The following is a 72,089-nucleotide window of genomic DNA, read 5'->3' as shown; positions in this document are numbered from 1 at the left end:
TGCTTACCTTGATGTCGATGTTGAGAAGGCCTTTAACACTGTTTACCTGAGGTGTAGGTGAGATGCTGTTATTTTCTAGTGGGGCAATAAAAATAGTCTGCCATTAGATAATTTGTTTTCTCTTGTCCTTCGTGGTTAGAAATAATGATAGCTATGTATTGTTTCCTTGATGCCAATGGAGGCCACGTTTTTTACTAAGAGCTTCATTTAGCCTCATATGGAGGAATTGTGGGACCTACGCTGAAGCCCAGCCAATCTGTATAACTGATGTCCTCATCTGACCAAAACATTGACGTCATCTTCCATCATTTTTGTACCTGTGCCTGCAGAGAAAGCATTCATGAATGATGAGTCACACTATTTCTTTGTTAGGTACAATTATTTTCTATTTGGGCAACAAGTGCTCAACAAGTATCTCTCAAGACAACATGTGCCCACAGTGTTTGTCTGGACCACGCTGTTCAGTCAGGCCATTTCTGACCTGTAAACTGTTAACCATTAAATTAGTCATTTGTGTGACTTTCCCCCAGGTAACACAACGCCTACAAATTCAAAGCCAGTGTAAAGCAGAATAGTAATGATATTTGGTTTGAGTTACGTACGCTGTTTTTTCCTGGCAAAAGAAATCTATTGTAAAACAGGGAAAAGTGTTCTACTTCAGGATTAACTTGGCAGGAGTAATGCTACTATGTACTTTCATCTCAGATCCTTTCATCAAAGACTGCTTATCAGGGCTGTTTTACATTTTAGTATCACATTTTTAGAGCAATTTTGACTTTCATCACATAGGCTGGAGGCTTTTATCCAGATATTTCTTGAGCATAGCAAATAGGAACCTCCTGAGTCCTCTGCATGTAAGGACTTTGTTAATTTTTTGTGGACATTGATTAACTTATGCCTTTGATAAAGTTCCTTAGCTCTTGAAAGCACTTTAGCTCTGTTATTCCCAATTACTTAAATTCTGGAACAGTCTGGTAATATAATTCCTCAGAAGGCTAAAAAATCTTTTAATTGCAGCATGATAGTATTCAGTTATACACACTTGTGCTTGTTTCACCATTGACCTTCAGTTTAAAGAGCTTTCATCTGACCCTTGAGGTATTTGTGGGCAATTTCTGACCTGTGCTGAATGAGGTCATGGAAGAAGAATACTCTGCGAATCCCGTTCAGTTCCCATTTGCAGCGTGGAAGCGTGCTGCCCCAGGAGGTTCTGTGGCTCATGTGGTCATGAGCACGAAGCTTATATTGTGTGCAGTGATTTCTGTTCGGCTTGATGTGCCTTCACTGAATCGATTAAATTCTTTCAACTGGTAGTTTCATGTGCCTGTCTTCTAGTGATCGGGGAAAAAAGGCTCTGCAGTATTACAGAACAGCACAGGTTAGAAGGGGACTTCAGGAAGCGTATCTCTAGGCCAACCTCTTACTCAAAACGGGGTCAGCTAGGAGATTAAGTAGAATTGCTCAGGGCTTTACTCAGCCAGGTCTTGCAAAAGTTCAGGGATGCAGCTGCGTCACCTTTCTGTGCAGCCTGCTCCGGTGTTTGACTCTCTGTCCTCATGGGGAAAAACACTATTTCCTTACAATGTCTGGACCTGTCCTATTTCAGCATGTGCTTATAGCCTTTTGTCCTCCTGCCGTGCACCACTGTAAAGAGCCTGACTCTGTCTGGATAGATCTCCCTATGGGAAGGCTGCTGCTAGTTCCCCCTGCAGCTCTCTCTTCTCCAGGCTGAACAAGTCCTGTTTTTTTGGCCTCTACTCACAGAGTAGGTGATCCTGCCCTTGGCCGTTGCAGTAGCCCTCCATGGAACTCATTCTGATTTAATGATGTCTTCCTTGGATTAGCAAATCCAAAACTCTGTGTGATATTCTAGGTGGGGTTGAATGAGGCCTGAGTAAAGGAGGATGATAATTTCCTTTGATCTACCATCTATGTTTCTGTTGGTATAGCACAGGATACTGTTGGCCTTCCTTGCAGCTGGAGCGTACCACTGGCTCATATTCAACTTGTCATCTACGAATACCCATAGGTCTTTTTCCACAGAGCTAGTCCCCAGCCAATCAGTCCCCAGTCATCCTGTAGACTGCAAGGGGTTCTTCCTTCCCAGGTATTGAGCTTTTTATTTTTTTTAATATACTGTTGGCCTTCCTTGCAGCTGGAGCGTACCACTGGCTCATATTCAACTTGTCATCTACCAATACCCATAGGTCTTTTTCCACAGAGCTAGTCCCCAGCCAATCAGTCCCCAGTCATCCTGTAGACTGCAAGGGGTTCTTCCTTCCCAGGTATTGAGCTTTTTATTTTTTTTAATGAGATTTAATTCTCATTTAATGAGTTTCCTGTCAACCTATTCCTCCAGCCTGTCTAGGTCCATCTGAATGGTAGCCCCATCTTCAAGTATGTTCCTTTGTTGTCCTCCCAGCGCACCTCCAGTTTGGTGTCATTGCAAACTTTATGAGCAACGATTTCATTGCCTCTTTTCAGGTCACTGGTAAAGATGTTAAACGGGACTGATCCCGGGGCGGACCCGTGTCGTACTCCTGGCCTCCAGGCCAATAGGTTTGTTGGTCTTCTACAAAGACATAGTACATCAGCACTCAGTGATTGCTCTGGTCCTTGAATCATCTTCTAGCCCCTTAATCACCATAGATCCCAAAGGAACATTGGTAGAACAAAGCTTAATTGGTAATAACAAGATGTAATTGGGGGCTTGTCAGATACTAATGATCTCTGCTTCGGAAGACAAGTGAAACTTTTGCTCAGTAAGAGGGATTTGCAGTAAGACTAGATGGCAGGGAACACCTCTTACTGAAGCATACCACGTGATATTTATTATTCTAATTAAAATTTCTATGTATTTTTTTCATCTTGCAATGTCTCATCTCCTTGTAAAATATTAGGAATACAAAAAAAAAAAAAGGCTATTTTAAAAATAATTTAAAGAAAACAAAGATAAAGCTATAATTGTGATAGAAGGAATGACTTGGGTTGTACATTCTAAGCCTGGGTGACCTGATGCCCCTACTGTGAATTTGCCCTAGTGTGTTTTTAAAATAGCTGTGCTCATACTCCCTGTGTGCCAGATGACTGTTGCTCAACAGAACAAAGAACTGCTGGCAGATATTGGGAATTTTGTGTCAGCCTGCTGATGTTTTTTGACAAGGTGTTGACCTGACTCGTTGTTAAACTCCACCCTGAATATACGGACAGGCGAAAAGTTGAGCATGCCTGACGCACAAACTCCAACAGCAGTAACTGAGCCTGGGGAAGAAGAGATTGTTTATTATGTTGGTTTGTATTTCCAGTATGAAGCAACTTTATCTTAAATATGCTGTTTGGAATGTTTTGAAGTAAGGCAGGGAAGCCATCTACTGACAGCCATATGTTTTGTGATATGGTAGAACCCAGAAGCAAAGTAGTCTAATGCTGTCAGAGTAAAATCTCTGTGCTACCTACTTGTGTTTCCAATGCGAAATAGACATGAGTGTCTCGGACAATGCCAGCAGCAGGGCTGGCCTTGGGCACAAGATAAACAAAGTCTGACAAGCATCGACTTGGCAACAGATGAGCTGGACTAATGTGTCTATTCCCAGCAGCAGGACCTGAGGAACAGGGTGCTCCTGGCATGGTCTCCAAAATGCCTCCAAAGAAACTCAGAACTGTACCAATCATAAGGGTAGGCATATCCTGAAGTACCCATTTAATGAAAAATAAATGCTCTTTTCCTCCAGGAGTTGCTGTCAATGAGCATGTTTTATTGCTTGCAGTTACTAGCAGGAGCTGTAACATATATCTGCTTATCCCATAAAATTTGGAATAGACTGTGCTGGTCACAGAGTAATCTGAAAGATTGGAATATATAATTTTCTTTTAGATTACCACATCACTTCAAAAACATTTATTCCTCTATATTTGCCTGTGGACTGCAGAATTAAAGCATCACATGAGGATTAATGCAAGACTTAACTTTAAGAGTCTACATTTACTGAGCCTTTTTTGGTCCAGTTCCTCCAGCTGCTTAGTTGAATGTACCAAATATGAAAGTTGTTTAGCATATTTAAACCTTTCCTTTGCATGGAGATTTATACTGCGAGTTTATTTATTATGGGCTATGATATGCTGTAAGATAAATAACCCAAAATACGACATAAAAGTCAACATCTATATGTGATTAATTGAAGGAGTTATGGAGGAGAGACCTCAGCTGTGCTTGGCAAATTCAAAAAGTACTTCCAATTTATCTAATGCCAAGTAATACGTAATGAACAAGATCAAATTATAATGCTATGGTTCATTGAGCATGGTTGATGAAGATCATTGTTCATTCACCAAAGGCCTGTCATTTAATATTTACATTGTTGGAGAAATGCGTGACTCAGAGCCTAGCAGTGCTTACCTTTTCAAAGAAGAGATATTTATAGAACATAGTTCTTTATAAATATCTTAGTACAGGTAAAGCAAGGCCTAGAATACACTGAAATGTGTTCTCCACGTAATAGCTAGACCACATAAGGGCATACTTCTTCCTTCCTGAGCTCATTATACTGATAAAAATACTCCTGTTGCAAAGATTTACAATAATTTCAAGGGTCATTCCCATTCCCTTATGGAAACAGATTATGGAAGTATAAACACTGTCACTGCATCAGTATAGCCAAAACAGAATGATTTTTATGTTCTTGTATCATAGAACCATTGAATGGTTAGAGTTGGAAGGGACCTTAGAGATCATCGAGTTCCAACCCCCCTGCCATGGGCAGGGACACCTCCCACTAGACCAGGTTGCTCAAGGCCCCATCCAGCCTGGCCCTGAACACTTCCAGGGATGGGGCATCCACAGCTTCTCTGGGCAGCCTGTTCCAGTGTCTCACCACCCTCAAAGGAAAGAATTTCTTCCTAATATCTAACCTAAATCTCCCCTCTTTAATTTTAAAACTATTACCCCTCATCCTATCGCTACGCTCCCCGATCAAGAGTCTCTCACCGTCTCATGTGTCCGTGTGCTCTGTCGTGGGAGCAGGTTTAAGGACCTGCTCTTGAGAACTTATAGGGCAATGTTGCATAAGGGCTGGCTCAGCAGCTTCAGGAGGTGTTAGAAGACACCCTGCCCCAGATGTTGGGTATGACTGCCTCTGCCCTATGGAAAGACGAGGGTCTGTGCTGCTTTGCAGTACAGAAACTGTGCAGGAAAATCATCATCTCTCTCCCTTTTTCCTCCTCATTGTGTAAACAAAGCAATTCATGCAACATCTTTTCAGTTGAAAATTCTGCCCCCGCTTCACCCATCATATTTTTGGCTGTATGGTAACAGCAGCCTAAGAATAGCTGACCTTCTTCTATCTGTCTTGTCCCACCCATGCCACATTTCCTAGGGTGGATTGTACTGACCTAATATGACAATTTTATTTTTTCTCCTACGCAGGCAAACCATTCTGCAGTTAACAGAGCCTATTGAAATCAATAAGCCTTTTACCTGGTAATTCTTAAAATTTTCCAGTGCAATTAGGGCATAACTTGGCAACAAGTAGGAGTGAATGCTGGCTGTATTTTACCTATTTTCTAATTGAGAGAGCAAAGTGAGAAACTGCTGCTAATTTTATTATAGCAATTAATGGTAAATCTCGAGCTGCCTGATCTGAAATGTCATTCATCTTTGTGTGCTCTGCGTATTCTTGATTTGCTACCCTATTGCTGTACCTTTGCCCATTCTGTTCCTTTGCCCGTTTTTGCGGTTTTCTCAGTCATTTTACAGGAGTCCAGATTTGCAGTAATGGATTGCAGTGCTCTTTTGAAACTACGCAGAACTGCATTTCTTCTAGCTAAAGCTGAAGATTAACTTTTGCACTAGAAAAATTTTTTAAAACTGCTACAAACAGAACCGAGTTTTGAATACCTAGAACACTGCATCAATGTACTAAAGACATTTCTTACTTTTTTTTTTTTATAGTGCAGGGAACAGTGTATTGGAAGCCTATATGGTACAATATAGAAACATACTAAAAGAGTATATCACAATTCCAAGTAAGCATCTGTGTCAAAACCAGTTTAAAAACTCTGCAAATATATTGCTGAAACAGTCACTTCTTATATGACAATAAAAACTGTTGCTTTCAGAAATAATATTTAATTATTTTGGGTTCTAGAATCAACTTTAACCTTCTTTTTGCTCTGGTTTCATACCTGTATTTTGAATTGTGGCTTCTCTGTTTCTCTGTTTTAGAAATTCTGATATTCACTGTGGTTTATGTGATACTTTTCTTTTTTTAGGGAATAATATTTCTCTGCATGCTGATGTCCCTAAATTTCCGGGTTAAGTCTGTTAAAATAGCAGAAATTTAAGCTTTTCCAGGGTATACAGGAACACTAATTAGAAATTTTCTTATGCGTATAGTCAAATAGGGCTTGATTCTGAAAGGAAATCTAAATATCTTTTGTAGTCCTTAAGAGAGGTCAGCTTGAATGACAAGAGGCTCATGGAATTTGTCCTTTGAGATGGATTAGCTCAAAGCTCACTTTTCAGTGATGCCGTAAAAAGTAGATAACCTTCTTCCTAAAATAAAAATAATTTCTAAAAAAATTCCTCCATTGTCCTTTTGTTGGCTCCTCCTTGCCTTTGTGGTTTTTAAGATACCTGTTCTAATAAAACATTTGAAATTATCTTTCTGTTTATGCTGCGCTCAAAACATTGTGGAAAGGTGTCACTGATTATGAACGCAGACAGGTTCGCTATGTAAACTTAAAAAGTACGAAAATATTTTATCTCCAACACTGTGCTTACAAAATAATATTAAAAATTGCTGTTCGTGTGAGGAGAAGTGTTGCATGGCAATTTCTTTTTAAATATTTAATTAGGAAATGCTTAATCTAAACATACGGAATTCTTTTATTTTTTTTCCCCCTGAGATACATGGGAAATCAATAAAATGTTGCTCATCCTAGTTCTCAATAGCCATTCTCTGTCAGTATGTATTAAAGACCAGAATAATTATAAATAGTGAAGAAGGCTAAACATATGTTTTTATGCATTGCCTACTGCCAAAAAGTATGGTTTCCAGGAACTGGAAAGGAATTTTTGCCTGTTCCTATTAACACCCTGAAACAGCTGAGTTAAGCTAAATGCAGTGACTTTTCCAGGTTGTGTGAGTTATTTCACTCCCATGGATAAGGTTTCGTTATTTGGAAGCTTCTTCAGCAAAACTCCATTTTATAAATGCTTAATCATTCTCTATTTCACTGGAAGATTTCATAACCCAACAGAATTGTTGTAATCCTGGATCCCTTTGAAGGATCCAGTCCTAAAATTCCTTGTGATAGAGCACTTGAATGCTAGATAATGAATACCATTAAATCTGTATTTAACAAGAAAAATCCCTTTGCCCTTGACAGCTGGAGCATATTAATGTGAGAGCTTAGGATAGCCCATGTTTTCAGGGTAAAAGAAAGGGGTAACTGTGTGTATTTGGGCAGAAAGCACTTATATTCAGGCAAATGCATAGATTTTCCCCTCAATCTCCTCAACACAGTATGTTTCACTTTTCCCTCTTTGAGGAAGGGGAACTTAATGGACGTTCTGGACTCAGTAAAAACTGGATCTTAATTCTTCAGCGATACTTACACTAACAATATTCTAAGCTTCTTCTCTCTGATGCGTGTTCTTCAAAGCGCTTATGTTGATTACTCGGATTTTTAGCACCTCTTGACAGAGTTTCGTGATTCTCTGGAAATTACTTTGAGAAACATCCAGGCAATCTTTCAAACTGAGTCCCTCTGGTTCTGAATGAAAAATGTCTAAATCAAAGGTTTTCAGATTATTTAGAAATTTAAGAATACGGCTTGTTCATTAGGCATAATTTCAAGCACATGCTTCTTATAACGATGGAGAGGAACATATCTGACAACTGCAATTTCCTTTTTACCTCAGATGTTGTGTTCCTGTAATGGCTTTCTGTAAAAGCATCTGACTTCTCGAGCAAACTTGTTTGAAATAGGATGAGGGGTAATGGTTTTAAATTGAAAGAGGGGAGATTTAGATTAGATATTAGGAAGAAATTCTTTACTGCGAGGGTGGTGAGACACTGGAACAGGTTGCCCAGGGAGGTCGTGGATGCCCCATCCCTGGAAGTGTTCAAGGCCAGGTTGGATGGGGCTTTGACCAACCTGGTCTGGTGGGAGGTGTCCCTGCCCATGGCAGGGGGGTTGGAACTCGATGATCTTTAAGGTCCTTTCCAAGTCTAACCATTCTATGAAATGGAAGCTACAAAAACGTGAAATAAACCCAACTGGGTGTATTTCTGTTTCAGTTATGTTTGTCTTCATTAATAAAGGCAATACATTACCTCTGTTCATGCTGGCTAGCGTTGCCATGCATTATGTTTTGAACAGTGGTGCTCGTGGTTCAACCTGTGATTTTAGTAGGCTTGTGTCTGTTGCTATTTTGGAAGGCTCCTCTCAAATCCTTGTATTTTATGTTTATGGCTTATCCAAAGATAGTCACTGTCCCCACTGCATGGCTTAAAATACAGCAGTTGCCTTTTTAAATCAGTTTTGATTTCAACATTTTATTTTCATGAAAATTTTGTATTTTTTTGTCATTAATAATCAGATTACTGTTGATTAACAGACCTGCATTTAGTAAGCAAATTTAAGAATTTGTTTGCAAAGGTGAGTTGGAATTGTGGGGCTACAGAGCATGGCCACGTGCTACCTGGAGGGCCATCCCTTCTTCCTACCTGCTTGCTATCCCAGGGAGGGAAAATTAAAAGCGTAACCCAGTGTTTTAGATCAAAGAAACAACAAAGAAAGAATCCTCAGAGCATCCGCATGGAGGTGATTGATTGTAGGGCGTGTAAGTTTTGGGAGAAGAGCTTGGATTTTCACAGATAAATCTATCATAACCTGCTACTGACTGAGTGGAGTTCTCTAACTTTTAAAACAGACTTCTGTGAATTCCCAGGTAGGAGAAGCTCTAGTGATGTGGTTCATGTTAACTGTCCAGCCAGGGCCATAGAAGTGTATGGCGCTTTGTGCCTTCTGCTGCTGGTACAGACCTTACCATGGGAACTCACAGGTGGGTGGCATTTGGAGGCCATACATTTCCTGGCCATTTCTGTTAAGTGACAAAGCATCCTGGTGGATGTCCACGAGGTGGGTCTTACAAGGCATTTCTGTGAATTTTCTGCTTCCCGCTCCCCACTTCCAGATCACCGGGCCTGTCGTTAAACCAAAAGCTAAAATGAAGCAGTGGAGTCTAATTGTCTTTTCAGCATGATTTAACCTCTTAAAGTGATGCACCTTACTGGGAAAGGCAAGACTGTAGTTGCAGGCAATAATGGACAAAAAGGTGACTAAATGCTTTTAATGGAACGTTTTTATGTCTAGCTGAGGTGTACAATACTGCTTTAGGGTCTCGGTTTGAGTCCTCATTATGTATTTTCATAGAAAATTTCATTTTATTTTTTAAACACTGATTCTATTTGTGAGGTGATGTAAAGGAAGTGTAGTGCAATGTAATCCTTCTGCACCTGGGCCGGAACAATCCTCGCCATCAGTACAGACTAGGGGGCGAGGTATTAGAAAGCATCCCTGAGGAAAGGGACTTGGGGGTGCTGGTGGATGAGAAGCTGGACATGAGCAGGCACTGTCCACTTGCAGCCCAGAAGGCCAATCATGTCCTGGGCTGCATCAAAAGATGCATTGCTAGCAGGTCCATTCTTCTGCTTTACTCTGCTCTGGTGAGACCTCACCTGGAGTATTGTGTGCAGGTCTGGAGCCCTCAATATAGGAAAGACATGGACCTGATGGAGCAGGTCCAGAGGAGGGCCACTAAAATGATCAGGGGGTTGGAGCACCTCTGCTACGAGGACAGGCTGAGGGAGCTGGGGTTGTTCAGCCTACAGAAGAGGAGGCTCCGGGGAGACCTAATAGCAGCCTTCCAGTACCTGAAGGGAGCCTACAGGAAGGCTGGGGAGAGCCTGTTTACAAAGGCCTGCAGTAACGGGACGAGGGGCAATGGCTTTAAGCTGGAGGGGAGCAGATTTCGATTGGAGATTAGGAGAAAGGTCTTTACTGTGAGGGTGGTGGAGCACTGGAACAGGTTGCCCAGGGAGGTGGTTGAGGCCCCTTCCCTGGAGATGTTCAAGGTGAGGCTTGATGAGGCCCTGGGCAACCTGGTCTAGTTGGGGGTGTCCCTGCTGACTGTGGGGAGGTCGGACTAGATGACCTTTGGAGGTCCCTTCTGGCCTGGAAAATTCTATGATTCTATAATTACTAGTTGCTTTAGTCCTGTGTAAAAGATCACCGCCTTTTCTAGTAATAGAGCAGTATCTCTTATTCCAAGAGTATGTTTAGCTTTCTTTGGTAGTATTAGTTCCAGGACCCCTCTATAGTTGGGATAATTTGGTTGTTTTCTGTTACACAAAATTTTGCCTTTCTTAACAATCCTTCTCTTTCTGTCCTCAAATAGAATGCACTTCTGGCAGAACACTGCAGAATTTTCTGGTTAAATGGTTTGCAAGGAGGAGGAAATATATCTGTCTTATTTCCATTTTTATTGCACAAGGAATCTATTAATCTGTTTTTTTATTGGTTTGTAAAACAGAGTGAAGTTCAACAGTGACAGACTGCTTTTCCCATTGTCTCTCTTGCTTTCATCTGACAGTTGTTTCTCTGTTCAAATTTTCTTTTGTATCACAGGGAAAACCTTACCTTCTATTTAATTTGCCTTTTTTTGTTCTTCTTTCAAAGGAGGAGAATTTAATACATTTTAGAATTAGAATCAAGTCATGCAAATGGAACTGTGTAATCCTGAGAAGATTTGCTAGGTTGATTGTATTAATGTGACTATCACAAATTGCTATGAGTTTCCAGACTTTTAATTAGTGCCTCTAGCAGCATACTCTTTTCAGCTCTAGGCATAGTTTTCTGCTCTGCAAAGTGGCCGTAGCAGCTCCACTACCATGAGATGGAGCTCAGCTTCAGCTCCTCTCTTTCTCAACAGCATTCTCCTCTACCAGATAATTTGCTTTCTTTCCAGAAGCACAACTGTCTTGGGAGCAAGGTAACCAGCAGGTGTGTAAACCTGCACATGGCAGTAACTATAAGCTTGGGGAACACAGTATAAAGAGTTCTTCAGTTATTCATCAGAATAACAGTTCATCAGAAAATTGAGATGTACAGATGCATTTTGATCACTCTGCTGCTTAACGTGCCTTGGACACAGATTACTTTGTTTCCTTTGCCCCAGACAGCGCTCTGCTTATCGCAACTAGTGCTTGCTTTCACTCTTTGGCTCAAAATGTCAACAAGTTCATGGGAATGACTTTCAGGGTTTGGCCGTCGATGATTTCCCTGGAAAGCCTGTTCCAGTGTCTCACCACCCTCACAGCAAAGAATTTCTTCATGATACCTGATCTAAATCTACCCTCTTTCAGTTTAAAACCATTCCCCTTCTCCTATCATTACATGTCCTTATAAAAAGTCCCTCTCCACCTTTCCTGTAGGCCCTTTTTACGTACTGGAAGGCTACTATAAGGTCTCCCCAGTGATTTCTCTGGGCTGAACAACCCCAAATCCCTCAGCCTGTCTTCATAGGACAGGTGCTCCAGCCCTCTGATCATCTTTGTGGCCCTTCACTGGACCCACTCCAACAGATCCATGTCCTTCTTATATTGGGGGTTCCAGAGTTCTGGATAACAGTATTCATAAATTCAGAGTCTAATTTGACAGACAATAAAATGCAGGAAACATGAATGTACAAAGAACTTAATTAGATAGGAGTTACATCCCCAGGGATTCGTGTAACAAAGGGGGCCCCCAGAACTGGGAGATGATGCAGTTACAATTTAAAAAGACTTGCAGCAAGGATGATTGACTAAAGGTAGAAGTTTCTGTGAGCATTAAAAAAAAAAAAGGAATAGAAAGAGGGTATCTGTGTGACAGACAGATTCACTTTCTTATATCAATAATGTGAGGATTACACTTGTCCTTAAGTTTTGTGGTGAGTGGAGTCAAGGTTCCTGGTGCTGGGCTTTGACCTGCTTGCTTTCCATCCTTTATTTTATTTTGCTTCTCTTTCTCTCTCTCTCCCCCAGCCCCTTTTGCCATGTGAAAACACCACATTTATGTGAAAAATGCCTTACCCTGCTTCTTGGAGAGTCATGTCATATTCATCTGTACTAACAAAAAATAGCTCTTAACTTGCAAACTCTGTTGGGGGTAGTACCAGCAGAGAGGAAAAGTCAGTCCTGGGTTGTCAGTAGGGTGGCATATGGCTTCTTCCCCCGGGAACAAAAGGGACGTTCCAGAGAACCATTGCCTTGGAAATTTTTTTTAGAGCAGGATTATCAAGAGCTCCCAGATCTCTCTATGTACTGGCTGTTGTCCACAGAAGTAGGCTATAGTATCATGCCTGGAAGGAGAATTACATGATCATGCTTTCTGTTACAGGTCCGTCATAGGTATTGCCATTCCCGAGCTAACATGGCCTCCAATTAATTCAGAAGCATTTGAGACTGGCTGCTGATCAAGCCCATCTACTCTTCCTTATTGCTAACAGCCTTTAGGCATGGCTGGGTGTCTCAGTTTGAAGTAAAATCGAACCAATTTTCTGTTCTGTAATTTTACATTTTAGCTAGGCCTCCTCTAACTCTCTGAAATTAATGGCATATTGTGGAGAAAACTGCTTGTTCTCAGAGTGATAAGACCAATGTTTGTGCTACATGCCAGGGAATGGTATGCAGAGAGGCCCTTGCTTATACTTATTGCTATAACAACCAAGGTCAGCCAATTTTCGTTATTTGCCCCTTAGAGGGTCGGAAACGGAAAAACGTAGAGGGGTCACATCTATGGGGAGGAACGGACAGGACAGGTGACCCAAACCTGACCAACAGGGGTATTCCATCCCATCTGCCCCATGCTCAGTGTAAAAGCTGAGGGATCAAAGAGTCAAGTTCTTCCTGCGATGGCCAACGTCTGAAGAGGACCCTGTCTGTTCATCTGCCTTTGATCCCGATCCGTGTGTTCCTGACTCCAGAGCTGGAATCCAGTTCCCATCCGTCGCTGAGTCCAGTCTGGGACTTCCCCAGTGCCTGCTGGTGACGGGACTGTCATCTGGGGAGCTTGATACGGTTTTGTATGTATTGTATCTATTTCATTATTTTCTTCTTCTTTATTTTAATATTAAGTCTTCATTAAAGTAGTTTAGTTCATTCTAAACTTCTAAATCTCCCTGTCTCTTTCTCCCCTCTTTTGTGGGGAGGGAAGGGCCATCTATTGGTCTGGTTGCGGTGATTTCGGGTGAAACCACAACACTGGGCAAAACTGCATGGTTTAACTCTTGCAGCTTTGGATCTGACCTTCAGTTTCAGCCAACACGGCTCTGAGTCAGTAGGTTGGGTGCAAGCTAGGATCTCTGTGGTTTTGTTTTTGTTGGGTTTTTTTGGTGTTTTGTGGTTTGGTTTTGTTGTGTGGTTTTTTTTTTTCCTTTGGATATACAGCAGGGTTTAGACCTCTCTTCTAGTTATTTTTTTTCTAGCTTGTCAAGTTTTCCAATTCTAATGGAGAGACAAGGACAAATTTAATATAACTATGGCAAATGGTAATGAGTGGAACAGCCTAGTGAAGAGGAAAGTGCACTCATGCTGAATTACTCAGAAGATCCAGATACCCTTTAGTAAGAATAGGGTGATGCTGGGGAGGAAATTCTTAATGGTCTGTTCCTCACAGGTATGACAGAAAGGAACTAGGGTTAATGAATAGAGCGTATGAACATAGTGTATGAGTCTCAGAAAGTTGAATAGCTCTGCTGACCAACATAAAGAGGTACTGCTGATGGCAATCAGCACAGAGGAGCTTGCTTTCGATGTAGAAGTTTCAGAGTTCTCCGTGTTAGGTGAGAAAACCTTTGGATAAAATAGTCCTTGAGATAAAGAAGGCTGTCAGTGGAGAAGGGAGATCTGAAGTGCATTATTGTGTCATTTGAAGCAAAGCAATGTACTCTTGCTGCAAAGAAGGCTGATGATATCCTGGGCTGCATGAAGCAAAGCATTGCCAGCAGGTCAAGGGAGCTGATCCTTCTCCTGTGCTCAGCCTTTGGGAGGCCACACCTGGAGTGCTGTCCAGTTTTGGGCTGCCCAGTACAAGAGAGACACAGACATAAGGGAGATAATCCAGCTAAGCTGATGAAGGGACTGGAGCATCTCATGTGTGAGGAAAGGCTGAGAGAGCTGGGACTTATTCAGCCTGGAGAAGAGAAGGCTCAGCAGGATCTTATCAATGTATATAAATACCTTCAGGGAAGGTACAAAGACGAGGGAGCCAGCCTCTTTTCTGTAGTGCCCAGCAACAGGGCAAGAGGCAATGGGTGCAAACTGAAACACAGGAGGTTCCCTCTGAACATCAGGAAACACTTTCTTTCTGTGAGGGTGACTGATCACTGGCACAGTTTGTCCAGGGAGGTTGTGGAGTCTACATCTTTGGAGATATTCAGAAACTGCCTGGACATGGTCCTGGGCAACCAACTCTAGGTGGTCCTGCTTGTGCAGGGATGCGGGCCAGATGACTTCCAGAGATCCCTTCCAACCTCAACCATTCTGTCATTCTGCAATTTTGTGAAAGTAGAGTTATTTTCACTTAAAATGAAATTGGTAGAAATGTCCTTTTTTTTTTTTTTTTAATTCCCTTCTCCTCTCTCTTTTTTGAGTGGGAAAAAAAGAGTATTTTTGAACTATTCTTCTTGAGATGATTAACAGGAAATAGAACCAGTTTATGAAGAGTAAAACGCAATCAAAATGGCCAGAGAGTAGCGAGTGTCTGGTGACAGGAATAGTAACAGCTCTTGACCTATATAACGATTATAGCAGCAGTTTTTGTTCTGCCTAACAACTCTTGGGAAAGAGAGACCTTAAGTGGGTGCAAGGACACAGGAACCTGCAGTAGATGGGGGAGTCTTCACAGCAGTGGATAATTTAAATCCTTCCTGCTGTGATATCTATAACTAGCCCTGAAGTGGATTATCTATCTGGGGATGCATTATTAACTCATGAGAAGCATGAGATGCTTAATACTATATAGCTATTTAAGTTTGGTTTGAATTAAGATGAGAAGCCTTTTTGAAGGCTGGAGATGACTAAGCAGAAGACAGTTGTCTCAGACTTTAGCCCTACAGGAGTATCTAGGGAGACAGAGAGCTCCTGAACACTGTGACTGTAACCAGGGGTGAATTTGCTCTCAAGAGGTAGCAAAACAATTCTTCTGGGTGTTCCCAAGGGGACTCTGGAAATGGGATTGTTACAACTGGATGCTGGGTCTTTTTTTGACATAAAGACGTGTTTTGGCTCTGTCAAAAGTGAGTTGATGAACTTAACCCGCTTGTGGATTATGCCTCCTTTCAATTACTAAATACCCCTTTTTGAATGGGTCAAGATGAAGAAAGAGATGAGGTTGCATTCATATGATAAACCTGTGGAAAGCTTGTGAAGTCTGCTCTGGCCAGGTTGTTCCATCACATCAGGACATTAGTACTTCAGATCTTATTGATGATAGTGAACCTGAAAGTGCATAATTGCTTTTGCCAGATTTTAATGAATACCATAAGGAAAAATTCGTGGTCTGTGAGACTGCATATCCTACTTGTGTGTTGCATTATAACCTTAGATACTCCTGATATACTCCTTATTAAGCAACATTGCTAGTCTCAACATAGGAAGCGTGTGCTCCAATTCTATCTGAGAGGAGGAGAAGACTCTGAGATATATATAAAATAGAATACATGGCCCTTCAAAAATCCAGGAAAGTATCAAGAATTGTGGGATATCATAAATAGTCACAACTGATAATAAATAACAGGGAGAACATAGGTGGGGAAATACTTAGTTTACAAGTTTCAGTCATCCATTTTGGAAAGAAAAAGAGCTTTCTAAAAGGAGTCAGCCTCGTTTACAGACTCAAGTTCAAACTCTCATGTTTGGGCAGGGCCTCCTGTATTTATCTTCCAGCTATTCTGGTCTTTATGCTGTATTCCATTTCTCAGAGAGGAGTTCTTTCTCTATGAACTGTCCCAGAAGCTGTTCTTGCTTGCAGGTACTCATCACTGTTTTTCTGCTTGTGTTGGAATTTAGAAGAATGAAAGAAGCTTTCTTTCATTTGGGTGGTTTTGCTGGGATTTTGGTTTTGTTTTGTTTTTCTTTTAAGAAAGATCCACTTAGCTGACAGATGCCTAAGGTATTAGCTTTTGGGCTAGGAGAAGGCTGTGATTCAGTAACTCTGTATGTCTTTTCTCTGTGCAGTTGATCTGAAGTGAAGGGCAGTTCAGTGTGCTTTTCCTGGCTCTACAAAGTCAGGTCCCTCTGTATTCTTGCTTCGTTACCTACGGGATGAGGATGATCAGAGAAAGCAAGGCAGAAACTGTGCTGCTGAATATGGGCTCATGCAGCCTTTGACAGCAACCAGCGAGTGGGACTCGTCTGCAGGGCTCTCTGTGGCTCAGTTGCAAAATGACCTTCCCAGACTGTAAGACCCACACAGACCCTCCATCTGGTTTGAAGAGTTCGACAGGGTTATTTGTGTGAGAAGCTGATTTTAATTGCATAATAATTTGAACATGGGCATGGTGATTCCTATATCACCGGATCATTAACTGAATGCAACAACAAATTAATATAAATTGGCTATGAATACATGTAGGCTGGAAATTAGGAGTTACCTAAATTAGGTTTGAAACAGCCCAGCAATATATTGTTCTCAAGTTCATTCTGACCCCTGTGAAACTTGCCGAGAACTACCGCAGACCCCCACACGTCTTGAAGTCTAAGTATACACTTAATCTTGACTCCAGGGCTTAACACTAGGGTCCGTTGCACCTTTACTGCCTCAGGAGTCATCTCAGACATTCTCCCTCCCTGGCAGCAGCTTTCATCTTCAAGGTTTACACAATTCAGTAAAGAACGTAGTTGTTTGGTCTTTGTCCATCATCTTTGTTCATCTGAACCCCTAGGCTAATGATACTTGAAATACCTGCTAACCTCGGATGAGCTCATCAAGAACCATAGCCTTGTTTCTGCCAGCACCTTCTTTCATCCTAGTCACGTTGGTCTTGGAGGACCTAACCTTTTTTGTACTCCCAGTGGTCTAATTCCTAATCCCAGTTTTACTTAATTTTAGCTAGATTTCTGGCTAGAACACCTCTCTTATTGTACAGACTCCTGAGTGCTCCCTGGACCCAATTAATAATGTGCAGAAATTTTAGCTTTCCCCCTGCTGGTCCAAACACAAATCCTAGCCACAATCCTGACTATAATCTAAATATCCTAATCCTGTAATCTCTATATGCTAATTCTGCAATTCTCTGAAGAACCTTGCATAAGGCATTTAGGTTGCCCTCTTTCTATCTGGGTTATCCTCAAAGGTAGCAACAGGTTCCTAACTGTTCCTTAAGTGCAACCGCTAAGACCAGACTGTTCTATCACAGAATTACTTGTCACTGTTGGTGCTTTAAGTCATCTTAGCTCTGTGTGCTGTGGTTGATTCACTAGGAAATTTAATTCTTTCATTCCATTACAGCCTTTTAAATGCTTCGCAGACTAACAATCTCATATATCCTTGGCTAGGATTAGGGCAAAAAACTATCAATATGCCATTTGGGTCTTCTCTATTCTCTGGTGTGTATATTCCACAAACAAATAACAGATCTCCCTCCAGTTCCTCCTATCCCAAACCATCACTGATTTTCTGCTTAAGGCCAGAGTTAAAGCCATAGTCCAGAAAACATGGTCTGCCTCAAAGATAACTAAAAATCATTACTTTTTACCAGCTCTGACCCTTATACTACTGCTATGGACAATGTGGGATACTAAACAAATAGTCAACATTAAAGCTAGTTTTGCAGATTCTTCTGTCTCACAACCTGCCCCCTGCTAGCCTGGACATCTCTACCTGCCCCAGGACCAACTGCAAGTCAGCATCTCTATGACAGCAGATCTTACATTATCCAGTGTTAGTTTTCAAAAATTTGTCAATAAATCTCCCTTCCCACTCTTTTCCCCCTGTTTTGTTTCTTTCCACCAACCTTAACCTCCCTCTACAAAATCCAGACTGAGTCTTCTTTTCTACATTAGTGTACCACATCCTCTAGATGTGTAACTCTGAAAAAAATCAACAAATGCATAAATAAAGAATAAATAAAGATCATCCTGTTACACAATGTACATGGAGTTCAAACAAACTTTTGGCCTGATTGTTAACTGAAAGCTCTTTCAAAAAACTAAGGTGTTATCAGGTAACATGGAAGTTACTCTTTGGGAGAGGTTAAAAGATTATGAAGTGAAGAACAGGAATAATCAATTCTCCAAAGGGGAACTGGCACTGATAAAGTCTTATCAAATAGATATGTACTGTTTAACATAGCCATAAATAATCTGGAGACAAAGGAGTGATTAGTGAGATAATTTACTCTGATGATGAATTATTTAAGGTAGTTATAACCATGAAGGTATAGAGAGAAGAAAAATAGGTACTGGCTCTCTGGCTGCACTCAAGGAGGAATGATGGGACAAGGATACTTAGTGTGATAATGAGGAAGGATCAACAAGAAAGAAATCAAGGGGATTTGTGAAACATTTAAAACTCAGTATATCAGCTCTGATTAGGGTAGGTAAACAGAAACCATTTGAAAAACAACACAGACCTGTGAAGAGAGGAAGGTGAGTAGCACAAGTAAACCTATGGAATATAGAAGAAGGAAATGTGTGTAGGAGGAGACCTAGCAAGTAACATAGAATAAGGTTTTGTGGTGGGAACAGGAGCGATGGGTGTGAGAAATAAAGGGTCTGCCCTTCTCTTCCACAAGCACTATGTATCGTGTAAGCGTGAAACAGTTGGCTCCATTCACCTTTAGAGCTGTGAAGCAGCCTCCAGACCTCTTTTCTCCACAGCAATGTAGGCTTCACCTTTATATATATATATTTACATGTGCACACAATTTACAGCTTCTACGAAAGATAGATGTATGTATATATCTTCTATATTTTAATTTTTTTTTTCAATAGAAGGTGTGAGTCTTCTCTGTAGGGTGAAGGAAAGGGGAAATGCAGTTATTACATGAAGAGTAGGAAAGGGCCAGTCCAACAGGGATACTCACTCCCTCCTGGGATCATGGTGGCCTGGAAATTTGGTCTACACAGAATGCCTGGATAGGGTGCCTATGACCTCTGCCTAGACCTGGGTTAGACAGGAGGCAGTGTAATAGTGGAGCAGTCAGGGCTGGGATCAAGTTTAGGGATATTGGGATCTGAAGAGTTCAATTTATCAGTGGATTCTGTGAGCTTTGCAGGGTTAGAATGGGGTCATGTTGTGGTATGGCAGAGTTAGCTCTGGAATGTTTTAAGATTAGGATTAGGTGTGGGATGGGGACAATATGGGCATAAAACCTCTTATTTACTGAAATAATGAGGTATTGTGAGGGATGGGGGGACATTAAAGAGACAGGTGAGCTCAAAGCAAATAAGAAAATGAGGTTAATTTCTTTTAGATTTGTGTATGTCACTTCAGCTCAATTTACCTATTTCCTTAAAACCATAATTACCACCAAAATTTCCAATTAACAGTCTCTGTTTAACCATTTAACCAATCATCTGTAAATATAGACACAGAGGTGATATTCAAGCCACCCACAAAACACACACTGAATCTTGTTAGTATTTATACAGCAGAAGCTCTAGAATAATGCTTGTTCTGAAAAGAATAAAAAGTATTTTTTTCCTGCACCATTTAAGCAAGAGAAAAACAAAGACAAGTTTGAAAAAATGAAATAGAAGGCTTAATAAAATCCATCTGGAGACTGAGAAAGAGCTTAGGTAGCTCACTCCAGGGATGGATTTTGCCTGTTCTGCAACGTGTGATGACTTTTTTACCTCTGCTTTGCTTCCTCTGAGATAAAGAATCGTGCAACATTTTTTCTTCCTATGCTGAGTTGTGTACATAGGACGGTTACATTTCGTCATACAATGAGATTCCACATAGTTGTAATTTGATTCCGTTGTAGTTTGTTTTTTAATCACATCCCTTTACCTTTTCTAAATCAATATCCAATCACTGTTCCTTCAGAGGAAAAGTTTGCAATTCATTAAGGCTTGCCTGAAAGAAGAGTGTGAGTTTTATCTCAATAATGTGCATGCCAAAGTTCACTGAATCATTTAAATCTTTTTCATTGTGTTCCACTTCTCATGTGATGGAAATATCATTTTGGAGTTGACAGAGAGCGAGGTAGCAGGGCTAAATCAGAAAATCCATTTATAAAACACATTTTACAGGGCCTCCTATCTCAACAAAGTATTTTGCCATTCTTGAGAAGGTTAATCTTATTGATGTTAACTTAGCAATCACCAACACATGCTTCTATTCATGGACTGAACCTGTCTTTTTCAGTTCTTGTATAATAGAATCTTTCAATATTCTGAAGTGTCACAACTATTAAAATAGTAATGTTTACTTTTCTCTCTGGCTGTTTCCTGTGCATAAACTGATGTCTTCAGCTATCTACTGGCAGAAGAAATTTTTTCTTTCTGTAGAGAAGATGGAGCCAGTTTCTTTTAAAGGGGGTAACACGGGTAAAAGATGGAGGGAAATGAACACAAGCTGCCTCAGGGAAAATCCTAATTAGACATTAGGTAAAAAAAATCATAGAAAGGGCAATCAGGTATTGTAACAAATTGCCTCAAGAAGTTGTGGAAGATGCTTGAAAATACTCTGAACTCAATTGGATGGGGTCCTGAGCTGCCTTATCTAATGGCAAAGCTTTCTCCAGTTGCATGACCTCCCGAGGTCCCTTTCAACTTAAATTAGTGTATGATTTTGAAACGCTCACCAGGAAATAATGAAGATGCCTATGCTGACTGAGAGGCATTCTTTTCAGGCTGTATTGCCACTATTTCAGTCAGCAAATTAACTGAAAAAATGTGCAACATTTTTCTAAATCTAGGGCTGTTACCTTGTCGTGGTTTTGGCCTAGCTAAGATGTAAAATTGCTGAACAGAAAGTTGGTTCTGTTTTACCTCAAATGAGGACGTACCTGTTGAATAGTAAGGCTGTCTAAGTTGATATAAGTGGTCTCTTATCTCTTTATTCATTGCCAGTAACGTGTAAATTAATGTTTTAGTTCTACTACATCTGGTTTTTACAACTTTGTGGTGAGGGAACTGATAAAGATAGTAATTTTATTTCAGCTGGGTGAATCTAGTCTGTAGTGTGGCATGTTGGTAGGAACAAATAGGGAAGATTCAGCCTGAGATGAGTTAAAAATCTGAGTCCTTCAGCCTTTGAAAATACTAAAGAATTCAGTAAAGTCTTCTCGCCATATTTTTCCTCTGCTGTTGAAATTGCCTTTCTCATGTGATACATTTTGATCTAACAGTGGAACCCAAATTAGTAACAGAGCTGATTCTGTTCTTTTTGGCATTTTCTGCAAAATTTAGTTCAGTCTTCTAAAAGACAAGAAAAATAAGGAGATTTGAGACTTTGAATGTGGCATTTGAGGCTATTTCACGTATATGTTTGCCCATATAAGATTATAAGGCTTCAGGGACCATTCCAATGAAATATGAAATTATGTGTTGATATATATTTCCATTTAAATCTAAGAATAATTGGAAAAATGAAGAAGCTAGGCAGAAATAATGTAATCATGAGTTTATCACTCTACACTGTAAATTCTTGAAGTATAAGCTAATGTATAAACAATTGTAACCTTCAGGGAGAGGAAACAGAACACCCTAGGCTCTATTGCCCTTGTCTGGTTTTTGTGCTTTGGCAGTGTGGAGAAGCTGTGGAAAGAAAATCTTGTAAGTTGGGTCCATGCATTTATTTTCAGTTTTATATGAGCCATTTGCTAATAGCAAAATGTCCTTGAGGTTAGGGAGAGTTTTTTTGGCACAGCTGAGTTTCTGCATTCCAATTTTATTATGATTTGCTCTTTGCAATTAATAATAAAGCAGTTTGAGAGGAGACAAAGAAAAGCAATGAGACTAGAGAGGCCAAGCTATTAACCCCGTGTTATTTCCCCCCCTTACAAGCAACAAATATAGTCTAGGGCACACAGGTACCTTTAAGTCTATCCTGTAGACCATCTCCTATTTCTTTCTGCTACGTACAGACTTACTCTGATATAACCTCCTTGACTCCAAATGATTTCAAAATGCAAAAGCTGCAGGAAAGTAGTACTAGGATGACCAGGGAATGCAGAGCCAATCTTTTCAGAACAAGTTAAAAGAAATAGGCTTGTTTAGTCTAGCAAGAGGAAGCTTGATTGCAGAGTAGAAACATTTCCAGGGTAAATGTTAGGAAAAAAGAGTTAAAGGAGAATGGTGGAAGAGGAGCCAGAAATGCTAATTTTTCCATGGGTAAAGTTAGGCTAGAAACTAGAAGAAGGTTACTAACCTTCAGAAGTTGGTAACTTTCACAGCTGAAACAAAATGCAAAATTATATTTTGTTTTGGCAGAAAGCTTTTCAGTATGTTCATTTGCCTAAATGAGTCATTATCTTAGGCCTAGAGATAATTTCCTATTTTTTTCTGAAAATTTCAAATTACTTAAAAAGTATTTTTGTAGCACAGGGAATTTGATATGTCAGTCTCACTGAGACTGAGCTTGTATAAGTTTAGAAGCTTATACTTTTTTTATTATCCTCTTTTTCTTCTTGCCTCTTTGCCCTTTAATAGGAAAATACATTTTCCATGAGTGTTCTAGTAAAATGACTTCTTACTCTTTTTAAGCTGGTTTTGCATGGATTGTATCACTGTTTGTCTTATACCAGTTTTTCTTGGTGTGTGGCTTGCTATCTTTTGATTAATTTCTTTGCCTCCTGGGAAGCAAATGTGCATTTGTGATCTTTGGTTTGAAAACCTGCCCTGAATTTGAGCTTTGGTCTGCTTTCCAGTCATTAATTAAGCATATTGACATATTGTTAGAAGGATGATAGCTTCCTGTGGAATAGCTGGCAACGGCACTTATTCTGCTGTTTTATTTATTTATGAGATATCACAATAGATGGAATCATCACTTTGTTCACTGAATTCTTTGTAAATTAGGAAAAATGTATCTCTTTCCGTGCAGAGAAACTGTGTTATTCCCATTCTGATTCAAAGAGATGTTCAGAAGTAGGTAGGGGTAACTGACCTCAAAAGTTTAGGCAAAATTATCACGTGAACTTGCTATGTTTTTTTAAAGGACTTCAAGAATAAATGAAACACGTCAGGGCAGATTCTCAGCTGGTATAAATTAGCATCATTCTACTGAAGTGAATATAGCAAAAGAAGTTCAACCAACTGACAAATCCCGCATTTCTTTCTTGTTTTGCTGCTGATTTTGAAATGAAAGCACTCTAAGTGAATTTTTTGACCAAATTATTCTACTGGGGGTCAGAGTAGGTCATGAATAAAATAAGAGCACAGATCAACTCTGAGCTCTTTCCACATGAGTTATACCCTAATCATGGCCTCATGCACTCCCAGAACTCGATTCCCTGCAGCCTCTCTCCTGCTCCTGCCTGACCCTGATCTGGAATTAAATTGTTATCAGAACCACTGTAGCATATATTGTATTACTGTGTATACCAAATAAAAGTCAGAAATGGCATAGTCAAGACTATGAATCATCTCATCTACCTTAGAGCACTTTCAGAAAGCAGTTCATCCAGTGAAAACATCAGCATCTCCAAAATGCTCTTACTAACATGACTTCAATTTAGTATTAATAACTTGATTGAAATATTAAGACAACCAATCAGTCTTCAAGTGAGTTGGCTCTTACTAACAGTCCTGAACAGATTTCCCAGTGGGGAATGCTGTGCTTTGTTAGATGACTGCCATCCTCAGTGTTCAACCCAATGTTCTGGGGGTTTTTTTGTGGCATGCTTTGTTATTTTTAAAACATAAAGATACTTTTTTAAAAAAAGGCAAAACTATTTTTCTCTTTAATGTCTGAAAAACATTTTAAAAATGATGCTGCCACCTCCCTTCTGCTCAAATCTAAGACTTAATGATACAAAGTTTGGCAAAACTGTTCTTTTTGCCAAAAGTGTATCAGTTCCTGGATAAATAAAATCAGCATCTAAAAACAATTTTTCAAAGAAAGTTCATACTTTAATGTTTATTTTCATGTAAATAGTTTATAAAACTTAAATACCTACCTGAATTAGGCCTGTGTTTCTTCCACTTAGTGCAATAAATATTTCAGTGTGGATTGTTTCCTATTTTTGTAGCAGGCGGAGAGGCTGAACTTTAAGTGTGTGGTGAACCACTTCCTTCTGGTAATTACATTTTGTAGGGGCAGGACATCTCTACATACAGACCCCACAGCAGGTGAAGCCAAAATATCATTGAGGAACATGTAGCAACATGATTTCACCAGGTGCTGCTGAGTTTTGGAGGGGAAGATGTTGAAATGCCAGGTTGGTTCTTAAAGGACCAAAACGGTCTATGCCACATCTCCCTTCCTTGATGTCTATCCACATGACAGGTGTGTTCAGTAGTTTAATGAAGCTACTGAGTAATCAAAAATGAATTTTTGATATTTCATCCATGGTTCAATGACGGTTTTTGGCCCAGGGCTACAGAGTCTATGTGTGTATGCAGGATCATTATCTGCTGGGTCTGATAGAATGGAGCTGCCCTGGTTCCCTTCCTCCCCAAACAGGGAGGTCACTCTTTGAAACTGATCAGATGCTTCTTACTGTGAGATTAATTTAAAAATTACCTAGTCAGTGTGTTCATATCTCTCCTTTAAACAATGCATATATTTACCTTAATTTCTGTTTTAAATACTCTTCTATAAGAGTATAATCTTCTATATTAGAGTTCTGTTTTATTAGAGTAACAGTGGGAATCTATGCAGCATAGCCTTCCATTAGTAGCTATTAATTATTCTGTAATTTAAAGCTATGGGCAGGAGTGTTATTGCAGGCATGTGGTGAGAATATGATAAGAAATAGAAAGTTCAAGTCGAACAGTGAAATAAGGCTCTCTTTCCTCTTCTCCCCCTTCCCTCCACCCCATCACATTCTTGTATTTCCTTGGGGTTTGGTTTAGTTTGGAAGAGACTAATTATATAAATATGTGGGGGTTATGTATTCTAGTTTAATATTAGTAAATTCATACATTGTTAAAACAACATATGATGCAAATATTCATTTTACATGAGTTAGATTTTTTTTTTAGCATCAGTGAAAGAAAAGCTGCTTTCTTCTTCTTCTGCAATTATACTGATTACACTATTTTTCATTTTTCCTGTATTGTGAGCAATTAAACACTGAACAGCTTGTTTCAACCTTTGGAAATTCAAGGCTTAATGAAATATTTTATTACAATCAGCTCTAGTTCTTGCTAAATGGAAGAAAATGAGAGTGCAGAACAAAACCATATTTTTCGTTGACTTCTTAGTAATTAGTCTTTGCCTCCTTTTTGAAATGCCAATGTTCTGCCACTTTGCTCTTAAAATTTAACAACAATTTCAATGCTTCACAAAAAAATTGCAAATTATTGAGCTAGGTCTAGTTTCTTCATAATTTGTGCATTTTAGAAATACTGCATTCAGGAAGACTCTCATATGCTTTTCTCCTGTGTAAACGGTGCAATTTAAACTACAACAGCAGAGATTTTCTTCTGTTGCCACTTGAATATACTTGCACTCTACATTGAAGTCAAGAGGATGTCTTCCAGCATGAGGGCTGGAAGCTGTGTGATGTACACTAGTGGAAGGGTTCATATTCTGAAGTGACTAAAGAACTTGCAGGTCAAACTAAAACCTGTGGAATTACAGAAGAAATGGGGGGAGAAAAAATCTAGCTTGATGCTGCTGTGTGGACTATTTTATGAAAATAATATGCTTCCAAACACATAAAAAGTGTTTAATTGGCCTAGTTTGTCCTTGGATATTTGGACATTGACTTTCCCTCCCAAAGTTGGTATGAAGGGAAATCAAAGTTGATTGGGAACAGATTGAGCGATCAGAAGTATCAGATTTCCTTTATGATGAAATATCCTCATAGGAACACTCTTCCTTTGAGCTGTGAACACTGTCAATTTACCTGGTAATGCCAGCTGACTGATATGCTCTCTTGGTATCTCTTGTGGAGATCTCCCACGTTGCTGGACATCTCTCTTGTGGCTTAGGACCTCAGCTGAGGCTTCATAAAATGCCCCGACACAAGAGGGAGAGCAGCTGATCCCTGCTTTGATCAATGTTGGCATTAATCCGTGGCACTTCTAACAAAAAAGGTCTGTCTTCTGTGATGCTGTTCTGGGCCATTACAGTTAATGGCCTTTACTGAGAAATGCAGCAGCAGTAACTGAGAAATGAGGCGAGGACTCACAGATGTACCAAAGGAGAGCTGACCAGGTGTTCTTTGAAACTTCTGTGGTATTTACATAGTTATACGCATATGCAGCCTGGTTTCAGCTGCCTTCAATATATTTATTTTAAAAACTCTTCTGTACAGCTGGATCTCCATCCTTCAGCAGAGAGGGGGGGTTCTGGCCTAACCCTGCAGTAGATCACACAGTGATTTTCTTAACCCCACAGCAGATCAGGAACTTGAGCTTGGCTCTTGTGAATTCAAAGACATGCTCTAACCAACGAGTTTGCATTCCTCATGGACAGGCTCACAGCTTTAAAGTAAAAAAGTGATTTTTTATTTTTTTTTCATTTTTTTTCTGATGCTGGTTTCTGCATGTGCTGGACAATTCCCCGTGTGTTTTGGAACAATGTCTTTATTCTTCCAGATGAGAGTGACACCTCAGGGAGTTCATCTGCATGGCAAGCACCAATGTACTTCGCTCTTAAATTGGAGTCAGAGGCAGTGGAGAAATCGCTATAATAACTCTGTCCCACTGGAGGGCTCCCCAGCACTTGAAGTAATCCTCCTTTTTAACAGCTATCTCAGTTTTAGGGCTGCCTCTTGCCTGCAGTGCAATGCAGAGCTGCTCCCCTGCAGCAGAAGAAATGGCATCAGAGATGTGGGGGGGGTGCAAGACTGCACTCCCCTGTATGTATTTCAAATCACTGCCCTCTATATTGTTATCAAGCAAATGATGTGCCAAATATAACTCAGAATTTTAGTGTTGCTCATTAGATTTTGAATTTTATGTTGATTTCTGTGTGAAGTTGGTAAATATCTTCACTGCTTCTTAACAGATTAAAGCTTTAGAAAGGTAACGGCAATTATTCTGGAATTGGTCCCTTTATTGTACTTCACTTTTTAATAGATGCCTTCAGTACAATCCAACTGCTTAGAAGTGCTCTAAAGGGAAGCTGACTACACTTGAAGTTGGCTGCTTTGCTTTTTCCAAGTTGCTTTTAATTTCATTTAGAGTTAAAACAAAGTCATTGCTCAATTTACTTCATGATCAATTTTAAGTTTCTGTTGAGATTTCAGGTGGCTATTGAGTCTCGAGGAGTCAAGTGCTTTAGAAGGATACTCTGACTAGAAAACTCAAGTAATTTTGCAGGAAAGTGTATGAAGGCAAGTTAGTGGTCTGTTTTGTGTGCAGCAGCGGAGCAGCTTTCTGCAGCACTCCATTTCATCTGAAACCAGGTAGGTGTGACAGGACATGGTGGAAAATTTCAGTAATTGTAAATTAACTTTTGTAATTATTATAACTTTTCAGCTGCTCTTATAAATGTTAATTCTTGGTAATTTGTATGTTTTCCTTTCAAATACATTTATGCTGCCATACCTTGTAATTTAGCTAACATCACTCTTGAATTCATGATTGGTTTTTTTTTTCTACATCAGTTGTGTAGTGTTTTGAAAGTCTCATATTTTAAGTTGGATGCAAATATCAATCTCTTCAAGAGAGCCCTTTACTTGGCATAGCATACTAGCTCATCCTTGGTCTTTTTCAGATAACAATAACCACCTGAGCCCAGTACATTCTTACTGACTGTCAGCTGATGGAAAAGGACTTCTTCTGGGGCTGTTGACTCTAAGTCATGATTCTTTCCTATAGAAAATCACTACTACAGTTTGTCTGTTGGTATCCAGAAATATGATTTCTTTTTCTTTTTTTTTTTTTTTTTTTTTTTTTTTCTTTTAAGCCAACCATGGGGCATCTTTCTTTTTGTTTCCTATTTTTTTTTTTTTTTTTTTTTTTTTTTTTTTAATCTTCTTTTAAGCCAACCATGGTGCATCTTTCTTCTTGTTTCCCAAAGGAATTTTTTTGCAGCCTTTCCCTTCCCTCTCCCCAACCTGCTGCAAATATTGAGGCTTATTCTGGGATTTAAAAAGAATCATCCTTTTTTAAGTTCATTGCTTGTTACTTGAAAGGGCCTTCAAACAATAATTAAAGAAATCTCCACTTGTACCTGGAGTTGTTCAGCTATGAGGAAAATTGTTATTATTGGTGAAACTTCCCCATTCAGCCAAGCTCTTAGCCAAGGGATATTTTGTGAGTTTATGTGAATGAATTTTTGTTCATCCTTCTTAATACTCTGCTGATATTATTTACTTCCAATTTGCCCTGCCATAGGAAGATATCTCCAGCAAGGTACAGTGAAGCTATCAAAATGTTTAATGTTCTTCACTTAGAAAGAGACAGCAGTGTAGAGAAAATCTCCAAATTATTCTGAGCATGGAGATATTAAGGGTATGTATTAAATAGAAGGAAATTGTGGCACAGTGGCTTGTCTGATGAGTGTCATCTGAGAAGGCTGGAGCATGTTTTCTGGTTTGTATACCCTACGTGCTTTGCAATTTCTATTTCATCCTAATAGGCCACTAGAAACGCAACAGCTCATTTTGACCCTTTACATAGATGGAGAAGAGTACCTGTGTGCTCTGGAAACCCTGTTAAAATTCACCTGGCAATAAAAGTATCAGGATTCCTTTCCATTAGAGACATTGTAGTGTCAGTGAAGTGTAACACACAAAACAATAATGAACAGACTGTACAGTTTATAGTTTCTGAGCTGCACAAAATGTTAGCTCTATAAAATTTTTTAAAAGACCCACCAGCAAATATTTAAAAATAATTGCAAATTCTTCAGTGATGTAGACACATAAATGAAGGAATTGTGCTGAGGCAATTATAGTATCTCCTGCTGCTGTGCCAAAAGTATTAGCATGATACATGAGACCTCCCACTGTTTGCACATCTCTGCAGTAACCAGAGATTTAAGGTTTAGAACTTGGAGGTGAGCTGAAAAGATGTGAAGAACTGCACAGGTTTCAAGTCTAACAGGATGACTGTGGTGCTGTAATACTGCTATGCTTGTCCAAGAGGATTTGCCACTCTCTTGCCATAAAAGCTTTGGGATGGCTTGTCTTTGTATGTATTGCAGAAATGGACCATAATTAAAACGTTCAGGCAAATGGTTGTTAATGTGCTTACAGATTAAGGATTTGGGAAAAACATGTACTTTCCAAAGCTTGAATGGCTCTGTGTATCCCCCCAAGAGTTGATGTCACTTAACTCACAGAGAAAAATGGGGGAAAAAAGTCTTTTCTCGTTAGAATTTATCTTTGCTTCATCTCTTTTTTTCTCTAACATGATGAATTTCTTGCCTGTTGTTTCTGAATATCTCATGACACCTCAAGGCAGGAAGAAGTGTTGTGACACCATTTTATAGAAGTACAGCAGAGCACCTTCTCTGGGGCGACAGAGGCAGTGAACAACACAGCCAGAAACTGAACCTGGCATCCTCTCTCCCAGCCCCGTGTTACATTCTTTTGCCTGCTGGCAAGCTGAGAGTACCACGGATACAACTAAGCAAAGAAATCTTGGTAAGCTACTTAAATCCAAAGGTCTGTAACTTTTGTGAATCAACATTTCCATATTTTCTAGATATAAATCAGACAATGCGTGTATGAGTGTTGGAAGAGTTTCTCCAAAAAAGTGAAGATGTGAATATTCTTTGAAATTTTTCTTCAATAGTCATTAAAAATGAGGAAAACCATACATCAAATATTTCCTCTCCTACTGTTGAAAGCTTGCTGATGTGCAGGAAAAAAAATCAGGACTCTTCTAATTTATATGTCTGTTGCTCTTCAACCTCCCATCTCAAAGTCACTTTTCCTCTTTTTTTTTTTCCTAATCCTTTTTGTCTTTTTCAGATAGTTTAATACCCATCTTCTAATGAGAGAATTAATTTTAAAAATTTAGAGAAATATTATCTTCAGGTATACCTGGGTGATGCTTAAATTATGACTCTCTTTTTTTTGGAGGTGCTTTGTAGGTGTTTCTGATTTCATACAAATCAGTTATGACGTGAACTGAAGTGTGACCATATCCAAAGCTTGTGAGTATTTGGATCTCTATGTACGACTTAGAACCATCCGTTTTATCTAGATTGTTATTGCTTCAGAAGACCTGGAAACAGATTCTTAGAGGTGGTCAAAGTGTACTTTCAAGTATGTAATTGAATTCTACCTATGTGTGCGGGCAGAGTCTTACCATGTAGGTGCAGATGTCAAAGTACTCTTGCTCCTGCCCTGAAAGTCCGAGTTGGGGATGAGCGTGAAAAGGCATGTGACCATGTTGGAAAGCTCTGCCTAGAGTTTATCTTGATCACCAGCATTTGAGCACTTAATTGATTCTGGTATTGTAAAAATCAAGTTAAAGTTTTTGTGTTCTGATTAAATTTCATTTTATAAGAAGACATTCTTACTTCTCCATTTATTACTGACATTGTTGAAGTAGAGAGTCGGTCCAGCTGTGAATTTATCAGCTGTAAACAATGCTCTTTGCCTTTGGCCAAATTTTAGTCTCCTAGTGTTTTTGCTCTGCCTGGAGTGAATCTCTGTGACCAACAAATCCCTGAAAATAAGAACATACAATGGAAAAGCCGACAAGACCCTTAACAACAGCAGAGCCGTGGGCTTTGGTATAAATAACATAATAACAGAGTGGATTTGAATGTCATCCTGGAATTTCAGTCTTTTGTTGCTTTTCTTGTCCGATTGCCTGCGTGACTGTTTCACAGCAATACTTCCTGGGATATTCCAAAAGCTACAGTTACTCATCTGCAGGCTGCTGCCATAACCCAGCAGTAAAATGTACATTGGGATGTTAACTGCTCTTGCTTTTCTAACAGAACAAAAGTAGTAAAACCAAGCTGGCTATGGGATACAGTAGTAGCTAAATTAAGCCTAAATGCTGTGACAGTGCTTCGGTGTGTGTTAATGAGTCACAGTGTGAAGTGTAAAAAAAAGAACACAATCCCCTTTTTTCTGCTACTTGACCCTATGTCTTTATGTGAAATAAAAGGACCTTGGATTACATGTGCACATAACAGAGACAGTCTTGAAACATGCATCTGGGCTTCCCTGTACAACACATTGCACAGCCAACCACCTGAGAATGGGGTTCTCAAAACTTAAGAAGCTTTTTAGAAGGGAATAAAGATGCAAAAAACAGGGAAGTTGTTTTGCGTTTGACTGTCATCTTCTGGTCTATGGAAGACCTCTCCTTATTTCTCTCCTTCCTCTCCAGATCAAGGGCTCCAAACCCTTGTTTTCATCTCAGCTGCTTGAGGTTAGGGGAGGATAGTACAGCAAGCGTGGCCTTTCTTTTAAAATATTTGTAGTAGTTCCACTGCTATTGCGTTTCTCCTAGTTGGAAACACATTAGTTAAAGCTCTTAGGGAAAGTCCAATCCTATGTAATTAGCTGATGTGCATATTACTATTAAAATCAGTGTCCCTATGGAATAGCTTGGCAGTTCCTACTGCACTTCAAAGAGAATAGAGCTCTGCTTTGCCCCAGCCCTTAACAAGGATAAAGATACACTGAATAAAGATGCAAGGCTTTGTTCATGGGTCACACTTCAGGTATTCTACCGAGCCCAGGAGTCAGGAATAGTTCATAAATAACTTGACTGGCAAGCTTGTAAGGTAGCTACCAATCCAACATATCTGCAATAAAAACCAAAGTTCATAACTTGTAGTGCTAACATAGTTCCCAAGTTTTATTTATGTGCCAAAGGCTAAATGACTGGGGTTTTTTATCTGATACTTAATGAGCTCTCCAGCTCTTTGTAGGATGTGAGGAGGGAAAAACTCAAATTCCTGGAGACAGGGATGGAAGAGTAGGAAAAGAGGACTATTGCTAGACTGCAATAGTCTCTCTGTTAATTCTTTTCCTTTACTCATATGCTCAAAGCTGCTCTGCTAATAAATTGGAAAAGATTAAGATTCCGGACTTGGGGAGATTCAGGTCATAGTGAAGCACACTAAACATAGACTTATTAATAGAATTTCCTGTTTTCAATAACATGCTCTCATACTTCACCTGTCCTTGACCGCGTAAGATACAAGAAGCCCCATCTGCAGTTTTTATGAGGTTACGATTCAATAGATAATCCAATTATATGCCTTTCTGAAGCTAGATCAAGATCGCATACAGAATTGTATTGATTACATTCTAATGCCCGCACTGTCATGGCGGCAGAATGGCAAAACACAGGTCAGCTGCCACAGAGCAACTGGGTTGCCAGGACACACAATATATCTAGGTCTTGTGAAGAAACTCTAGACAGTTTCAGTGGATATTCAGGTGTTTAATGTGTGATATCTCTGAAAGGTAATGACTTAAAAGTCACCACCTAAGCTTGCTGACAATACGGTTAGCTTTTATCTGTCCTGGTGCCTTGTCATGAAGCAGTGCTCAATGGAGAGTTCTGATGAATACGGTGATTTGCCCATGTGGGAGAGTCCCAAAGTTTGAGATGCAAAGAAAAACCTCTATCCTTTACGCTGAAGCATCAGTGATATTTCAGCATTGAAGTGCAAACTTGTAATCCATTCATCTGCTGCCTGATGTGAAGGGGCTTTGCATTTTGGCCAGCGCCTAAATTTCAAAAATGCCCAGAAATATCTCAGTCTTGGTTTTCACACCGGTACCTACCACTTGCCAAAGGGAGGACTGAACCCCAGGCACTTAACTTTCCGTCTGCTTATGTTCCCCTTATAAAACGTTGCAGAACAGAAGCAGGAGAAGGTGGTTATGATGTGAGAACATTCACAGTTAACCTGAAAGTCCCTCCTCCATTTGATGGGAATCATATTTGCATCTCCCCCAAATTAGGTAGTGGTCCATCTGAACAGACAATATTTTGCTCCTACTGTTGAAAGCTTGCTGTTGTGTAGGAAAAAAACCTTATCTCTCTGTCTGTCCCTCTTACTTCAACCTCCCACCTCAAAGTCATGTCTCCTCTTTTGCTCCTAATTCTTTTTGTCACTCAGTTTTGTGCTCTACCCTCCAAATGACACAACACGCTTCAGAACATTATGGGAGCAGAGAGCCAAGGAGAGAACCATGGTTGGAAGCAGTGTTTCTCAAGCTATAGTTCTGGAAGTATCAAAGATCTCTAAAGGCTTTCCTGAAGTTACATGAACATGATGTCTTCAGAATTGAAAAAGAATAAAAATAGCACATGAGGGTGCTAGAAAGGAACTCTGTGACTTCCTCTGATGAAGTCATCTGCAGAATGAGCTGCTGACAGATTTCCTGGGCTGAAAGAAAAGCAGTGCTCCTTTCTGGAGTTACAGAGCTCTGGTGCATGTTGCTGGAAACCATCATCTATGGTGCAACAACTGATGCAGCTCTTCTATAAATGCCACCTTCTAATCATAATGTCTGTAAAAGAATATTAAAACAATGAACACTCCAGATAAGTTTTTTCTAGCTACCTTTGGAAGAGGCAGTGCTACATAATGCTTTAGTGCAAAATCACAGAAAACCATAAATATCAAGCCTTGCATTGTGATGATGAAAGTCATTTAGCATTTTTCTGGATAACAATTAGAGATTTACTGTTTTAATAGTTGAGGTTTCACTTATTTACTTTAAAAAAGTTGTCTCACAATTCAGCTTCATGAACCTTTTGATAGATTCTTTCTGTAAGGAAGGAGAAAATAGAAATTATATGAACTACAGAGATCCTTGTATATATATGTGTGTATAAATTGTGTGTGCACATATACATATATACACACATATAAATGTGTATTTCCTAAATACCTGTGTCTATATATATGCATATATAGAGAGGTATGTATGTTCCTCTTTTGTATTGTGGTCAAAGGTGTCCTGAAAAAAATATTTTGCAAGTCTTTCAATGAGATAAATTTAAATATTTTGAAATTGAAGCTATAAAAATGTTAAACAGAAATTAAAGTTTCATTTACCATTCGAGAAGCAGCATCACCTGGAAAATACTCAAGACATTACTATTATCACTTCAAAATACAGAGGTATTTTGACATTTGATGTATATGTACAATAATGCAGTGTTTGGTAGGCTTATATTTGAGGACTGTATGTGAACTGATATGATTTAAAGTTAAAATTCTAGTATGAAATATTTTTCTTCATGTTAAATTTTAGTAACTTTAAAAAAATCTTATTCTTTATTATCATTTTATGTACCTGTAGTAGATTCTGAAAAATCTTTTGGAATTGTAAGCTGCTCAGGATCAAGAGTCTAGTATGTGTTTGATGCATTTCGGTTGACAGTCTTGAAGGATGATTTCCTAGGGGGGCTCAAATGATGAACTAAGGAAGCTTTATCTCTCCTTCTTCTTTAATATTATGCAGTATGACACATGCTCAGAAAATTCAGCTTTTTAAAAAAAAAAAAAAAAAAAAAAAAAAAAAAAAAAAGAAAAGAAAAGATTGAGCACTAATCATTTCTGCTCATAGCGCATCTCTCTCTTTTCATTCAAGGCTAAATGGCCTCATTTTCCTGAGTACCCAGCATGAATGGTTCAGGTAGCTGTGGGTATGAAATCTCCCTCTGCCTGGTTGCTTTGCAACATGAAGTTTGGTTATTATTTATCTAATTTATTCAATATCTCATGGGTTAAGGAGAGAGAAAAGCAGGAGGTAAGTTAATCACTACAGTCTCCTCAGAGAAATAGCCTGAGAAGTGGTGGGCTCTGCTGAATATCTGAAAACAGAAACAAATCTGTGTGCTGGAGAAAGGAAGAGATTAAAGGTGAACGAGTTCAAAAAACCAAGGCTGCCTTCCAGAGAAAGTCCTGACAACAGCAGAGGTGGTCCAGATAAAGACCTTTTGTTACTCTGCTGTGGCTATAAGCTGTCTTTCATATCATCGCTTGAAGGTAATCACTTGAAATCTTGTAGATGAAAGGAAAAATCTTAGATCAAAATCCCGCAGGTTTGTTGAGAAAGGAATTGGAAAGCAGAGCTCCGAAACAGTGGGTTCACTTAAACCAGACTGCAGTAATCTGTACAACCTGCAGGTGCAGCCTCGCCTCATGTTTTGAGGCAAATCAAATTCTGTTCGAAAGGCTCAGATACTCTTCTTTCCAGAAGAAAAATATGTTCTTGTCCATTCCACCATTTGGTTGTAAAGAAGTAGCTCCAGATACATCAGCCAATTACACATCTGCTTTAGTGTAGTTAAACACGGTGTTCACAAGAGGATGTTTCATGATGATTTCAGATTTTCACGATACTTTCTGCAAAAAGGTAGGAAGATTATGGTCTGGTACAGACAGTTTCTCTGCGGATTTCTGTATGGCTAATGCAAATACTTAATCCTCATGGCTGCATGGTGAACTGTCTGTACTTACTGGGAAAATGTTTTCATTGTTTAACTCTTTGCATTAGATATTTTAAGACCTGCTTTGCAGCCACTGTCTCATCCATCCCACAGAGTAAAGGATTGCTAATACTAATATAATGATTTGTGCGTAAGCAAATCCCAAACCATTTTTTTTTCTTTCTTGTTGGCGCTAGTTACTCTATTATGTCAGGCTTCAGGTTTCTGTATAAGAAGTAATTGGTTATATGTCAGCTGCACAAAAGGAGGTTATGTAAGGTTGAAGTAATGTCCTTTGCTCTTTAATTGTATGTCACTGCCTGCAGGGCTAATAGGACCCATCGTGGGATGCAGACAGAAGAGTATTTTGATTGTGTAGAGCTTATTAAGGGGTATTTTAAGGGGATTGTAGTGATGTGTGAGGCTTACTATGGCATGTTTAGGGGTATTAATAAAGGTGGACTGGGGAGGAATTGTGTGGGGAAAATAGAAGAAGGGATTAAAGGATGTGGTTAAGTGTAATCAGGTTGCAGGTCAGTACACTTGTCTGAATTAGTCCTGTGCTTAATTACCACCATATCTTTTTATTCAACCTCGCTTTTACCATCTGTGTGGGGGAGCTTTCCATCCTGAGTATGTGTTTGTGTGAATATCAATGAATTTAAAACTGGACTAGCCAGTGAGCAGGAGAGGAGGTCTTAGTACCAGTGTCTGGAGTGGGGCCACGAACCTCCAGGGGCTGACAGGTCTGTGTGCCCACTGCTGGGGAGACCTGCTGCTGGACAGACAGAGCATCTAGGCCAGCTGCTGGAGGGACTGCTGTGGCACACACACATAACGGATGTACGTATTTATAACTGTGTATATGGGCACCCATGGTGTTACATTCTAATGACAGCCTTCAATCTGGTCAGCGAGAGGAGGAGCAGGGACCAGGCTCCCTGTTTGTGTGAGTGCTGTGTGTGTGTTCTGTCTGTGTTGATTTATGTGAATATGGATAGATCTATATATGCACACTACATAATGTGAATGTGTGCTTCTTGGGAATGAATGCTCAGGCTCACTACTGGCTGGAGATGAGGTCACAGAGGTGCAACCACCTTCCATCTGTCAGGCTATGGGATTTGGCAGCTTCTAAGAAAGAACTCCAGTACGAGCAAGCGAGGCTGGATTTTTTTTTTTTTAAATTAAATCCTTCTGTGCAAGCATATTTTTTGAGATGGATCTATTACTGCCATGGAGGTTTAAACCTCCTGCTTGTAGAGGGTGGTTCATTCATATACTCATAACATTGCCCTGAAATCCTTAGAGAACCTCCTTTCTCAAGATTATGTCACAAGCTATTTTCATAGAATAGGGAGACTACAAAATGGACCGACAAGCAGAAGAATCACAAGTCATAAAACGTAAAGAATAGGGGAACTCCCTTTATTGAACTGCCCTTTTTTTTTTTTTTTTGGAAAAGAGCACAAGCAAAACTTCTGCTTCTTTACATGTGATATAAAGATGATCACTTTGTTATTACAAATTAGTACTGCAGTTGGTGAAATTACTAGCTAAGGTTCATTTTTTGGGGTGTGGGTATGGGGTGAGAAGCTGGGTGCAAAATCATAGGATCTCGTTTTCTTCCTTCCTGTGGATAAAGCCAGAGTATGTTCCTGTGAAACAGAAAAAAATTAAGCAACTTTTCCATTTTAAATAGAATTATACATCACTTCCTCTACTTGCACCCAGACACTGGCATGGCAGATGGGAAGTCTGTTTGGTCTTAGAAACTGTAACAAGGTTTTCTCAGTGCTTATAGAATATTTCATGGTTTTAAACATTTTAAATATTGAAATTGAAATCATGGCACATAGAGAATTTTGACCTGAATTGTTCAATTTATTGAAGTCATAAAAAAAAAACACTAACCCCACATTTTTGTAATAGAAAGTGTTGCAAATCTGACTCCTCCACACTGTTACAGTCATGCAGGAGCTGTAATTCTGAGTCTATTTAAGACTGAGTTGGATTCAAACTTTTTTAGCTATCGAGGCAAATTCTCCAAGGGGCAGGTACCTGTTATTCAGTCAAACTGGCAAGGGAAGACAGGTTGTAACAAATAAAAAAAATAACACTGACAGTTACCACAAAGGACATCTGTCTTTGAATGAGAGAAAAAGTTGCTAATTTGAGAGACAAACTTACAGTGATCATTTAGGTAATTATATTAAATTACGGTTAATATAAGTAATTATAATTATTTAATTATGGCATAATTCAGCACAGTTAGAGTCAGTCATGAGACGTGGTTGGTGTCTTGCCTGTGGAGAGGGAATACTCTCAGACATAGTGTGTCTATATCTTGTGTGAGCTGCAACTGCATTCCAAAACTGTCTCAGAGTCACTAGTGTTATTCACACAGCTCATGGAACGACAAGCAATGGAAATACAGAAAAAGAAACCTTCTTACCTTACTTTCTAGCCTACGAAGGCTTGTTCTGGGAGTAATTTTTCTAACATTATGTTTGGTAGAGTTTAAAATTCCTAAATTCTGCTCTGCTTTTTATTCTTTTCTCCAAATGATTATGCCACAGCTTAATAGTTCCCCTTATTAGAATATTTTTTCTAATAATTTTTCAAGGTTTTCATTTTCAGTAATGTAATTACATGTATTTTTTTCTAATTATAGCTACTATTTTTCTTATCTGACTAAAACAGAGAGGATTATTTTCTCCCTACTTCTGTGAAGCGATACCTCAATCAGAATTGCATTGCCCTTTTTCTTTTTTCTGTCATATTACATAGTAATCAAATTAAATTCCCAATTAAAATATCCAGATCTCCTTGGGGATCAGTGCCTTTCAGATTCTTCTCACCCAGAGGCTAATAGTTAAATTATTTTTCCCAGCTGTATTAAACACCAATCCTATAGAGACTTATGCAACTGCTCAGTTTTATCCTTTGTGACTATTCTTGTTGAGTCAGATAGGACTACTCAGAGTGCATAAACTGAACCACATGTGTAAACCTTTGTGATACCAGTCTTTTTATTAAAACGAGTCTTGATTAAAAGTAAAGGTGATGTTATAATATCAACTTTTAGATCTCAGCCCTTTGATAAACACGGGTTTATAGTTTGTCTTAGTTAAATAGAGTGTATCAATAATTTCTGAATAAAATCAGAATTAATTGTTTTAATTAATATGCAATGCTTTAAGAATATTTTGTGTCTCTCAAGGCATTTTTAGTTTTCTGAAATGAGACTGTAAAGTTTAGAATTCTAAAAAAATTCTCCTTATTTTTCTAAGGAAGTTAAAATATTTTTTCCCCCTCTTCATGCATTATTCAAAGCAGCCAGATGCTTTGGGTATTCTGGTTGCCTTTGGAAGGAGACTAACATTTCCAATTTAGGCTTATAATTTAAACTGAAATATCTAGGTCTAGCATAGTTAGTGTACTTTATTGCTTTCTGTCTGATTGAACACATAAGACTGAATTATCTTTACAACTCTTCACTTTCGGTTTTTCTCATGTTCTAGACTTCTTTGTTGGGATACACTGTGTTCTGTGTCTCTAGGAACTATAATTTCCCAGCAGCTTTGAAAAGTTTAGTATTTTGGCCCCATTTCCTTTTCAGTTCTTTCTTACTAAAACCTTTTGATGTGCTCTGGCTCAACCACAGTTATTAGACCCAACGCATGATTTAATTCCTGTGACCTGTGTTACGTGGCAGAATAGACTTTGTTACAGCAATGGTGCCATTTTTACCCTTCCCTGAATCTCAGAGCTTACGTAAAACTCTGATTTATAAAGAAGTGTGGCTGTTTGAACTCTGACTCAGCCAACCATCCTTACGTTGTAAATCTCTAAAGCACGTGTGTAATAGAACACTTGCTGAATAGAGAAGGATGAAAGGTTGTGCTTATGCTTTTCTGAGCTACTGTATAACAACATGGGACCTGATGAAATCCATCCATGGGTTCTGAGGGAGCTGGTGGATGAAGTTGCTAAGCCGCTTTCCACCATAATTTGAGAAATCGTGACAATCTGGTGAAGTTCCCACAGACTGGAAAAAGGGGAATATAACCACAATATTCGAAAAAGAAAAAAAAAAAGAAGACCCAGGTAACTACAGGCCAGTCAGTCTCACCTCTGTGCCTGGCAAGATCATGGAGCAGATCCTCCTGGAATCTATGCTAAGGTACATGGAAAATAAAGAGGTGATTGGAGACAGCCAACATGGCTTCACTCAAGGACAAACCATGCCTGACAAATTTGGTGGCCTTTTACGATACTGCCACAGACTTGGTGGAGAAGGGCAGAGCAACAAACATCATCTACCTGAACTTATGCAAAGCGTTTGACACTGTTCTACATGACATCCTGGTCTCAAAATTGGAAAGTCATAGATTCGATGGATGGACCACTTAGTGGATAAGGAGCTAGCTGGGTGGTTGTACTCAAAGGGTTGTGGTCAACAGCTCAATGTCCCAGTGGTGGTCAGTGATGAGTGGTGTTCCTCAGGGGTCCGTACTGGGACCAGTGCTATTTAACATCTTTGTTGGAGACAGGGACAGTGAGATAGAGTGCACCCTCAGCAAGTTTGTCAACAACAGCAAGCTCGGTGGCACAGTCAACATGCTGGAGGAAGGGGATGCCATCCAGAGGGACCTGGACAGGCTTGAGAGGTGGGCTTGTGCAAACTGCATGAAGTTCAACCAAGCCAAGTGCAGGGTCCTGCACCTGGGACATGGCAACCCCAGGCACAAATACAGGTTGGGCAGAGAATGGCTGGAGAGCAGCCCTGAGGAGAAGGACTTGGGGGTGTTGGTGGATGAGAAGCTAAACATGAGCCGGCAGTGTGCACTGGCAGCCCAGAAAGCCAACTGCATCCTGGGCTGCATCAAGAGAAGTGTGACCAGCAGGTCATGGGAGCTGATTCTACCCCTCTACTCTGCACTCGTGAGACCCCCACCCTGGAGTACTATGTCCAGCTGGAGTCCTCAACACAGGAAGGACATGGACCTGTTGGAAAGGGTCCAGTGGAGGGCCATGAAGATGATCAGAGGGATGGAGCACCTCTCCTATGAGGACAGTCTGAGAAAGCTGGGGTTGTTCAGCCTGGAGAAGAGAAGGCTCCGGGGAGATCTTATAGCAATATCTGAAGGGAACCTACAGGAGAGCTGGGGAGGAGCTCTTTGTCAGGAAGTGGAGTGACAGGACAACGAGTAATGGTTTATATTGAAAGAGAGGAAATTTAGATTAGATCTCAGCAAGAAATTCTTTCCTGTGAGGGTGGTGAGACACTGGAACAGGTTGCCCAGGGAAGTTGTGGATGTCCCATCCCTGGAGGTGTTTAAGGCCAGTCTGGATGGGGCTTTGAGCAACCTGGTCTGGTGGGAGGTGTCCCTGCTCATGACAGGTGGGTTGGAACTTGATGATCTTTAAGGTCCCTTCCAACTCTAACCATTCTATTATTCTATGATTCTATCATAAGAAAGGTTAAAATAGCTGAAGGTTAACAGATGAGGGAATGTCTTGGTTTTTTTGGTAGCTCTTTGGAACATCTGAGCTTTTACTTCTTGAAACATTTTTGATAACCAGACGTTCAACGGGGCTTAACAGGGAATTGAACAGGTTAGGTAGCTAGTTCTGAATCCAGAGATCTGCATTTGTATCTTCACTCAGATTATATAAATCAACATAAGAGGTAGAGACTAAACCTCTTTCTGCTCATGTATTTGCTTGCTGCATGGGAAATTTTCTTTCCATCTCATCTGTGCCTATGGAAGGAAAAAAATGTTTCCTCTTCTATTCTCTTTGGAGCACCTTGATCAAATGAGACTTTTCTTTCTGACATTCCTGTTTTCCCGCCATCCTTACCCAGGTTCACTGGAGAGGGAGACAGTAACAGATTTTCTAGGAAGTGAGGGAGAACCCCCACTCTGGTAAGAATATTTAAGAATATGACGAGGAACATAAAATGTCCCTACTGTGTCAGAGTGAATATCTGTTATCCAGCAGTAGCCTAAGGAAGGGTACATGAAGAAAGTCAGCATTTGGTATTTTCCAGAATATTATCCCAACCTCCAGTTGTTGCTGACCAATTGACTCACAGATTGAGGGGTGTCTTTGCATTTAAAGCCTTTGGTAGATTTTTTTTTTTTTCCCATGATGTTGTCCTGTCAGTTTTGAACGCACCCTGACTTTTAGCACCTGAGCAGAGAAGAATTCTAAGTTATGGGGTCACACAAGGGAGAGAAAGGAAGGTGGTTTGTTCATTCTGACACCTCTAGTTTAAACTACCTCATCTCTTTCTTGGCAGACATCTTGGGTTCCTCTTGAGGAGGCTAGCACCTCATCTTTTGGTACAATTTTAACACTCTGCTGCTGCTGCAATCTTTGAACAAGCACACACACACACACTCTCACACATCACTTCCCTATGGACTATTCACACAAAACTCGCCATGCTTTGGTGGCCAGCAATCAATTTCAATCAGCTCTGTCTGTCCAAATCTGTTCATATCAGATTGCAAGCCTTGGTTTATCAGCTGCTGGATGAATTCTCCTGAGCAGCTGCAGGAGAAATGAGCCAGCTGCTGGGCCTGCCCTGTTAGAGACCAGGTTATTTCGCTGTGATTCAAAGCCAATTACTTCCTTCCCAGTGCAAAATTGTCTCTGTGAACAGAGAAACTGAAAGCGGAATTTGCCTTTTGTTATTTCAAAAGTAAGCGATGTATGGGTGTGTTAGGCCAGACCGACTTGGCGTGAGCTGCCTGGTTTTAAATATTTAAACTAGGAACATTGTCACTGGCCTCTCCTCAGTCAGCAGAGTGAGATAATCTGCTCAAGGGAAATCTGGACCTCTTCCATGTTTGCAGTCCTGTTCCACTCTGTAGAAGCTTGCCTTTTCCCACTGACAGTAAAGAGAGTGTAAGGAAACGGGACAACTAGCTTGAATGTTAAAGTCTGTTAGCTAAAAGTAGGCATAAATAAGTGTGGGCAAGGGAGGACATGGGATATTGACCATGAAAATGAACGGGAAGCTGTCAAAGATATTAATGATTTGAGCCAGGTTGCTAGGTACGGTTTGTGAGTCTACCAGTATTTTAATGACCAAAGCTGGCTTTTAGCTTCTTCTGTAGAAACTCTTGACTTCATGTCTGAAGTCCTTCGTCTGATTCTGTTATGCTGTCCAGAAGGGGATCTGTCTTGCTAGTATTCGTTTGAAATACTTTAATCATGTATAACTTTCTTCTCTGCTCCCAGCAAATCATCATGTGCTCTTTTGCTACCACACTTGTAGGATAAAAATTTCTTTGAAAGCAGAGCTCTACTTGTTTGCTGCTGTGGTGCTTTGATATTCTAATCTCAATACTGCCTCCTGTATCCTTTTAATAATACATTATAGTGTAATTTATAGGTGGTACCAAAGGAAGAAAAAGAGAAAGTGAGATCATAGCACAATGACAATTTAGAAATTTAAAGTTTAATTACTATCCATTCACTGTACATTAAGTCTACTGAAAGAGCAGTACACTGGATTGATTGTTCTTTATTAATCTGTGTAGGAGAAAAAGTTTAGGCAAGTACAGTTGAGCCTTGTTCTGACTTTCAACATCATGCCATAAATAAGCCATGCTGCGTGATGCTGCAGATGGTATATGTGCTATTTTTGATGTCATATTTTTACTCTTTAGCTTAAATTTTCTTGTTGCCCTTTATAATCACTGGGCAATTGGTAAGAAACCAGAAAGAATACTCAATTCTGCAGACAGGCTTTTTTTAATGGGATATATTTTTATTAGCTGATCAAAGGCACTGGCAAATAAAACTTAAATGAGATGCATACCTCAAATCAAGAAGGCAGTTCTGCAGTTTCCTGGTGATGTTGGCAGGAGAAGATACATGCAACTTTTTTCTGTGGTAATTATACCTTTTCTCTAACTAGCTAGAAACTAGACTCTGTTCAGCTATGCATGTTCCACTGAAAACGCTCTCCTGTCAAGAGAAAGAATAGATAGAAAACAAACAAGAAGCAGAAGTGGCTTCTTGTAATTTCGTGATGTATAAAACATAGTAGACGAAGAATACTACTCAAAAGCTGTCAGCGGCAAGCTATAGATTGGTTCAATTTCTTTATCAAGTTATGCAAACCATTATCTTTGTGCTACTAAGCCTTTTGTGCTTTCTGCTTATTGCTGTACTAGTGCTCTTAGACTCTCTGGCATTTCTGGTCGCTGCTATTTTAAAGTCAACAACTATGGGACAATGGTTTGGATCTTCTAGGTCTGAGAAAACATGGTATTTTTCTCCAACATTATTTGTCAATACTAATAAACAAATCAATCTGTTCAAACATGACTGCATTGGCACTCTGCACATTTCAACTGCTCCCTCATCACTAATCAAGTGTTGCCAACATATTCAGAAAATAACTCAAGATTTGTCATCCCATCCCTATACATGCGGGCTATTGGTATATTTTATTTGATCTAGACCTGTGGTTCTGACCATTCTTAAAACCCTTTCTGAAATTGCATAAGCAAAAGCTAAAAAGACTTCATATTTATGGAAAGTCAAAGTCTATATGTCTCTGCCCTTTGTCTCATGTATACTCTTGGGGGTTTGACCACTAAAACAGGGTAAAATTGTTTCGTTGTCAGAAGTAACGAGGAAATTTGCATGATAAAAATACAATGGGATAAACTATGGGCTCAGTGGAGAGATATGAGAGTATGCTACACCACTCCTGGTCTCTTTAGTTGTATAACTTCTAATTCTGTGCTGGCTTTGCTGAACCCAGGTTGATTCCTGCTGAGCTTTGTGGGCAGATTTACACCAGTAAATTAAGAAATGCCAAAGAACATGCCCAAGCACTGGGGATCCATTAGAAACTGTTCTAACAATTTTATGGAGTAGGTGATGTTCTTTTTGCCTGTGCCAGCTAGCATGGTCTGAATTAATCTGCGAGCTAACATAGGCCAATGACCGTGCCAAATAGTTTGTATTCACCCACAGGATTTTGGGGTACAAGGCAATTTTAAAATAAAATTATGGATTGTTCCATGCTAGATGGCCTTAATGTCATAGAATTGCCACAGGCAAGTTTAATTTACATGTGTGGATAGAACGTCTATGTTAATCCAGAATTCTGGGTTGGAGGATACCCCCTGTTTTGGGCACAAAACCTCCCACACTTGGTTTGTGTAAAGGTATATAGAAAGAGAGTGTCTGCTTCTTTAAGGGTGTCTGGTCAAGGACTTTTTCCAATGGATAAAATGGGATAATAAGAAAAGGAGGAAGCTAGCTACTGAAGCCAGTGGGTTCTCGGTGTCATTAGATACTAGAGCTGGTGAGGGCTCTTTAACCTCCAGACACCGGATCAGAAAGGGGCTGAGGGGCTGTGCTGGTGCTTGGGGGATCCACAAATGGTCACGTGCTTGTCGACCTGGACAGTGTGGGGTGTGTGCTGCACTAGTGACCTTCTGCCTCTTCCAGCCCAGGGGGAGGAAGGGACGTGGCTCTCTGTGCCTGTGTCTGCTGTGAGTCCTGAATACAGCTGCTGCTGGAGGCAGCGCCTCATCTGTGTTACTGGCCACGTCCATGTCCTCTCTGTGTGTGCGTGTCTGGGATACATGCTCAGCTTCACTGCTGGCTGAACCTGCAAAGGTGACAGCAGAAGCTACATCCTTCATCCTGGCCAGAGTCCTTGGGCTACTGGGCTGGGCTCCAGTGGCTGGGCAGGAGGGGTCTTGGACCAGGATGGGAGAAAGAAGAATGCTCTTATTTTCCAGCACAGGTGAGTTAAAACCTGTCTGGGAATTATTGAAGATTCGTGAGCTTTGTTCTGGAGTGCTCAGCAGGCCGTGTGAGCTGATCAGTTGGCCAGCAGCATTCCCAGACACCATCTAAAACTGCTTTATGGGCTGGTTTTATCCACTGTCCACACTTCAGTCATCCCTGCTCTGCTACAATAGCTCTACATATAAGGAACTGTGGACATCTCAACTAAGACTGCCATGAGGACTTCATCTATCAAAATGTTATCTTTGCTAAGCACCATGTTTGTTTTGCAGGTTTGAACATCTAGTTGCCGCTAGAGGTGCATTTCTGTTGTCCCTTACCTTCACATAAAAAGGTATTAAATCAGCTGGATTGTGCACGCTTTAAGAAGAGGTCAGAACAGATCTGTCTGATTTGAATGACAAACTAGAGCATCAGATATCCTGCCAAGATATTGCAGGAAGAACTGTATTTTCCTTTTTAAAGTTTTGTTTTTCATAAATTTAAGTTCCATCTCCTTAAACTGCTTTATATCCAGCACCTGACTGAGAACATGCTGCAGCTGGAAATCTGAAAAAGGTCACTTAGCTGAAACATTTGTTGATAGGCGTTTGGGGAATTTTTGTGGTACTTAATACTCAATATATAACAAACAAGATGCCACCTTATCATATGAAACTGCCAGAAGTGAAAGTGCATACAGTAATAGCAAACAGAGGTGTAGTAAGTGAATCATCTCTTTGTCAGATGGTAAATTCATTGTTAAGACCTTTTACAGAATGCTCTGCATGTCTAGCTATGTCTCTTTTTTTTATATTTTTCTTTTTTTTTTTTTTCCTCCCCAGGTTGGTTCAAGGAATCTTATTTTTTCAAAGCAACAGCTACAATTCCCCGTAACTGGCAGGGGTTTAGAGTATGCTAAACTGTGGTCTGAAAAGAGAAGACAGGAGGAAAAGAAAAAAAAAAAGGAATTAAATATCATAGCAGTGCAAGCAACTTAGAAGCATTTGGCTTTCTGTCAATGAGAAGTGATTAAACTTGTATCAAGGAATTAACACATTAATGTGGCACGCTCTGCAGCTGCACTCTAAAGTATATATTAATAGCACAGAAAAAATTCTATCCTGTTATAATTCCCAGTGATCTGCACAATTAAGGCAACAACATTTTTGCATTTTCTCCTGTGCTGGCAGAGAATGCTGTATCAGTTGCTTCATTAGTATGCATTGTTGTATGAACTGATTCCCTATTGTAGCTGTAGACTGTCACTGGCAGCCACAGGAGGTCTAGGAAATTATACAAGTATGGATCACAGAATGATTTTTAATTAAATGTGGCAAATAACAAGAAATCTATGGTTTATTTAGATTGATTTACATTATGGTAATATAATTCTATTGATAATGTCATGACACTTTAATTCAAATTTCAACTTCTAGCAATTCAGATTTTGAATCTGCTGAAATATCTGTTAAAGCAACTTATATATATTTAGTTCTATCTGAATTTTCCATTGTTAAAGGTTCAGTCTCCTACAAATCAAAGACTTCAGTTTCTCTGTATTCGTGACACTCCTATGGGAATATTCTCGAGAACTGCATGTTCTGTGCATGCCTGAATCTATTTATTTTGCCTCTAACATTATCCTTCATGAAGTAGTCTTTTGATGCATTCGTGTGGCATTTGTTTCTGAGAATTTGTTAACAAATATGAGTCATGTAGAAAAGAAGAAAAATCCACATGACATGTAAAATATGTGAAAGGAGTAGCAATTCTTACAGGCATATTTTAACACTTTACACTGTCATGCTGCTGGTTGAATGTTACTTTTAATTAGACATTTAAGAATTTTGTCTTATGTTTTGGTGAGAGCACCAAACTAGGACACGGTGAAGTTTATGTTGTAAAATTCTATTCTTAGGACATTTTGTTCAGATATCCATCCATACATATACATATATAAATGTATGTATCTGTATTTCTTAAAGGAAAACAATTATAAAGGACTGTCTTATTCAAATTTGTGATGAAACTTATTTTGTTGTTATGTTTCTGTAGGAGGACCCCTATGGCTCCTGAGTGACTTCCTTGCAATTTAATATGAACCATGTACTTTAAAGAGCTGAGGTATAAACACACTTTTGACTTTTCTGCTTTCAGCCCATTGATTTTCCATATACAAATTGATTATGTAAATCAAGCATTTCAGTTTATTAGTTCATAATCATATTTTTCTTTTAATTACTCCTTGCAACATTTAAAGCAACATTTTATAAAAAGGTAGTGAAAACTGTCACCATACCTTCGTCATCCTTAATTTCCCGTACAGCCAGCATTACTGAAACGTAGTAAGGCACCGCTTCCTATGACCAATCTTTCAGATGGAAATGTGTCTTACTGTGATGCTGCATCTAAACTCTATGATAGATAATAGCAATGTCAAGAATTCCACTACAGTGTATTCTGTCAATTGGTGTCTGTCAATCTGTCAACTGAAACTTGAAACATGATTGCATGTACTCCGTGGTGTGGGTCAGGAAAAGACATTACCAATAGTTAACATTCAGTATTTGCAGCATTCTCAGTCATTACAGTGTGCGTTGTGAATGCATATTAAGAATAATTTGTTATGCGTAGCTAATTTTTAACCTGCTGGTTGACATGTTTCCCACCCCCAAAGCCTTCTAAAGGCTGCTGTCTTTTCTTTCTCCAACACAGCATAAGATACAAAATGCTATGACCTACATTCACAAAACGTTACAGGTTTGATTTGGACTCCCAAAAGCTATATACTGTCTGTGTTGCTCAGGGGTTTTGTAATAAGAATACCAAGCCTTTAGCTGGCAGTAGTCACCTTAGTTTATTACCATCTGAAGATCACACAGTTGTCCATGCAAATTGGGTTTGTAGCTTCAGTCCTGTTCCCAGGGGACAGATATCCATATCATAAAACTGCCTCCACAGTTGTTACTGAGCATGTTGAAGATCTTGCATGCACAGAGTGAGGAAAAGTGATATTCTGTGCGCTATTCTGAAAGCGAATGGTTTCAACATCCTCCCAGATGTGGTCCCATCATAATGGATTTGAGACACATTGAAGAAAAACATGGGAAACATTCACTCTCCTGTACTTGTCTGACACCCTTCAGGGGGGAATAAGTATTTTATTTTCTGTGGCTGCTAATCCACACATGTGAGTACATCCATTTTGATAAAAAAGAAAGAGATGCTGGAAACATAATCAAGTGCTTGGATTTTGGTTGTCCATTCCCTTACTTTGCTGCAGACTCCCTCAGCCATCTTTGTCCAGGTCCAATTTGCTTTTGGGATGGTGGGGAGATAGCCCTGAGCAGAAGACACATGAGCTCTCTTGTGGAACATGGCTGTGTGATCAGAAATCAAGTATTATTGGTTAAAAACAAACAAACAAAAAAGCCACTGGCACTTTAGTGACACTCCTGGTAAATGCAGCTTTCTGATTTCGCTCTAATCTTTCGTGGAGGCTTTAGCTGCTTTTTGCATGGGTACGAGGTTCTGTGCCCTCTGGAGAAAGAAGTTCTAAGACCCCTCTGTCCTCTTAAGGCCAATAAGGATGTTCATCAACCAGTTCAAGAGGATGAAGCTAGAACAACAGCTGACTGATACTTCAGGGATTTTTCCCCCATCTCTCCCACTTATGCACTTTAGGTGACTCCAGAGCTGGGAGTAAGTTTGAATTCTCTGCCCAGCACTGATGAGTCTTGATACCTTGTTTTGGCTCTGCATTTTCACTGTTCTGCTGGGCTAATTTTAATTTTTTAGTTTCTCACTTTCTGTCATTCCTTTATTTTGGGGCTCTGTTAGTTAGTCCATTATTCACCCTACAATGGAAAACTATAGGGTTTTTCTGGTGGGCTTGACCCAGTAGTCCTATATGTTTTGCTTGTAGCAGCTTTTTGTGTGCATGAAGTCCTCATAATTTCTTGGCAGGTGACACCTGTTATCAATAGGAGAGTTTTTCTCTTGTGCTATTTTAAGCATCAGATAATGTGCATGCCTGTCAATTGTGCCCTGGGAACCTGAAAGGAGTAAAGAGAATAATAGCAAATTGTTCTAGAGCATAAAGGAGATTATAATTTCTGCTATTACTACTTCTAGTGTTCCAGGAAAAGCCAGTCTTTTTATTCATTTTTATAGGTAACTTAATTTCTAGATGTAGCACAGTAAAGATGAAAGAGAGAACATCTTTTCTGAACAGGTTTTCATTACTTGATGATTTTAGGTTAAAAAAGAATTATTTGTGTGAATTTTTAACTCATTTAGTTTGCTGAAATCAGCTTTATGGAGGTCATGGTCATTGTGACTGCTGCTGTCTCTAATTGGATTTACCAGGCACAGCTCATTAATAGTGGTATTATCAGATGACAGTGAAAGACACAGTGTACTGTTATCTAATTCAGACAGTGCTCATGTTGTTAATTTATGTGTACTGTAGACATTCTTATTAAAAGATGGAATGGTAAAAGGAAAGGCATAATCCAAACATAGGTAATGAATATTTTTAAACTCTGTTCCTGGCAAACAGAGCATTGGTCTCTACTGTTTCTTGCTTCCACTGTTGCCTTGATGATAGGATAGAAGGTGGCTGTTAGAATGAAGTAAAATTGTTTACCAGAGACTCACCATTTCTATCTCTCTTACACCCTGTTGTCAAGTACTGTCTCACAATAAACACAGTCATTATATGCCATCCTTTTAAAAAATTTGTTTTAAAGTTTACTGGATTTCTTGTATCATCACCCTCTATTTATAGCATGTTGTTGTATAGTTCCTACCTTAGATCCAGAAAATAGACATTCCTCGTGTGTCTCCCAGAGGGCCAGACACACTTGTCGTATCTTGAGGATGCTGAAGACAATTTTTTTTGCAAAAATCAGACAATCTCTCCTTATTTTGGACAGGACAAAGAACTCATCAGTCTTTCTATAACAGCCTAGTGATTGCCTCACTCATCTCAGAAATGGGATAGCTGGCTTTGGTTGCTACGTTTGTCTGAAGAGCTTCTTCACTGAAACAGTTCCTTTCCACAGGTTATATGCTCAGTTGCAAGGGGACTTTCCCCTACTTTCTGCTAGATCTGTTAGATTTTGCAAAATCACAATGTGTGGTGTGCTCTTTACTTACAGATTTCCCTGACCTGCAGGCCTCTGTCATCACTTTTTGGTTTACAGTTAAAATAATGCAATACTTGCAAGATTGCAGTTCAAAATGCAGTGTTCTTAGAAACACACTGACTAAACAACAGTAAAAGACTCCAGTTCTTGATGACAGAGGTGCTATATCATTTGTTACATTCAGGTTTGAAACTGAGCCCACAGGACTGATTGATTTTGTGATATGGATTTCCCCAATTAAATGAACTGTGGCCAGAGAACATGTTATATTGACTACCAAGGTGTGAGTTTGGTAGCTTGATGAGTTGTCTTCTGAATGAGAAATATGTATGAAAATTGAGTAGCAATGTACAAAAGCTTTTTGGTGGAACTTGATTATTGTGAAATACATGACTAATGACCATAACTAATGAAAGTGTAACTAATATTTGCGCAATGTCTTTGAAGACTTTTTATTTCAAAGATGTAATCCTGATTTTAAAAACCAAAACATACCCTCTTGTTTTGAACCAACTTCATTTCCACCCTTCAGTCCTAAGAAAAAAGCTTCTACAAAAAGAAAGAAAAATAGCATTTGGAATGGTAACCAGATGGTGGTTGTGATGTTTCTCCTTTTGGAAATAATTTATGACCAGATTCATTGGCTTCAAAATGAGAAATGTCTTATGAAGCCTGGGTGGGAATGAGTTGGTTACTCTCTAGCTACCTTATTAACTGCAAGAAAAAAATGTAGTAGTGTCTTACTTCTGGAGATCAGCCTGAGATCCAGTAATTAAACAGTTATATATCCTGTATAGAATTTCACTAGGGTATTGAAACAAGTTAGAGCTCACTGAAATATGGCCATAACCATGTAATGTGCTAGCAGTTTCTTCTCGTGCCACTGGAACTGTGTTTTCCCCTTCTCTTACTTTTCTAACTGCGATGAGCTATCATCTGTCATGTTCCTCTTGGTGAGTTTCTACTCAGTGTTCCTCAGCTTATAATGAAGATGAATGTATAGCTAACCTGAGAGGTACCTATCAGGCTATCAGGCTCTAATACTTTTTTTGGTTTACATAAGTTTATTGATATTGGCCTTGAGTCTTTTTGATTTATTTATGTCTGCCTCAGCAGACAGATTGACCATTTGAGCACATGGTTCCTTCCACTCTGAAAATGACCTCATCACTTGGGAAATCTTCAGGAGCAGTCAGCGCTGTAAATGGCATAGGGGAGGTGGTGAAAAGAGCTCTGCAATTCACATGAAAAATGGTAACTACGCTACATAAACATAGTCATGCAGCCTTGAGAAGTACAGTATGTTAAAGAAAGTTAGTGGTAATGTGTTTTCAATAAGACAGCTTTATGTACATAGGAAGGCTTACTAAATTTAGTAAGGTAGAGATGAAGCAGACATGTACAGGCTTGCAGGGACTTTTATCAGGATAGTCAAAATATTAATGGAAGTGTTTGGAAGTGTTTATCACTTTGCTATTAGTAAGTTTCATGTACCTTCTTCAGTTTTTGGGGAGGTAATTGTATCTCCTCCATTTCATAGAATCACAGAATCACAGGATAATTGAGGTTGGAAAGCAGCTTTGGAGGTTGTCTGGGTCAACCCCTCTGCTCAAGCAGGACCACCCAGAGCTGGTAGCCCAGTACCATGTCCAGACAGCTACTGAATATCTCTAAGGATGGAGTGTCCGTAATCTTCCTGGATAACCTCTTCCAGTGCTTGCCTGTCACCCTCTCTGAATTTACTATCTGTAATAACTCTACCTGCCTTTTTTTGATACTTGCTGCACTGCACTCTGGTTAAGCTTCTTGGACTTAACAAAACCAAACAGTAGTTGGGATAGGTCAATTAATATAATACACAAAATGAAATAGTGAAATTACAGGACTGAGGATAGGTATGCAGACAGCAACTAGAGAAAGCTTGAATGTACAACATTTAAATATTAGTAGTACTTCTGAGGAATGGAATTAAAACCTTTTCCGACTGTTTCCATATACACTTGGGAGTCTGTATTCATTATTAGATCAATCCTACATCAAACCACTAGCATCTTTCTTTGACTAGTTAAGAACATACTCTTTTCAATATCTTATTTTTTCTTCCAATTTCCATTCATCATTGGCTACTGCAGTTTTCAGCTTTTTTTAGAAAAGTTCTGTTGTCTCACACTGTGGTTGTACCAAAGATTTATTTGTAAATTCAGTTGCCACATTTTCAGTTGAGTAACATCTCTTCAGAGTTTTCTTAGCGCTAATTGCTGGTGAGATTCAATGCACATGTCTTCAGGTGCTTTGCTTTTAATTAACAACCCTTTTCAAATTCTTCTGCCTTTCTTATGGGTGAATTACATTGTGGCTTGCTGAGTCAGTCATTAAGGGGTTCTGGACTATTAAACGCTTCTTGGTTCTCACTTTATGGGATGTTGGTTTTTGTGGCTGGGAGGGCAAATGACAGATGGCTTTATCTCAGTTTAACTCATAACATTACATAAGTTACTACATCTTATCCAGTATGTTATCTTTTCTGCTTATGTCGCTTCCCTGTCAATCATTTTTGTTATCTCATCACTCTGTCTGATTTTTGTCTGACATTGTAGATTAGGTGCTATTAAAAGAGGTCAGTATATTGATCCATTATACCAACTTGATTGAAGAGCTCACTAACTAAACCTTACTTATATTGTGATTTCCTGGTATAGTGTTAATCCATAAGCAGTTTTAGGAACTCTGTAAACCCTATCCTCGACCTGTATGCATCATGTGATTTTTCTTTTCTATATTTTAAAGAGTAGAAAATAGTCCCCCCTATAGAACAATTAATCTTAAAGGCAAAATTAGATAGAATATTAAGAGTAAATCTTCTTTGGAAACCTCGCTTTATATTTGTTTGGAATCTAACTATAAAAAAGACATTAGATGGATTGTAAACCTTGTTGAAGTCCAAATATACTATTTCTGTATAACTCTGAACTGCATGCTTTCTTAATGAGCCTCCAATTGTATTATTCTTTTCTCAAATAACTCTATGGAGGTTACTTCCATTGCTCTTTCCCTTTAGTGTTTTGAGGAGGAAAAAGGGGAAAGAAAAATGTTATGAAGATGAAGACTCTGAAGAGACTGCTAGTCGGTAGGATGTCCACAGATACATTATTCCTACCCCTCCATATAGGTATCTTCAGTCACTGGAGATACTGTGTAATTATCAGAATGGTGATTGCACTTGGTAATGCCAAATTTTAATGATGCCAAATTTGTATAGTTGAAGAGTGAGAAATGTGAGTTAATGAGCTATATAACAGGATGATAGGATTTGAGTTTGTTACAAGATGCTAGAAAAGCAGAAATCTCCTTGTTGTCAGTTGGGGTTTATTAGCAATGGTAGAAGATGAGTTGGAATGTTACTGTGTAATAAAGGGAGTTAGGAAAGGAGAAAAAAAATTTTTTTAAAGAAAAACAATAATGAATTACTAAGCTTAGGAAAAAGCTTACACAGAGGTTTATGTTGCAGTCATTTAAGTTAGCCATAAGGCAAAACACAGGAATTCTGGGCATTTTCTGTTAGTTTCTATGTTAGAAACAGGGTTAAAGCAACATCTGCTTTGAGCTACACAGTGCTTAGTAGGGAAGAAGTTTGTATTTTTTGGCCTGAAGCATGTAAAAACAATCAAACGCAATCAACATGGAACGGAGGAGTGCCTGTGGACTAATATTTGAATATTCACTTGCACAGAGATTTGTGTAATGCATTCTCAGTCCAGTGGGCAGATGAGAAAAGCAAGCAAACAACCCTGCCCCTCACTCTAGAGATTTTCAGCAAGTTAGGTTATTTTTTGTTGTTGTTCAGTACGTAGGCAAATTTTTTATAATATTCTCTTGGAAATTAAAAAAAAGAGAAGGTAGTTATTGAAATGTGTCTAACCTGAATAAATAAAATACATGGATGAACTTTTTTCTGTGATCATTCTCATTAGCTCACAGAGAGGCAAAATTTTGTATGACAAGTACAGTATCAAAACACAAGCATCTAGTGATAATGTTAGGGTGATCCTGTAGGATGAACAAATGGGGTCATCTCAGTGCTAAAAGGCTGGCACCACAGCTGGCTCACGATCCCACTAATAAAAAGTTGTCTTCCCTCTACAGAGAGATCTGCAGAAGTGTCCCGCATTCAGCATTTCATAGAAGAGGCATTTGGCTCAAACTAGGTAAAAGCAGTGGAGGATGTTAACTGATTCAGAAAAAAAATGTGTCAGATTTAACACAGAAGTTCCAGCTTTGAGTAGAATTAGTCGTACAATCAAGTATCTGTGGCCCAGAGGATTTAACAGAACTTCTCAGCTGGCTGTAGCTTGTATAACTGCCAGCTTCTGCAGAGATCAAAGTGTAGGAGAGAAGGACAGTATGTAGATATGTCATCCCAGATTACTAGGTCCTATAATCCACAATGAGACATCAGTATAAGTTCACAATTTGCAGCAGATGCACCAGTCAAGTACTGGTTGAGTATTGTGTAATTTATAAAAATCTATAGCAATTTTACTCAGACCCAACATTTCTAAATTTCAGAAGAAATAAGTACTTTCTAAAATTCATATAATGATAAATTTAGCATCTTCTTAGTAAAGCTAATATTTCAACTGAGTAAAAAGCATAATCATCCTTTTTTTTTTTCCTATCTTTTAAGTGTGATGTCCTGAATAAATATCTAAAGCAGAAATTGTTTAAAGTATGTAGTTGAGTTACAGTGTTCTTTGGAAGAGATTTTTTAAAATTTATCTTAAAATTGGAAGCTGCCAGAAACTTTTTGGGTTTTTACTATATTTCAAATGCATAAAATGTGTTTTTTATGAAGAGCTTATTTGGGTGATATAGCCCAGGTAATTTATCATAGTCAAAGATCTGTATAATCCATGCCTTTCAGAGTGAAGAAAAAATACTTTTTCTACTCGTCACAGTGTTTCCACAGACAGTGGAGAAGAAGTCTGCAGCAATGACCAAGTCTTCACAGTTCAGTGGATTTTTCTAAGAGTAGAGAAAATTCCATGTTAAATTTAATACTGATGAAGTTCACAGTGTATTTTGAGCCTCTTTTGCACCATCGTCATTGTTCTTCTGGCACATCTGCTACAGATTTGATGTATACAGATGTATCTGAGGGAAGACGGATAGTGTAGGAGTGAAGAAGATTTCTACAAATGGCTCTTTAAAGCAGAGCAGGTATACTAGGAAAAACAAAAAACAAAACAAAAACGAAAAAAACAACCGAAAAACAAAAGGACGTTTCTGATTCTATGACTCCCCTGAAGGAGGTTTGTGACCCCATGGGAAGTTAGTGCTGGAGCAGGCTCCTGTGGACCCGTGAAGAGAGGAGCCCACACTGGAGCAAGTTTTGCAGCAGGACTTGTGACCCCATGGGGAACCCACTCTGGAGCAGTATGTTTCTGAAGGACTGCACCCTCTGGAAAGCACCCACACTGAAGCAGTTTGTGAAGAACTGCAGCCTGTGAGAAGGACCCACATTGGAGAAGTTCATGGAGGACTGTCTCCCGTGCTGGAGCAGGGGAAGACTGTGAGGAGTCCTCCCACTGAGGAGGAAGGAGCAGCAGAAGCAACATGTGATGTACTGACCGCTACCCCTGTTTGCTGTCCTCCTGTGCTGCTCAGGGGGAGAAGCTAGAGAATTCAGGAGTGAAATTGAGCATGGGAAGGAGGGAGGTAGGGGTGGGGGAAGGTGTTTTAAGATTTAGTTTTTATTTCTCATTATCCTACTCTGCTTTGATTGGTAATAAATTAAACTAATTTTCCCAAGTTGAGTCTCTTTTGCCTGTGGTGGTAACCGGTGAGTGATCCCAACCCAAGAGCCTTTCATTGTATTTTCTCTCCCCTGTCCAGCCGAGGAGCTGGAGTGGGCAGTATTGGTGGGCACCTGGTGTCTGGCCAGGGTCAAACCACCACAGCTTCCAACACATACAAAGAGAGAAGAATATCGGGTTAAATCAGTTCTTTGAGTGTATTCACAAAGTCAACATATCAGCTATAGGAGAAGACTTCTATTGTTTACATACTCAACTATCAGAGTTTTTCTATAATAATTTCATTTTAAAAAAGGAAAAAAGAAAAGAAGTACTGTCGGTTTTCTGCCATGTTTGCTGCATGTGCTGACTTTTTCCTCGTTATGATAACATTTCATCTGGGAAAACAGGTGTTGGTCACTATCCCTCACTGATGAAGCATGTGGTTCATTCTGTTATTTCCTGCTACCCTGATAGCTGAGGGGAAGGTTTTGATTAAATTTAGATTAGTCATTGGGTTTGTAACTATCACTGTGCTCGTTGCTGTCTTACCAGGAAAGGATTCTGATGTATTTAGATATCCAGGGGCAAGGAGTGAACATATTATATACTGACTTTAATGGATGAGTAATAATCAGTTTCAATCAAATATACGATGGACAGCTCTGTTACTATAAATGCAAAGTCTCCCCCTTTGCTAGCAGTTCAGCCTGCTGGGTATATAAAACTCGAGCATGTAAGAATTACAAGCCATTCCTTCTATTGCAGGTGGTATTTCTCTGAATATATCTCTGATTTTTGTAGCTGTATGGAACAATTATTTACCTATTTTTATATTAAATAATTTGGCAAAGGAAGTGGAGATGAAGAAGGACTCAAGACAGATTTTCAGGAAAAAAGTAAGAATTCTGTAAAACAAGTTACCACTGAAAAACCTTCGAAACTAAAAATTAAATCTTCCTTCCTGAGCAAATTTCAAAAGAGAAAACAAAACACTTCAAATGGCACATTTAAATTGTGTAATCAAGTGGAAAGAGATCAGATCCTTCCTTGAAAGTGCATTGTAACCAGCTGTTTACATAAAAGTTGGGGATGGAGCAGCCCTGCTTGGTAAGTCATGTCACGTTGTTCTGCAAAGAGTTTATAAAACCGTCGTTCTCATAACGTTTTTTTGAAGGACATGTATTTTGACATTACAATTGATCAGATTTTGTATCATGTACAAGGATTGTTATCTTCTTCTTAAAAATCTTCTCCTGTGCTAGCATTTCCCCAATTTTCTTCCTACAAGGTCTTTGTCTCAATCTTTGGTGCATTTTTAACTGCTGAACAGGATGATAAGCTATCAGTGTTCTCAGGCAGATAATCAGGAACCACAAAGTAACACATCCATCAAATGTGTTAATTATACATGTATTTTCCTAGTGATTTTTCATCCTTGATTATAATTACAAAAGAAAGGAAGAGGACAAGAATAGTTCATTTTGGCCCTAAGTCTTGCTGCAACATGGGGCTTAACAGAAATTGGACAGAAATGGATCTGGAAAGTTTTGTTGACTACTATTGGCAGTTGCCCAGTGAGGAAAATGATAAAAGCTTTAAAACACTTTCTTCAATTATCAAGGCTCTTTGTTGACTAGTTTCAACACCTGGTTTACACAGATTTCCCAAAGCAACATCTCTGACAAGTGCCCTTTGGCTCTGGCTTTCTAACTTCAAAACTGAACACTTGAGTCTTCAGGGCCTGGTGTCTCCCTCCTCCTGTTTCTGGGAGGTGGATTTCACTTGCCTCCTTATCTTTTCTGTTCAGCTCCCCTTGTAGGTCTCTACTGCCTTACATCTGTTTGCTATTCCTTTTATGTCAGTGGCCGCAGTCAACAGACACCTTTGCCTAATTACAGTGATTCAGAAGTTTCATACTTGTATGACTTTGCTGGATTAGATGCCTTGTGGGACAGAATTCCTGATCTGAGGAGTTTAGATATGAAGATGATAGGTGTGTTGTGAATACACTGCTAGGAAGCAGGACAGGTCTAAATTGGATGGATACAGTGCAAACAAAAGATAACACAGAAGGATGGGAGCCCTGGTGGAAGGTTGTGCTGCCAGGGCACGCTCTCATCTGCCAAGCCATTTCTTTTCCAAGTGTAAATTGGCTCCTTATCTGTAAGATCTTTAATTCAAGTCAACCTTAAACCCACAGCTTCATCTTTTGTATTTGGGTAGTACACTGAAGAAATAAAATATTATGCATTACTAATTCATTGTTTTATTTATATGTCATCTGATCACAGGGCTATTAGTTCTTTGCTAAACTAAAGTTACAAGAAACAATACAGAAAAAAAGTCTATAATAGGTTTTTAGGCCAATTTAGATGAAAAAGTTATTGCTGTTTTTTTTGTTTTTTTTAGATTAAAATGTTTGGGTGTTTTTTGTGGGAATGAGCTTTGTGTAAAAGTATCAAACTTTACCACAGAAATTGATTTCTTTTTTCCCTCTAAGGAGCTGAAAACATTAAAATCTATTTATTACTCATATGCACTGACATTCATTATTAATTTTATGTCCTATTTTATTGCTTTCTTCAGGGCAAAACTAACATTCATTTGTTGATCAGTGATACACAGTCAACACAAGGTGTATGGCTGCTGATTAAATAACAAGTGCATTATGATCTTTTTTTTTTTATGGATGCTGGCAGTAGCTGCTGCTTGACAGTCGGCTTAGGGCAGTTTGCTTTCTCTCCTGGTGGAGCAGCACTGCTCAGTGTGTACTTTCAGCCAACAGCCCAGAATTTTTTTGAGATTGTAAAGAATCACCTCCTCTCTCCATGTTTGGAAGTTAACAGTATGGAGGGTTTTTTCCAGGCTTGATAATAAAATCTAAGTTGCACATTTATCTAGCCTCAGCTAGGCATCTTTGTTAGAAGTGAAGTCATGTCTTCTAGAGGCTGAGGAGGAGGAGAAGAGACAAAGAGAATGAGAGAGATATGACTTCAGAGGGCAGTTCAGCTCTTGTGTGTGAGTTGGTTGTTTCCTGGAGGTGCTTTCTGTCCTCCGTGGGTCAAAGAAATTGTGTCAAAGTTGGCTGGAATAGTTAGACTTCCTACTTTATGTGCTTTGGGTACTGCAAATGAAACGGGGCTAAAGAGTCTGTTTCTGAGCCTCTGCACCAAATGGCTCAGGACACAGGTGTTGTGATTGGGTGTGATACCTGTATGGACCAAGGCAGCTCTGAGCACAGGTTAAGACAATTTGCTTTCCAGCAAGCCTGCTAGCTCAACCACAGCCCTGCACCGCTCTGCCTCACCATGTTCCAGCTCTGGGAGATCTTTCCTAGGAGCCTGGAGCTCCTGGTGACACATTATCCATGCTGCTATATAGACCTTATGTAGGATGTCCCTCTCATGACTGGAAAACCAGCTATGGAGGGTGACATGGACTCCTTTTTCTCCTTGACAAGCATATCTGTATTCCGACACTTTATGTCCATTTGTGTTGCTACCTCAATGGTAACTTCACTTCACCAAGGCAGCATCAATTTGGTTTTATGATCTCTTGTGCTATTAAACCTTTATATGAGATAGGAAAGATATTAAATTTCAAAAGACTCATTGCATACTTAGCCAAACATGTAACTGGCTCCCACACCAGGATTTTATTGTGGTGGGTTTTTTTTATGTTGCTTGCTTTATCTTATTTATATCTTTATGTAATGGTCAAAAGCAGGGACCAGAAGGGTACACCAATTCTGAATCATCTGTTTTGCACAAATCCTTGTTTTATGCTTGTAAATGCTCATATGCATTTGTAAGACTTTGGAGATAAGATTATAGCTGATGCAGCATAAGCGATTCTTCTGAGGTTGAGGAGGGGAATAACTGTAGGAGAACTAAGATAAGTGTCACTCCAATGTGCCATTTTATACTGGAGATCAGTGTTTTGTTTAGGTGAAATATTATATATGCAGGCACCCACAGCAGACCTGGACTCTCTTTTGGTGGTCCATACAACTTCAAATACCTGTTTAGATGAGGCCTACTAGTTTTCTGTCCTCGTTTAAACTACATAATTTATTTAAAATGGATTCATTGCAGTGAATGCATCTACTTCTGATACTCCATTTGTTAAAATGAGGACCTCTTCATTTTCAGGAGGCTTATTTATGCTCTCAAAGAGTAGTATTTCAATGTTTACACCTATCTATTTTGTTTTTCATTACTCCTGTTGGTCAAGAGGAATGATGAACTATGCATCTCTCATAATATGTATTGATCTTCTTGGAGATGATTTAAACATCTGTCAATAGTCTCTTCTGGACTCCATATTAGATAAAATGCTGTACTTTCTCTCCATTTGCAATTCTTATTGTGGCATGAAATCCTCACACAATTCTTTTCATTCTCTTTAACAATAATTCAAAAATATCTAGTCATTTTAAAAGTTAATCAATTAATAGAAAATTACTGCACTGTATTTAGGTTGTTTCTCTGGTGTTAACTTCATTGTTATTGTCCACTTTCTATTTTGTTGTGTGTAGTTTCACTACAACTTGTTTTCTGGTTTTCAACCATAGGATTTAGTCAGTCTCTTTGGTACTGTTAGCCCAATGAAGATGCCAGAATAAAGTGCTGATAAATTTTACACTTCTGTGACTGAAGTATATCTTATGGTGGATTAACTATGATCTGGATTTTGAATGTAATGATGAGCTTTTATCATTTTGTTTCAAACACCTAACATTCAATTATCCCCCAACTTTCTTTCTGTTAATTCAGAAATTATGCCTGGATGACTGCATTCGTAACTGCATTATGTAAACTGTGTAAACACCCACAATAGCAAAAAAGTCTTGACCTTGAGCTCTGCCTCAGAAGCTCCACGGATACTTAGTTTCCTTCATTGTCCTATGTAGGGTATTGTTCACTTGGATATGTTTTCACTGTTTTGGAATCTTTTTTAACATAATTGATTAAAGCGTGTCTATATAAATTGAATTTCCCATGTGGACTTTTTAAATTTTCTGGAACCTGACAAGCTTTTGTAACAGAAGAAATGTTTCATGTGGCTTGAAATCCTCCTTGCATAAAAGGAGCATTTAATCAGCCACTGTCTTCTCTGCTAAACTCTGCTGGCACAGCGACACCTGAATCCCATAGTCTAACTCTAACTAGCTTTTTTGTCCTTGCCTCAGGGTAAGAGATTCAAGAAAGCTGTTTTGTTGTTCAGCAACAGAAGATAGGGCTGAGCTAATGAATTAAAATAACAAAAAAGTTCCTCTCTTCTTGGAGGGAACTTTGCATAAACTATAAAGGGAATGCCACTCTGTTTGTGGAGTACTTTGGATACAGTTGTTTAAAAAACTTGGAGTAGCTAGTGAACCATTGAGACTATAACTTGATACAACAAAATAGGGCAAAATGAAGAACTACACACATCTCAAGTTAAATTAAAAATAAAACTCAGGAAAAAAATAGGTTAAGCTTCAAGGTCTGGGGCAAACAAGCTGAGGTCTCCTGGCTGGTTTAGCTTTTCCCGCATGATAATCAACAGGTAAGGGTGAAAACAAACGTGCATGGAACAAGAACATTTTTCACCCCTGTCACTTTAAAATTTCTGTGTCTGATCTGCAGCCATGAAGTGGAAGGTGTGCACATTTTAAAGTAGCAGAAAGAAACTATAATTATGTTCTTTCAAGGGCTGTGAATGTTATGTTTTTCTTATCTTCCCAGGAGTCAGACTTTCTTAAATATTCTCAGCTGCTATAGCAAAACTCAGAAAACTCTCACCTCTCCTTTCCTTTCTTTAAAACCTAAGACAACTGAAGAAAAGAAGTGGAAAAGATACAAGTGCATGTTTATTTTATTCTTCTTTTATTTCGTGAATGTAAGACCCACTGATGGTGTTGGCAGCTCAAAGAATGAAGAGCAAAGTTCATCAGGTAGAGCTGTGTGATGTACAAGTGTCATTGATGGATTAACTGGGAACCAAACACATTTTAACCAGTATCAAAAGAGAGAACAGAGCTTGATATGGAATGATAAGACTTTAAACTTTCCTAAACTTGTCTTACTGTTCTTCCATATCTTCCATATCCATATCTGGGGGGTGTTGGTTAACAACCAGCTGAATATGAGCCAGTAGTATGCCCAGGTGACCAAGAAGGCCAATAGCATCCTGGTTTGAAGTAAAACAGATTGAAGTGCTGGCCTCACTAGGGCAGAGTAACTGGGGAGGATAATCTCCCCTTCACCTATTGGCCATACTCTTTTTAATGCACCCCAGGAGACCATTGGCCTTCTTGGCCACAAGGGCACATTGCTGCCTCATGGTCGACTTGTTGTCCACCAGAACTCCCAGGTCCTTCTCTGCAGAACTGCTTTCCAGCAGGTCAGCCACTGACTTGTACTGGTACATGGGGTTATTTCTCCCTATGTGCAGGATCCTACACTTGCCTTTGAACTTGTTTATTTTCCTCTCTGCCCATCTCTCCAGCTTGTCCAGGTCTTGCTGTACAGTGGCACAGCCTTCTGGTGTGTCAGCCATTCCTCCTAGTTTTCTGTCATCAGCAAACTTTCTGAGGGTGCACTCTGTCCCCTCATCCAGGTCATTGGATGAATATGTTGAACAAGACCGGACCCAGTACTGACCCCTGAGGAATATTGCTAGTTACAGGTCTCCAACTAGATTCTACAATGCTGATCACAACCCTCTGAGCTCTGTCATTCAAACAGTTCTCAATCCACTTCTCACTGTCCACTCGTCTAACCCACACTTTCTAATCTTATCTGTGAGGATGTTTATGGGAGACAGTGTCAAAAGCCCTGCCAAAGTAGAGGTAGAAACCATCCAGTGTTCTCCCCTCATTTACCCAGCCAGTCATGCCATCGTAGAAGACTATGATGAGGTCCCACCTTGAATACTGTGTTCAGTTTTGGGCCCCACACAGTTGGACAAGATGATCTTTAAGATCCCTTCCAACCTAGAAGATTCTGTGAAAAACATTGAGGTACTCAGTCATGTCCAGAGAAGGGCAATGAAGCTGGTGAAGTGTTTAGAGCACAAATCTTATGAGGCGCAGCTGAGAGAGCTCGTGTTGTTTAGTCTGGAGAAAAGGAGACCTTACTGCTCTCTACATCTACATGAAAAGAGGTTGCAGTGAGGTGGGTGTCAGTCTCTTCTCCCAAGTAATAAGTGATAGCACAAGAGGAAATGGCCTCAAGTTGTGCAAGGGGAGGTTTAGTTTGGATATTAGGAGAAATTACTTCACAGAAAGGGTTATGAAGCATTGGAACAGGCTGTCCAGGGAAGTGGTTGAGTCACCATCCCTGAAGGTATTTAAAAGAGGTGTAGACATAGTGCTTAGAGACATAGTTTAGTAGTGGATTTGGTATTGTCAGGTTAATGGTTGGACTTAATGATCTTCAGGGTCTTTTCCAACCTAAATGATTCTATGATCCTACAATCTTTAGATAGCAATAACAATGCTTTCCTTGCACAGGTGTCATGTTCTTACTTCTGTGTAGAACCTATTCTGCAAACAGGCACAATGGAGCTTCTTATAGAAGGTAATGCTCTTCAGATGATAAAGTGTTATAGCCTGACCCTGACCACCCAGAGACAAGTGACATGAACAGAGGACATGAGAGAGGACTAATGCTGATTGCATTTCCTTTCCAAATTCTGGGGCCTCTGCAGTCAGGAAGGCTTCTAAAACACTTTTGTTGGGAAGTAGAAATTCTTACTTCTAGGTAATATCAGAGAAAGGTTTCACTTGAATAAGAACAGAAAGCTCAGGGAATTAGCTTGTCTTTTTGGAAGTAAGTATACCAGAGCTAAGTATCAGTATATTTTTCTGTAAAATAGGAAAATAGAGGCAATTATTGTATTTTTGTTGTTGACGTACCCAGGACACCAAACCCCTCTGTAAGCTGTGTAAGCACAAATCAGCTCTGAGAAGACACACTGCCCAAAGTCCTGTTTAACTTGGAACTCTTAATAACAAATGTCTCTTCTCAGCAATTCCTTCCTCTGCTTGTTTTTGATTACTGTTGGTCCTCTTTTTTTTTGTTTTCCAGGTCTTTATTTCTTTTGCAGAATGAGGCAGGCAAGAAAATAGCATTTGCAGGATGTAAAATTTCTGCACAAGTTTACCTTATTTATCTATGTATTTAGTTATTCATAAATCTAGAGGATTTATAGTGGCACCTCAATTTAAGTATTTTTATATTACTATATGGAGACGTTTCTCTCTTTATTTGACTGTTAAAGAAAGTTGAATTAGTAGCTTTCAAACTTAATTGAAAATATTTAACAGAAGTTAAGTGAGAAAGTAGAAAGCAAAAATTGGAATTTTGGAGAAGAAGAGTAAAGTAAAGGGTAGGTTTACTATCATCTGTGTATTTTTCTTCTTCTTCTTCTGGAAGGACAAGTGATGAGTTATCAAATTTATAATTTAGTGCTTTTTCAAACTTCGGTAATTTGCAGATAAGCTACTCTACCATGTATCCTATTGGGCACAGAATCATAATAAGTATATTAAGATATGAGGAAGTATATTTTTTTCTAAATGTCTGATCATGGATTTATTCAGATTTATTGTATATCTGAGACGGCAGGAAAACCTGGAGTCAGTTTTTATTGCTGATATTTTTCTGCCTACAGTCCTGAATGGTACTTGGTTTTATTGTCAAGTAAAAAAGAAACAGTATTCCAATGGTGCCTTGTGGAAAAGGATAACAAAACCTGTACAGATGCTCCTTTGTCCATTGAAAAGTTGCCAAAGGCCCGGGGAAAGCACTTATTTAAGCTTTCAGCATAGAGTTTTGAAAGGTTTGCCTGCTTGTGCTTTGACAGATGGGAGACAGGGAAAGACACAAACTGAATGTGTATGTGTCGATCTCACCCATTTGGGGATGGTACTCCTAAAGCTGGTGGCAAAGTTGACTCAAAAGCTTCGTCATGTCAGCTTGAGGCTTCATCCAGCTGCATAGTCTTTGCTGCAAGGATTTCCTGTTGTGTTGAAAACTAGCCAAGTGTGTTTCCATTGGACACCTGGCTTAAAATTGTTGTTTCTTAATCACTGATTTATTTCCATTTGCATATTTAAAAAAAACCACAAAACCAAACAACCACCCAAAAAGACTTCAGGGCCTAATTTCAGTTCATTTGGAAACCCATCTTTCATTTGCCCTGAAAAACTGTATAAAGCATAACCCAAAATAAAAGCAAGTGGGGAAAATGTGGAAGGCAGGGAGTGCTTTTCAAAGCAGATGATGTTTAGAGGCATGGTCTGTGTGAAAAAGTGTGAGCTCACAAGAGGATTCAGAGGACCTTTTCCAGCGGCGCAGCAGGCATCCTCAAAGCACACTGGCAGAGCGCGTACTCTTTTCCTGGTTTACTACACAGGACAAAAGCAATTCTTCAGTTTAGAGGCCTCACCCTACTGACAATTATTTTAACTGAAATAGACAAAAAAGCCCAAGTCTGTCCTGGGAATCAGAGTGGATGCTGCAGGGTACTCCTTTAGCTTCTGTTGATATGACCTAAATGCTCGATTCACACCATGAGTCCACTGTTTTTCCCTGTTACTGATTTCCCCCCTCGGTGCAAATTCCTGTGCAGCAGGGGTGTTCAATGATATCCTTGCTCATGAAGCTATCAAGCAGTAAAATCTATTTTTGTTTTACAGCTGTTCAGATAGGGAGGAGCTGAGAAAAAGATGCACAATATTTTTGAACACATAATGAACATAAACAAGAGTAAAACAACAATAACTATGTTAATGGAGTGTCTAGATTCAGCGCAAGATGAGAAGAATATTTTCTGCTCTGCCAATCAGATAGCATGACACTCTATGAGGAAGTTCATTCTCCTGCTCTCGCCATCATTCAGCAACAGTGTATGGCTTCATTGCTTCCATCACCTGGTTACTCATCTTGTGAGGCAAGATGTCTTTCATGCAAGAAATTGATTTCCTATTTTGTGCATGGTTTTTATATGGCTTTACATAGCCTTCAGTTTCTTTTTGTAAAACTAAATTGGGTTGACTTTAAATTCAAATGCTTTTTCTTCAGATGACAGTGAGAAAAGAACAGCTACCTGATAAGACATTGTCTTGCAGCATGCAGCTTGTGAACATATTCCTTGTCCCAGCTGATATAAATAAAAATTCAGAGTAGCTTTCATTATAACTGTACTCCTCTGTGCTTTTCCACGGTGAGTTGCATCCCAAGTTGTGAATCAGGACTGTACTCACACAACTCCAGCCAACTGATATACCTGAAATCAGCTGAACACCTTCTGATACCTATTAGTTTCACTCCATAGAAAGTACCAGTTTGGAAGTGATTATCTGTATTTTTTCCCACAGGGTGCAAAAATAATCTTGGGTAAACCTGGCTGCTTGAAGCCTGAGGAAAATTGTTGATCCTTCCCTGATCTCCAGTGAGATGGAAGCCTGTCAGGGCTTTCAGGCTCTGCTAGGAAAACAGGACAGAATGGTCCAATAGGCACATTAAACCAGGTTGATTTATAGATCTCAAAACATCCAGAGGCATTTCTGCTAAAGTTAATTAGTTAAAAAGTTGGGAAAAATGTGAGATTTATAATTATACTGGAGACATGACAGCTACTGTTTATGTATAATGGTAGAAACAGATACCTTAGCCTGATGGCACAGCTTTGTAGACTCTATGTGAAACATTTTAGGCAAGGAAAGCCTAAAAAAATTTTTGTGAAAGGAAAGATTTTCTTAGAAGGGGCTTCTTGTGGCGTCCCATTCACTGCTATACTTCTGTGAAGAAATAAAATGCTGTGAAGGTGTGCATGTAGTTTGGTTGATCGGGCCTGGGCAACACGAACAACTGGTGGGGTAACTGGTCCTGAGAAAGACTAGGAAAGAAAGCAGTTATTAGCAGGGGCAAACTGAGAAGGTGAGAAATTTCCTTGATAATTGAAGTCACAGCTGATATATGAGGAACACCGGTGAGTTAATCAAAGTGGTCAGAGGGGAAGAACAGGCAGTACAACACGTGTTTGAATTGAGCAGAACCCAGTGGGACATCTTAACCCAAGAGCATGAACCCAGATTATGTTGTTTTTAATGTCATTAACACACTGTCATTTGGGCTTCTGTGAGCCCGAGATTCAGTGATGTCTCACTACTAGAGTAGTTACATATGGATAAAGGAGAAGGGCTTATTTGTGAATATTACTTGTGTATTCTGGAATATATTCTGTTTTCCAGAGAATATACACATTTCCCAAAATGTTATATCATTGTGCTTTTTATCCACACCCCCCCCCCCAGAGCATGAACCCAGATTATGTTGTTTTTAATGTCATTAACACACTGTCATTTGGGCTTCTGTGAGCCCGAGATTCAGTGATGTCTCACTACTAGAGTAGTTACATATGGATAAAGGAGAAGGGCTTATTTGTGAATATTACTTGTGTATTCTGGAATATATTCTGTTTTCCAGAGAATATACACATTTCCCAAAATGTTATATCATTTTGCTTTTTATCCCCCCCCCCCCCCCCAATAAAATCTATTTACTGAAAAAAAATAATTATTCTTTACCTTATTTTTTTGTAAAGTACAAAATATTGTTTACTAGGTGGCCAGACAATGTAGTTGCTGTTCCTGGCTTTCTGGACAACAACCAGGGAACTAGCTCAAGTAAAGCTGAAAAATTGTGTTCTGTCAGTATGCGCCTGGCAGAAAAATTACACTTTTAAGATATATTTACTTTGTGCAAAAAGAAAGATACATCAGTATGTGTGTTTGTCTAATCTAGTGGGCAATAATGATTTGTTGAGTGTGTCACTTCTGTTATGAAATGAAAATGACCGATAGTTTCTAACCAGTAGGTGAAAAATTCAGTTATTGTAATTGACTAACGCACAATGTGTACATGAAGGTTCAATTTTAGTATTTTGATGGCCAAGTTGCACTTCACTATGAAGTAAGAAAATGTCCTGCATTATGGGATTTTTTCTGCAAATCTCTTTGATAAGTGCTCGTGCATCCTCAGGGTTATTCATCTGATGTTTTCAAAATTACTGTTACAAAATATAATCAGCATTTCTAGGAAAAGCAGAATGAACAAAAAGTTGTTATTTTCTTTTTTTAAATAGAAAAATTTGTTGGCAGTAGTTGAACTCTGACATACATATGCATTTTTTGTTCAACTGCCAATTCATTAAATCTGTTTTCTACAATTTTAACACAAACTGCTGCTTTATTATTGAATAGATATGATATTTCAAAATTATATTCTTCGAAGAATAATTGTTATGTAAAACACATTGCCAAAACTGTACAGGTACAATGAAAGCAAAGGCAACCCCACTGGAATAAATAAGCATTGTCTGTGCTGATTAACTTCATAGGTAACCATTCTCTAGTCATTCTCTTTTTCGAAATGACTTCTTTTTCCTTTCTTGAATGAGTCTTCACATACCTTTTGAATTGGCAGTCATCAGCAAAGTCAATTCACATTCCTCAACCATTCCCTGTTGCATTATATACCACACATTTAATCATCAACAATGTCTTGCACAAAGAGGTTTAGACAATTTCACTGGAAGGTGCTACTTCAGGGCTGGTTTTTTTTCTTTCTAAACTTTCTAAGAAATAAAACTCATGCTTGAGTTTTGTAGTAGGCATTCTAGTTCATTGTGTGAATCTGCCCCTTGATTCATTACACTTTAACAGAGATAGGTGTCTTAAAATATTTTGTTTTTTAAATGTCAGTCCTTAAATATTTAATCCTATTATTATCTTCTACAGCAGCACATAGCAATCAGGATTAATTATTTTAGTTCTCACAGAATTGCTTGTTTTAAAGCTGCTATGAACGTCACCTTACTATCAAGGCTGGCCCTCCGGGAACTATGTTATCAACAGCTTACAACTAAATCATATTTTGAGTGTTCCATGTTTTAAAAGATGTCACTGAGTACTTGAGTGCCACATGGCATGGGAAATCATTTCAGTAAATGTTTTTGTTCTGTTCCAGTGCTTCATTGCATTTTTGTGGAAACCTGCTCCTGCACTCCAGGTGCAACTGGCTGGCTTCAGTGGGAGTTTGAGTTAAGCAGGATGCTGGCTTTGGGATATAAATGTTTTGATGATGTAAAGGTCAGAATACTTGATGTAAATAACTCCAGTATTCACGATTCATTTCCTAGACTTTTTGGGCTGGCAGACTAGTGTACTTAGATAAAGCTGTTAAGTATCTCCTTGAAAAACAAAGTACAGTATATTGCAGTAGGCACGGTTAGCAAGAACTCAACTACAGATAGTAATATCTGGGGAAGAAATAGTTCCATTATTTTAAATAGCGAAGGTCAGAGGAAGAAAGATAAGGCATTTTCCCTTGCTACTTTTAATCCTCTAAGCTTCAGTATCAAAAATGGGAGATAGATGTCTCTGTAGTACGAATGGAAAAAAACCCAGAAAGCTCATTGACTATAGTTTTTTCAATGCACATAAGTTTCATGACATTAATCTGTCATTGCAACAATTTTTTCAGCTACAGTACTATGTGTTGACTGACTTGTTCATAAATGTGGAAAAAAGTAACACTTTTGTTTTGTTTTGTTTTGTTTTGTTTTGTTTTGTTTTTTAAGTCAAACAGGGTGTTACAGAAGCAGGTTGAAAGTGATTTACAGCAGCTGACAAGTGGAGCTGTTAGTTCTGCTTTTATTCTTTATGTCTTTTTGCATCTGGCGTTAATCCTGTGTCTATCAGTAGTTTTAATTGATTGTCCCAACATAAAAGTAACAATCCAAGGCAACATCATACCACCAAAAATTATATGATTTATTGTACCACAGAGATCTCTAGAGGGATGAGGGACTCTGGTAAAGGGCTGTCATTCTGTGACACTCTGAGAAAGAATCTTTTAAAAGTCAGAGAAATTACAATGATCACTTCTGCAAAATCAGTGTTATGCATTTAAAGGTGCAAAGCATCTATTGTTGGCTGAAATCTCTCAGTTGCATGAACAACTAGACATAAATCTTCAGTAAAACAAATTCCAACTGGCGTTGGCAGATAAAAGTTATTTGAAATTAAGAGGTACTTAAGCATATTTCTATAAAGATAGAGACAGTCACGTTTGCAAATTTGCCTTTAATTCGTATCACTGAAAGAGTCATCATTATTTAAAGGCCTACTTTTGATAAATGCTTAAAAGTGAATCTTAAATGAGACTGTCTCCTTTGTATTAAAGAGACTTTGGAATAGGTAGATGTATTTGTAGCTACGCTTCCTATTCAATTATATTCAGCAGAAAAAATACTTAACTCCTCCCACACAAAATCTAAAAAAATCTTTTTAAAAACAGACAGTAACAGACAGCAAATTTTTATATGGGCAGCTTATTTTTTAAATCTTTTTAATTTTAAATTAATTTAATGATATGAAAGGTTTAAGAAGCTTATCGGTGAGAAAAAAAAAATTCTTTACAACTTTACAGCAATGGAATATTAAGGATTTGTAGGTTTTGTTGTTTGTTTGTTTTTCCTCCCAGAAATGGTTCTCTTGTAGGAATGCAAAATAAACATTCCTGGTGACTATTTATGCTCTGTAGGCACAGGTGTCAAAGGTACAGCCATGATGGGATCACTGAGGTTGAGTCATCAGTAAATCACGAATTCATCTACATAAGTTTCTTCCTATAGCACACAGGTAGAGGTAAGTGTCCATTCTGCCTATCACAGAGATGAGTCATAGTCTGAAGATACCTATATCTTCCCTATTGCTTTAAATGATCCCTTATACCAGATTATACTGTTTAGACAGCAAAGGTTTGGTGAGATAAATCTTCCTGCAAACAGTTGGAGAGGACAGTCAGTAGATAATGAACTCTTCTATAGTGTAGCACCTGTGAAATTCAAAAGACAATGGTTTTTAAAGAAAAGTGAACAAAATACGATAAAAAGCAATGACACTGGTTTTGTTGTTTTCTTTCAATCCAGAGAGACTGTGGCTGTGCTCTCCCCCGCCTCTTTTTAGTACCTAACAGCTAGATGAGAGTATCATTACTCTTTGATCCTCTGCATCCAAAGGAAGAAGACAAGTTCTGCCAGACGGTGATTCATCTCATGCTTTCTGAATGATTAAAAAACCGGACAGCTATTTTACAACAAGTTAGTTAATGGTGTAATGGTGCCAACTGTGAGGCTGATAGATACATAATTCCTCAACAAACAAGTGTATTTTTTAACTTCCTCCTTTGCAACACATTTCCCAGACCACCATTAATATCACTGGTACAGCTGACAAATAGTAAACTGTATTTGGCTGAAAAGCTCTCTGTAAATTGTCAAATGAAACTCATCACTCAAATTTCACTTAAACACCCGAAAGCGCTGGATTTTCTCAATGCAAAATTGCAATGCAACAGCTCTTGAGGGGAACTGGTTGGAAAAGGGACAATATGGGGTGCAGATGTATTTGAAACACTGAATGCTTTACAGCCTTTTTCTATAGCTTCTCAAAGATTGTTCTTAGCTCTAACAATTACATCAATACAAGTTTACTTTGAGGGAAACTAGAGATGTTCCTGTGTTGATTAAGGCCAAATGTTGTTGCCATAGAGATGGCAAAGATAAATGGATTAGAGGACTTTTTTTGATGTAGCCTTTCTTTTACAGGGATGTTTTCTCAGTGCCTAGGCAGTCTAGGCACTGTTCTCCATTTACTGTATGCCCTGCCTCAACTTACTTGAATAGCACTAGGATAGAGTAACCTCAGTTTTGTTGCCTTTAGATGGCCGCAGGGCATCATGGCTATGCTGATTTTCATACAG

This window comes from Calidris pugnax, unplaced genomic scaffold (assembly GCF_001431845.1).
Source record: "Calidris pugnax isolate Ruff unplaced genomic scaffold, ASM143184v1 scaffold20, whole genome shotgun sequence".
NCBI lineage: Eukaryota > Metazoa > Chordata > Aves > Charadriiformes > Scolopacidae > Calidris > Calidris pugnax.
This window is presented reverse-complemented; position numbering follows the sequence as displayed.